The sequence below is a fragment of the Rhinolophus ferrumequinum genome, chromosome 13 (genome assembly GCF_004115265.2).
Source record: "Rhinolophus ferrumequinum isolate MPI-CBG mRhiFer1 chromosome 13, mRhiFer1_v1.p, whole genome shotgun sequence".
NCBI classification, from domain to species: domain Eukaryota; kingdom Metazoa; phylum Chordata; class Mammalia; order Chiroptera; family Rhinolophidae; genus Rhinolophus; species Rhinolophus ferrumequinum.
The window spans coordinates 60,396,810-60,468,292 of record NC_046296.1 but is presented as its reverse complement, the minus strand read 5'-3'; the positions used below and the strand labels follow the sequence as shown (position 1 = coordinate 60,468,292).

Below are 71,483 nucleotides of genomic sequence, written 5' to 3'. Positions count from 1 at the left end.
TTGCTCTAACATTATGTGACAGAACCAGCTGTCCCACTGGATATGCTCAATCTTCTGAAATTTTTAATGGATAAATGATTATTATGTCCCTGTTGTGTTAATGTTAATTTCCCTATGTACTATTTGAGATGGCACATCTTTTTTTTTATTTCATGTGACTATTGTTCATTTTGGTTCCTCTTCAATAACTTGCCAGTTTATGTTCTTTGGCATTTTTCTATTAGGTTATTTATCTTCTTGTTAATAATTTGGGAGAGTTCTTAGTACATTATATGTGTTGAAAATATTTCCTCCCAAGCTATCATTTTCTAATAATCTTTGTTTATGGTGTCTTATATTTATGATTTTGATTCTGGTATCTTTTGTTCTTTGAAACTTTTTATTTTTATGTGATCAAATCTCTCCCTTTTTTATGGCTTATGTATTTCTTCCCTTTGCTTAATTTTTCCCAGTTCCAATGCTATCCAAATGTGCTGATTTTTGCAAATATTTTTATAATTATTTATATATGGATCTTTACCTGCCATTTATTTTCGTCTATAATGCATAGAAGGAATCTAACTATTTCTGATGAGTGTTTTTATAACTGAAGAATATCTTGTCATTGGAGTGTGATGCATGGTGCTGGGCACAGCTGTTAAAATGTCAGCCTCTGTACACAAGTCTTCATCAATGTCTCACATATTTGTTGTCGGTGTTTTAGAGAAGAAACTAGAAAATGTTGGACGATATCAAGACTTTCTCCAAGGGACTCTACCCTGTGCATGTATAGAAGTTCATGTGTGAGTGTATGTATGTGTCCATGTATGTGTGTGTGTGTGGGGGGGGATCTCATGTTTTGGGGATAGTAATATGGGGAAAAGGTTGTCCAGCCTTCGCTCAGCTTACAGATCAATTATTATTTTCCTTGCCATTTTTAAAAGATTGGGATCCAAATGCTCTTGGCTTTTGATTTTTTTCAAGCTCAGGCATTAAGAATGGCCTATAAATAGCTTGGGTAATTTTGGTTGCCCAGGGAACTAAATACTGTGGATTGGTTAAGAAGTCCTGTCCTCACTTTCAAAAACTCCTGGCAAGCCACAGACTCACCGACTAGCTGGGATTGCCTCAGGACTCCTCAGGTGCTCACTGGAGGGCAGGCATCTGGAAAACCAAAGGTGACAGCTTCCTGGGAGGTGGCCGTCGGCCCAGGGCCTTGCCTCCCACAGGGGGCTGAGCTCGGCACAGCTGCAGTCCTCCCCAGACTGCCATGGGCAGCCCCTGGCCCTGGCCCGGAGATGCCGCTGCCCATCTACCACATTTGACTTCTGCAGCCCCAATGCAATTGCTTCCCTGAGGGGAGGATTCCTGGCACCAGTCCCTGATTCCTCTAGGAAGCATTTCAAAGCTCCCTAGTTGGTGGCGGGAAAACTCTAGGATAGAAATGAGTTACTCCTGGTGCTTGGACAGGGAGCCACAAAGCGTGTGTGTCCAGCGTGCTGTGGTTGGAATTTCCATATTTTTTATTTTATGTTCTCCTCCTAACAACTCCAGATGGAGGGCATGATCAGCCCCATTTTAAGGATGAAGAAACTAAGGCTTAGGACCGCGAAGCAGGACAAAGCCACATGATTAGCTAGTGGCACATAGTTGACTTGTTGGCTAGTGAGTTAGGCTCTAAGGTCAAAGCTCAGGCCCCTTCCAGCAAATTATGCGGCCGTAAGCTCCACCTGAGGACACTGCGTACATGGGGCTGGCTGGGCACCAGTAGAGCCTTCTGGGTAAATGTCCCCTCCCAGGGCCTCTGCTTCCCCAGCCCTGGGGCCCTCATTTCTTTCACCATCTGAAGCACTTCAGAAGGGGCAATTCATCTTGTCCTCTAAATTGATTCCCTTTGAACTTCTGCCTCCGCCCAGACAGTTCCAGAATTTCCTTTCACTGTTTTGCTGGTGCCTAGAGTCCTTCCTAACCCACAGAGGAAACCTGAGTTCTGTTCATTTGTGGTCAATAAACTGTTCCACAGTTCACACTGGCCTGAGGTTTCTTTGTTCTTCTTGTACTTTCTGCCACATTAGCTAATTGGGAGAGAGACCACAGCTGGGGTGGGGAGAGGCTCCACAAAGTGACGAGTAGACAGAATTACCCTTATGCTTATCAAGTTATTCTTTTAAAAACAAGAGCAAAAGAAGATGCATATGTAAGTGAGTTTCGGTGTTGTTGCCTTTGAGGTCGTAGTACACTGGTTCTTTCAGTATGTTCCGTGCCTGCACGGAGGCATCATGTGATTCCCAGAAGTTCCCTGGGCCTGGGCCCTGACCCCTGACCCCTGTGGGCTCATTTGCCTGCAGCCAGAGCTTGGCACATTCTTCTCCTATCTTGCAAATGAAATACTGACGCTGAAGCAGCGCCTCTTAAGAGCACCCAGAAGGACTTGATCTTGATATTTTGGTTCCAGAGAGGTCCTTGAACTTTGAGGAGGAAGAAAGCAGAAAACTTCTGAGGGGGCTGGGGGAAAGCACAATGACTTGTCTGTCTCTTGGGTTTGAAAACTACTGACTTTCCCTCCCTTAGCCGAGTGTCCCCTGAAGTTCCTCATATGAACTCCGTTGACTTGTTTCTCTTTAACTTAAGTGGGGAGACAGGGTGGGGTTGAAGGTCAGGGACCTGTAGGAGAGAGGAGAGTTTAGAAGGCAGCACCGTGGGCTATTCCCAGCCCAGCCAACAACCGTGGTCGGTTCATCCTCTGAGGTGTCAGGCTCAGGGCCAAGGGCTCTGTGTGCTTTTTCTTCTTCCGTCTTGACTGCGAACAATTGGAGATGGCTCTTATTAACCCATTTGCAAATAAAGAAACAGGGTCAGAGGGGCCCCGTGACCTTGCCCAAGGTCGCATCATGGGTGCAAGGCCCAGGATTCTGCCTGGGTCTGCTTGACTCATTCCTTTGACTACACCAAGGTGTAAGTGCCAGAAAAGCAGCGGTGAACAAAACAAACAAAAGAAAAGTCTCTGCACTCCAGCCTTTCCCACTAGTTTGCGCTCTCCTTTCAGGAAACTCTGTATTTGTATTTGCATTGTCCAAACAACTGACTAACATTTATATAAATCAGGACATGTTTTAAATTGTGACACCCTTTCCACACTCCTCCCATGTGGTGTGCAACTTCTCCTCCCTCTCTCTCTCTCTCTCTCTCTCTCTCTCTCTCTCTCTCTCTCTCTCTCTCTCTCTCAATGGCATTCGAGAAAAAGTGTGGGAGTTTTGTAATAACTTTGGGGCATTCATATGCCTCCAACGGTATATAAACTAGATTCAAAGCACCTGTTCTCAGGGACTACAGCTTACATATCTTTTCCTTCAGTTTCTTTAAGGCAGAAAGTGACAAAACTAAAAGTGGCAATAATTATAAGAGCAAGAACAACAGCTAAAATTCATTTTCTGCTTACTCTGGGTGAGGCACTCACTGTTCTAAGTACTTTGCATGACATGACTGTTTTAACCTTTCTATGAAGAAATAACTACTTTAACAACCCTCTGAAGTGAGGACAAAAGTTATCCCCATTTTTATAGAAGGGGAAACTGAGGCACAGAGGTGTGAAAACTTGATTCAAACCCCAGCCCTGCTATAGTAGGTGTGTCTTTCAGTTGCTTTAGTGACAACAAAGCCTTTTACATACCTTATCCTGTTTAATTCTTACCTGCACCCCACTACATATGAGGTTGGACAGGAATTATGTGTACTTCACAGATGAGGCGAGTAAGGCTCGTAATGACAAAATAGTAAAACTCTTAATAAACGACAGAGCTGGCTCCAGAATCCAAAATTTCACACTCCTCCTCTGGTTCTTCCTGGCTAAACTCTGCTGTCTCCTGAGTGCCTCCAGTCTCGTACCCTAAACCCTGCCCCCAGGGGCGTCCTCATGAAGACAGAACAATGAAATGTGCTCGATGGTACATTTCTGCAAGGTGGGTTTTGTTTTGCACGGAACCTGTGTGCTTTTTTAATCTAATCAGCTTGCATACACAAAACAATCAACACCCTTGTGTAATGTAGGGTGTGCAAACCTAAAGCCTTGTACAGAATTTTATTCCCCTTCGTAATTCAAGAATCAGCACTCCCAAGAGACCCCATCACTATTTTTACTGCATGTCTGATTACTTCCTAGCAGAGAAAGTAGATAACATTCAAGTTCCAGGATGCTAAAAAACATCAAAAACCTGATCGGGAACGGCTGGGAGTCCGGCAGAGGGCTGAGGCCTGTTGTCACTGGAACAGAGAGGAGAGGGCTGCAATGATGGTGGGAGCTGCCAGACCAGCAAAGAGTGTCACTGAAGGAGACTGGAGTCCGATTTCAGCCTGGCCCCTCCACTCTGCTGGATGAAGGTCCACTGCCTAGAGAGGGACGAGGGATGAAGGCAAGTAAAGCGCTGAAAGGAACCAGTGCTCTTTGCAGGACCCAGGGGAGGTGTCACAAAGGAGGTGGCTCTTGACATTTCGTCCTCTGAGCACTGCAGGGAGCCAAGGGCATCCTAAGGAGGGGAACAGCATGTGCAACGGTGTGGCGGTCGGAAAAGCTCCAGGGTTTGGGATCAGAAGCGGGCGGTCTGGCTGAAGCACAGACTAAGTTTGGAGGAGCAGGGAAAGGAGAAGGGACAGGCAAGCAGGAGGCTGGGGGCCTGAAGGTCCTTCAAGCTGGGGGGAAGCAGACAACCTGAGAGAAGCCCCTCTCACTCACGGGCTAACTCAGGTAAGTCTCCTATCAAAGCACCTGGCACAGAACGTAACACCTGCGTAAAGAGCCATGGACGCTCTGGTCCACGTGGCTCAATTGCTAAACACTCAGGTTTGTCTCCTTATACTTCTTACCTGGTACTTCTTTACATACCCACAAGGAGAAATCCAGTCTTTAGCGTGTTTCTTAAAATCCTCTTTCTTCTCATATCTGCTTTCTCTGTACCTCACAGCTCTTCTCAGATCTTTTTTTCAAGCTCTGCAAAAATTCGTCCCCACCCAGTTCTATGTGCACGACTCTCGTCCTGCGCCCCTTCCTCTGTCCCCCCACGGCCCCGCCCTCTCTTCTGGTCACAGCCACCCAGCCCTGGAGCTCACCTACCTGGAGGGAGGGAAGGGGGAGAAACGAAGCGGACAAAGCCAGCATCCTCTTCTGTCGCCAGGTACACTCAGTGTGCCTCCTGTCCTACCTGTGGGCACAGCTGTCCTACCTGTGGGCACAGCACGCCACGCTGTCCTGGCTCGCAGGGAAGGGCCCCTTTCCTTCTTTCAGTCATTTATGCAGATTATCAAACATGTACGAAGTAGCCAGACATGACGAGGCTTTGGAGCAACAAAAGGGTGGAGAGTGACCAAGACACCACAAATGTAAACGCAAGTAACGTGTGTGTGTTTTAACCCGTATTGTTTTGTTTAAACCTTGTAACAACCTTGTGAGGGCAAAATGCAGTCTCTGTCCTCAAGAAGTTTAAATGGAGTTGGGGAGATAGGCATGTGCCTAAAGAAGCACAACACGGGCATAAAATAAAGGCATGAAAACATTTTAGCAGCGTCTAAAATCAGTGGGGAAAAGGGAGGGAGCGAGGAGTTCTGTTTGAAGGGCTCCTGGATTTGTAGGTGAGCTGGCACTGCACTTGAACCTGGAAGGATAAGGGGGATGTTGACAGGGCTGGAGGGCGACTCCAGAGAGAAAGAAAGAAGGGCAAAAGCACAGGTACAAAGGCAGGAGTCAGTAAGAGGCACAGCACGGGGGTACGTAGCTGAGACAGAGAGGGCAGAAGAGTGAGTTTGGGTACAGATCGCAAAGGGCTCAAATGCCAGCGAAGGGGTTGGACTCAACAAACACCTTCATTTTTTCGTTTGACACATTTGCAAGGAGATGTGAAGATGACCGCTTTATTTACTGAACAAGAATTTATGAGCCGATGACATGTTTCTTAGCCTGTGCTTGGTTCCTGGGAGAGAGGCAGGGTCCCTGCCGTTTGGAAGTTTATACTCTAGTGGTGACTGAATAGACTGGACGGTTAGAGAGCTCTGTGGCTCACCAAGTGAGTCTGCAAGGAATTCAGGGGGTGCAAGCACAGGAGGGAGAGCTGAGGGGTTACAACAGGGGTGTCCAAACTGCGGCCCGCGGGCCAACTGCGGCCCACGATCCATTGTTATTTGGCCCGCAGCAAATTCCCAAAATATATTTAGTTGACTTAAATAAACCAGGTGAGGCAATACGTACTTCACCTCGAGTGAGTGGCCCGGCTGTTTGTGTATTTTACCGCATACGGCCCTGGGTGAAAACCGTTGAAAAAAGTTTGGACACCCCTGGGTTACAACATGTGAGAGCCAAGGCTGGAGGGGTGGGGAGGGAGCGGAGGAGAGCAGAGTATTCCTAGTGGAACTGGGGAGTAGGGAGAATGAGGGGCCAGGAGACGGTGAGAAGGGAAAGATGGGTCCAGCTTTGGAAAGCTCTGGAAAAGCCAGTGCAGAAGTCATCATTTCCAAATTCTGACCAGTCCGTGAGCATTCTGCTGTTCTGGAATGTTGATTTCAGTGCATAACTGTCTCTGTAGACTGCTAACCTCACACGGGCTACATCCTAACACTTCCAGTAAGACTGTGAGGTGCCTGGCTCTGTTTATAGACGAGAAAACGAGGCTCAGAGAGGTGAAGCAAATTTCCTGGGGTCTGTGGCTCGATGAGGGCTCCAGGGCTTCCCCTCCCCCTCAGCTGCAATATCCTCATTCACTTAAAGAACCTGAAAATAGAAACTGCAGAGTGATAATCACGTGGGCGGAATGATTGCCTAGGAGGCTTCTGAGCACAGGTACTACCTGTGATTAACACTTACAAAGGATACACTGCAGGAATGGGGGTGGCAGATTTATTCCTCCATTTACAGCTGAATTAAGGAAGAGCCAATGCCTCCCCATTTTGATCTGTTTTCTTGTTTGGGGGATGAGCTCTTCAAAAATCCTAGGGGTTTCAATAGGTGTATAAAACCAAATAAAATGCTCCAGTCACTTCTGCAGGGTCTCTGGTTCTTGCAAAAGAGGCCCAATCAATCCATCCCACTCTGGTGTTCCCCTGCCCGCCCCTCACCACAGCAGGTGAGGGTCCAGATGCTCCCAAGCCAGCTTTTAACGCCCTTAACCAGCCTGGAGGCATCAAGTGGGCCCCTGGGGGGCCGAGGGGCCAGGAAGCTCCATCATAATGGGCTCTAGTTAAGAGGAACAAAAGGCGCAGAGAAACGCTAGGGCCTCGGTTTTGTGTGTCTGTGTGTGTTTTTGGTATGTGTGTGTATTTTAAATACCAGGAGGGAATAACAGTTTCCATTCCTGAGCCGGAGGCAGTTCTTCCAATGCTGAGGGCCCCTTAGCAATAGAGAGAGCAGTGCGTCCCTGCAGAGGCAGGAGCCCGAGGCAGATGCGATCACCCCCACTTTTGGAACCTCCTGCCCATCCTAGGTGTGAACAGAAGCTTTTTTTTCTTCTTTATCTTCCTTTTTTCCTTCCTTCCTTCCTTCCTTCCTTCCTTCCTTCCTTCCTTCCTTCCTTCCTTCCTTCCTTTCTTTTTTGTTTTTTACTGTAAGCAGTGGGTAAGTTTCCCTTATCAGGCACCCAGTCGCTACTGCTTTCACACCCACCCCCCTCAGGTGTCTGAATTCCGTGGTGAGGGGACAACCAGCGGTACCCTAGCAGCTCGAGCTCAGCAACCACCAGGCTCACAGGGGCTCACATTTGCGCTGCCAGGGGGGCTGTTGCTGGAAAACAAGTAATCATTCAGGACGCTTTATTTCTGGGCAAGTGGGCACGTCCTGCAGACCTGGCCCTGGACTGCAGGGAGGGAAGAGCAGAGCTGATGGGCTACTCAGCAGATGCCCACGGGTGCACCTGGGGGGTGGTGGTGGAGGTCTGCACTCCTGGGCACAGGCACCGTGGGACTTAACTCTTCTTCTGCCTCTTGCTATTATACAGATACACCCCCTCTTCCAGTTTGAGGGGCTCCAGGCCAGGACTCAGCTTATTTTCCTTCATATCAGGTAGTGAATTTTTGGTGGAAGGACAAGATTAGCTCAGTTCCTGTACCTTTAGCAAGATCTGAAACCTTCTTAATTGTATTTTAAAATAACACCGAGGATGTGGTGTAAGGCATGTGGAAGGCAAGGAAGGAAAGAAAGAAGTCTCACCTAAAGCCTCCTTCCAATGAACAGTGTCATCACCGCGTTTAATGCTCGACAAACACATGTATACATTAGAAGCTGGAAGTGCAGACGTCCTCAGAAACCCGTAATGTAGATAAGAATATGATTTGGGGAAAGTGCCATTGATTTCTGGGTGAAAAAGAAGCTTAGCTTGTATCTGAGCTGCCAAGATGCTGGTGCTACAAGAGATACGTTCTCTCAGGTGCCAGCACTTCTTCCTAAAGATAAATAGAGGGTGAGATGTGGAATTTCCAAGGAAATTCTTCACAAACCATCCTAGTCTTTGGCTAAAGTTCTAGACCCTGTTTTAAACAAACAGGACTCCCTTTGGGAAAATTGCTTCAGTTTTACACAAGGGCCTTAGTTAGTTTCTGGATTTTCCGGAAAACAAGTATATCTTTTATAAAACATATTTCTATATGCTTCTTGTTCAGATCTCTGAATTCTAGATTCTAATATAAAGTCATATCCTTCGAAACTAACTTTTATACCAAAAGAAGATTGGAGACAGTAGGTATCTATGATGTCTTTTATATAATAATTATATAATTAAAAATTTTACCTGTAGCATCTATTGAAATTTCTCAGAGAAGAGAGATGTATGTGTTAGATCACTCAGTAGGCCTGGTAAGTCAGCTTCCTGTCTTTGTGTGGAACCAAATCTAGTTATAGTGAAATATTGCTGAAGTGGCTTTTCCAAGTCTGTTAGCCAGGAATGCACTTTCTTGCACACAGCAGGTCTGATATGGGCTCCACATCACATATTACTACACTGCAGTGGAAATACAGCTGCAGGAATTAGAAGGCATTTATTGGTGAGGTTGGCCGGCATCATAAACACTATCCTGGCCGCCTAACAACTCCGGTGAAATGCATTTGGTTTTACCACATTAAACTAGAGGCTGCCAGTCTAATGCTGCTCTGTAGTATGGACTCATTAACTTGGATAATATTAGCTAAATACATCAAGGTCAAGAGGCCAAATAAAATCCCAAGAGATTAAAGCATTCAACTTTTAGGTCTAATGATTCTTAAATTTTGGGAGAGGATAGTCATAGTTTTGTATAAAGGTTATATAGTTTAATATGCAAATAATGATAGAGGTACTCCCCAAATATGGGGAGTTATACATAGAAGATTTCATGTCCTAGGCATAGGCCTATCATGAAATATTTGAAGTAAAGAAAGTTATAAGTTAAAATAAAATGACAGTTCAATGTCTATCTCATGGCTTGTAATGACAATGGCTTTTTAGGCTGGGTCACTCATTAAAGAAAGGGCTACAGCTCTTCTGAATTAAGGTGCTGATTCATTGCAGTTTCCCTCTTTTCCAATTATCCATAACTAGAAAATCCGACTTTTTAAATTAAGTTGCATTCACTTGGTCTTCAGTCTGTCCATTGGAATTTTTGAGCTAGTCTATTTAAGCAAGCATGAAAACAGTCGTGGCTGAAAAACTTACTCACACCTTCTGATACTGTACTTTCTTCCTTCAGGAAGGTAAACACATGTACTTCAAATCTCTTCAGGTGGGAAAGAAACTTTATGGCGGTTACATCCATGGAGTGGAAGATAGTTTCATGGAAATCTTCAGCATTTACACAGCATATATATATATATATATGCATATACACACACACACACACACACACACAGAGAGAGAGAGAGAGAGAGAGGGAGAGAGAGAGAGAGGTGGGAAAAAAGATATTATAATAAGATCAGTGCTAGAGGGCATCACTTAACATTTGTAACTAAAGTCTAGATTTCAATCCAAAGAGAACAACCGCCTTAAATATTTCTCACTGTCTGAAGTTCTCATAAAACAGACAAACCTCACCATCCAGACACTGGATCATTTGCACACAACAGAAACAGAATATCAATATCTTAGTCCTTCTGGGGAAGTGAACTTGAAGGGTCCATTAATGCTGAATTAAAAAATTTGCTTATCATAAATATCGATAAGGTAAATAAAAATGCTGTTAAAATAGTAAAGAAAAGTGAAAACTATTGAGAGTAGGGGGAATAGTTTACTCCCTGGTAGATAAAATATTGACTTCTGAGCCTCCTAACAGCCAAGGCAGGAAAAGAAATAGTGTATGGAATCAATGTCTGCAGACAAAATGTACAAAAGAAAATGTTCATGGCATTAAGTGCTAAAAATGCACTGGTATAACGAGGGCCAGTCCATTATTGGTCAATCTTCAAAAATCGTTTCCTAGAAGATGAAAAGATACGATGACTTTACTGTTCAATATCAGCCAAAGACATGATGTAATTTGCTCTCAGGGAGAACTATCACCCTAGGAAATGAGTTCAGTTGGCCAAATTTCTAATTTCTAGGAAGAAACATCTTTATTTGGTGGAATGTGTAAAATTGATCAAAAAAGAAAAAAAAAGAAAAATTCTGGAAGCTGTTCCAACTGACGTCATTGGATGACACCATTTCCAGGGGTAGGAGGACGCTCTAGTGTAGCAGGTCTGGTATCTCAAAGATAATAGAGCTTTGATTCCTGGTCTTGACACTCATCAGCTGTGTGACTGTGGGAAAGTTACTTAATTCTTCTGAAGTTCTTTATCTGTGAAGTAGGAATTTCTTGGGGCACAAGGCTCTTACGCAAAAAGCACCTGGCAAATTATGGACACACACTCAGGAAGCATATTAGAAACTCCCTTCTCTCCTTCTACTTCCAGTTCCTATCTGGAAGAAAAAAACTTCCCTAAATGTGTGTGGGGGGGCTGGGAGGAAGGGGCTGTGGAGAACTACTGAGCGTAAATTGTAATTCTCAGTATTTCAGCAATTATTTCACCGTTTTGGGCAATAATTTTTTATATTAAACATTTTTTATATTAAAAAATGCCCAAGAGTAGCAAAATTAAATTGTCTAGGGCAGTTAAGTGAAAAAAGAAGTATACAGATCTGTATACTTTCTGTGCTCATGGAAATCCTACTGGAAGTAAATATAACAATAGTAATGTGAAGATTTCTGCTTGTAGGATTAGGAGGTATTTAAAATTTCGGTTGCCATCTTGTGCTGATGCAATGGCAAGAGTCGGCCACAGGGTGGAGCCTGTGCCCCTCTAATGGATTTAGGAAGCGCCACGGTGCGGCTGGTGAACAACTTGAATGCTGAGTGCATGGTGACCTTGGGACATTCCTAGTCCCTGCAAAGGCCCCTACTGAAATAAAACCTGCTCTAAGCCCTCCTTTATAACATTAGTGGCCCCATTTCTGGTATGTATGTGTATTGGGGCGGGGGGAAGCGAAGTGCCAAAATGAGGCTGAGATTGAGAAAGACATTCTCGAGTCTGAAGACCAGGAGACCAGGTCTCCCCACGCTTTACTGAGTTGAGCGGGACTTCTCCTCTGGCCGCTGTGGATCACTAGCAACCAGAGTGGAAGGGGAAGTCTCATAGCAGAGACAAGTGCCCACCACAAGCTCAGAAGCTGGAGGCTCCAGAACATTCAGGTAGGAGATTATGAGGTGAGAGTGGGCACCTGCCTGAGCAGATGTCTTGGTGACCTGGGCAAGCGCGCAGAGCACTGGGGAGGCAGGGAATGGGGGCCAGGGGGGCCAGGAGGAAGACGCTGTTTCTATTTCCACGCTTTGGCTCAGCGAGAATGAGTTTTCCCTGCACCTGCTGGATGGATCCCACTTGGGAGGGCCCTGAGGCATGCAGGTTCACCCCCTGGGAGAGCCCTCTGTCGGGGAGGGGCCGGATTGCACAAGGAAGTAGGAGATGCGGAGGGGAGAGGTGGCAGTCTGGACTGGGACCTCCCATCTTAGTGGAATGGCAGGAGGACCCTGTCAGGTCCTCTGAGGTGCGCACACCCCTCATCCCTACCAACAAATGAACCCACATCAGCCACTTGTCACACAAAAGCACTGATGGCCAGTTGGTGGCAGCGAGTCATGTCAGAGGACCACAGCAGTAGCCAATTCAGTAAAACACAAAGAAAAAAAAGAAAACCCCGAATAACACACCCACACCACAAAACGCTTGGGTTTTTCTTCCCCTCTTTCTCTCCTCTCTGCCCCAAATATTGGAGGTCTTGATCGCATAGAAGGAAAGGAGTACGTTGGGAAATATCTTTCCCCCTCTCTGTCACCCCTCTCCACTCCAAGGTGTCTCCGACTCCAGCTCCCTTCTGCCGTAAGACCAACCAGGAACTGGGGGAAGTGAAAACTGTGCATTGGCTATCAGTACTGGCTGTGTGAAATTTTATTTCAAGCTATACTGGATTTTTAACCAAAACTACCTGACGAGTTGTGGCATCTGCCCAGGGTGTCACTGAGGGCCAAAAAGAGCCATTTGAAAGGACATAGTTGAAATTGGTGACTGGGAAACGAATACTTTTCAGATTTATTTTCAAGTTAAGGCTGATCACAATTTTCTCTTCTTTGGCAATAAGCAGTGCCGGTCAGTGCTCTTCCGCCCAGGCCCATCGCTGAGGAGAGGTGGAGGGGAGCGCTCTGGGGTACAATGCAGTGACTGGCGGGGCACCGTCCGCCTTCTCTTCATGTCCCCGCTCTTCCTGGCCCCTCCTCGGGTCTAAGCACTTTTAGCTCAAACGCCTGAGTGGCATCGCTCTGGGCTTTGTGGAATCCAAAGACGCAGTTCTTCTGTTAGTTCCAGAAGAAAAGGGATTGCGAATCAGGGGCAGGAGGCTTCCACCTGCCTAGGGCAGGCGTCAGAAAGCTTCTGGAAAAGCTGGATGGGAAATCCTGTGGGCTGTGGTGGGCCATACAGTCTGTGTTGCAAATGTTCAAGTTCGCCTTTAGTAGTTTGAAAGGAGACATGGATAATACACAGATGAAAGGGTGGGTTCCAACGGGAGCTTGACTTACGGACAGTGACACTTGAATTTCATGTAATTTTCATGTGCTGTGGAATGTCGTTCTTGTTTTGATTTTTTTTCAACCATTCTTAGCTTGAGGTTGTGGCTTACAGACCCCCTGCCCTAGATCGTCCCCTTTAGAATTATGTTGGTCAATAAATATAGCCCTAGGTGTTCCCTGCAAGCAGTTTTTCTGCAAAACCACCCAGGTGGGAGAGCAAAATGCAGAGGATGTGATAGTTCCTCACAGACTCTTACGCCAAACCTTCTGGGCTCCAGCACAAGGAGTCTACCCCGACTCCCCCCGGGCGTTTTGGCTCAGCTTCAGCCCTCCTCTCCTCTGTCTTGGTTGTGAAATTCCTGGGGGACAGTGGCTGTCAGAATCCATGATGACTAACTCAGAGTCCTGCAGAGCGTGTGTGTGTGTGTGTGTGTGTGTGTGTGTCTGTGTGTGTGTGTGAGAGAGAGAGAGAGATTCCTGGAGGAGGCATCACAAGTGGGAGAGGGGCGAGAGTCTCTTAGAATCACCTCACACACGGGACAACACGAGTGCCAAGAGCAAAGCGACTAACCCAGTACAGCACAGCCCAGAGGCCGGCCGAGGACTAGGAAACAGTTACATGAACGTGCATGCTTTTGAGAGCATGTTGTGGCTTAATGTCCTACTAGGTGTGCGGGGAAGACAGACTGGTTTTCTGAGGACCCTCTGCTCGGCATAAACACACACAGAATAGTGCTGTTTCTTACAATCACTGTCCCCAAATGGAATATAGTCACCTCCGCCTTCCCACATCCTGGGTAGCTTTCATAGGCTCTAGTTATTTTCTTTTATTAAAACTAGCCCTGTCCAGTTTATGATGCCTTACTCATGTGATCAGAATTGTTCCCCTTGTGCGTTTTAGGCCATCGCCATGCTCAAAGGGCTTGGAGTGGGGAGTGGGGCGTGGTCTTCATTTTTTCCCCTCCTCTTTCTCTTCCCTCTGCTTCTCCTGCCTTGTCTAGTCTTTAATACAGTGGAGTATTGGGGGCAGTGGTCTGCTGTAAGTGTTTAACGACCAGCTCTCTGGAAAAGAGGCCCTGATGGGTAGTGCTGGGGGTCGGCGTCCCTCCATGACTGATTTCAGGCTACCACTGTGGTGTCGCTGGATGTGGAGTTGGGAAGAGGTGTGCAGTAGCACAGTGTCCCAAGCTGATGTCAGCCGGAGAGAGCACCCCCCTGGATGAAGGAGAAAGGGCCCGTCTCTACGTGAGTGGGCACAGATATAGTCCTCTCTTTGCTGACTGCCACCTCTGCTGTCCTCTGGGGGCAGAATTTCTCAGTGAGCCCCCTGGACCCCCACTGCTTAGTCCCTGCGTGAGGGGGGCCAAATCTCCCTGTCCTCCTCAGCTCCGGCTGCCAGTGCCCTGCCCCCGTGGGCAGCCCTCCCGTGGGGTACCTGCAGGATGGCCCAAGCTGAGCTCCATCCCCTCGTGGGAAGCCACGCACCCCTGACACAACAAGTCACAGGAATAGGGCGATGAATGCCTGTCTGCCCGCCGCCAACTCTGGCAAGGAACTGTTGTTTCACTCTCACCGCCCTTCTAGCACCAAATACAGCGATGTGAAGGAGCTAATACTTGATAATGGTAATAGACGGCTGTGCTACTGGTTTATGAGTTCACTATACTCTACCTTTTATTGTTGTTTTACAGTGTGTTCTTTCCACTTATAAAAAGTTTGCTTTAAAATAACATGCTGTGCTACGTGGGCAGCAGCCTCCTACGTCTTGCATTTCCCGTGTCTTTGCATCATTTTCTCTTGTGCTTGATTTAATCTTGTGTTGTACAGTAGCATGGCGTACAGCCTATACCATGTAGCCTAATTGTATAATATATATGTAATATATTTCCTAGTGAATTTCTTTTAGTGTAACTATGTCCCATGCAATATTTGGATAATCTTCTAAAAGAAACACTTTGTCAGAGAACAATGATTTAAGGAAGCATATTTCAAAAATCAATGACATTATATGAGTCTTAAAATGTATATGCATCCCCATTTATATTAGAACACAAAACAAATCTGGAAAATTAAAATATGTGTGAGTTTTCGGACATGTGGATTAATGGAGAAACACACTAAAAATGCCTCCAGGTTTGGTATACCCTGATTTGTTTGGTTATGGGTCAGTGGTTTTCAGGGTTAGAATTAAGATGTGAGTATTACTAGATGAGTTAATAGTTTTGGAAGAAAAGGAAGGAATAACCTTAACTTTTTTAAGGGTAATGATGATTCCCCCCCCCCCCCCCATTTTGGTCTTTTTAAGAGTGCTAGCCCTATTCTAGCAGCTAGTTGAGAGAATACTTGCAAATATGAACTGTTTGGTTTGTGCTTGCACATTTCATTTTATACAGAAGGAGTTGGATGCCTATTCAAAATTGTCCTGTGAGTGCCAGCCTGCCCCAAGGAGACAGGCCTGGCACTTCCTGACAGTGCAAATTTTCCAGCATCTCTGAGAAGGAAGTGGCAGGCAGTTTGCCTGCTGGTAGTGAGCCCTGATTGAGAAAGGTTTCTTCCAACACCAAATGAACTGGGCTTACCTACCAAGAGAACTAAATAAACTGGGGATGTATGTTCAGAGGATCATTTGGACAGTTCGAAAGACTGAACTTGAAATACAGGTTTCTCATCAGCAAACAGGCTGCCTGGGTACCTGCAGGATGGAGAGGGGTGGATGGCGACATCAGCCTGTTGCCTCAGGTGCTGGGTGAACTGACTCCTGTGGGATGCAGTCTGAACTTGAATGGAACGGTTGTCGTATTATTTCCTGATACCTGATTCAAAGACTTGGGGGGCGAGGTGTCCATTAGCTTGAGTATGTGACTGTCTTATGCTATTGGAAGGAACCAAAATGGGAAGGCAGGAGCAGCTGGAAGGGGCTGAGGACCTCTATCTGTGCTCTTGTCCTGGCCCCAGAAATGTTAGGGATAGAACTAAATCTATGGGTTACTTTACAAACCAGTTTGTGTTAAGCATAACCAGTCTTTGGAGTTTATATTGGATCTGGCCCATTGGCCTAACTTGCCTTTTGCGTAAATTTTCCATGGACCGTGAGCTTTTCATGGGCAGGGATTCTGTATGGTTAATATGTAGTGAGATACTAATTTAAAATACTAATCAAAGTACTTCCCCCTTCCACATTTTTTTGTAGGCAATCTTCCTCCTATTTAATCAGAGGCAAGGATTAGGACGGTTAATATAGGGATGCAAAGAGAAAGAATTTCACTTTTGACTTGCAAAAATAGTCTCTTGAAGCCCATCACAATGACTTGCGAGGAAGGAATCAATCACTGTAGCTCAGGAGCCAAGGTTCTGGCATAAAAAACATATGGGAAAAGGAACCAATGAAGAACCAGTTTTCCTACAGTTGATAGAACAGGCGATGAGGTAGTGGGAAGACCTTTGGAGTTTAGATCTGAGAGAGGTGGTGGAGGCCCTTAGAAGGGGGGGGAGATGGAAATCCCAGGAGTCCCAGTGCAAAGGATACCAGTATCCATTTTTCCAAATTATATATAGGTATCTGCATCCAGTGTGGCATTCGCACCAAACAGTGGTGGCCGCTGAGTGAGCTGTGTGGGAGTGTGGGCCGAAGAATACTTTAAAGGATGTCTCACAGCCCGTGCAGGGCAGGGAAAGGGACTGAAAGGTCCTAAAGACTGCAGAGGTGCTGCAGAAGTGCTGTAAGTAGGCTGATGGCCCAAAGCACTAGGGTCAAGTCCATAAGGAACAGAGTGAATTAAAAAAGCAACTGAGGGCCCCACAAAAACATAGATATTGGTGATGACTGATGGTGTAGGATGAATATCAAACTTTGGCAGCCCATCCCAGCCGAGGCCCACGGTGGAGACTTTACTCCACTCACACCCACTGCGGGGGCCATACACAGCCCTCCACAGACCATCGGAGTCTCAGAGGACAGGGGAAGGCAGGGGGCAGGCGAAGAGCCTAAATTTACAGAATTGAACTTCAGGAATCACCAGATTTACCTGGAATTACCAGGATCACTTTTTTCCTTCTATACAGAAGTGGGTTCTCAAGAGCTAAGTCAGGGATAAAGAAATAAAAGGAAATCTTTACACCTGTGGATCTGAGGCCTTGAAATTCACATTCAGTAACCCCAGTTCTTTGCACTGAGCCTGCTATCGTGGTGATGCTCAGACAACCTTTGTTGATTGTTGACTAGGGGAAAGAATGAGTGCAAGCTAGCTCCTCTGATTGTCAGGGAGTCACAGGCCAGCCCTCTAGCCTAAGGGGCCTGCCTGTCATCATGTGGCAGGACTTCCAGACTCTGCCTGGGGATGGTTTACATATAAAGAGAATGGGGTTCAACCAGCCACTCACAACCTACTACTTCGTTGTGAGAACAGAAGGGTGTGCTTTGAAGCTTCTGTGGGATTTATGGTGAGGCTCCTCATTATCCAGCTAGGAATTTATTTTGTTTATGAGAAATTCCTCTTTATACCCAGAAAAGGACGATGGGTACTAAGGGCCGGAAAGAAAGTAGAAGATAATTCACACTATTATTACTCCCTTTGTGCTTGAAGCACTAAAGCCAAGACAAAATTTTAAGTTAGTATTATTATCACACCCATTTGATAATGATTAAATGGTAGCTGTGGTTAGTACAGTTGGGACTCAATAAAGCTTCGAATGTGGGTCCAATGAATTAAGGAATGGAAATTGCGTCCCAGGCTCAAGGCTACAGAGGTGGTAAGTGGTGAAGCCTGAAAACAACTCTGATACCTCGATGTTTCCATTATGCTGTGATGTGCATTCTAGGCTTGTCATGAGTTCGTTGGTGATCATTTACTGAAACCCTCTTTTTTCCATAGTCTTGGATCTTTTGGTCATCGTTATTTTGACTCTCCAAAGCACCTGGACATATGCATCCTTCCCCAAAGCAGGAGAAAAGGGGAGACGTGTAAAGACTCAGACAGACTTAAGGTGCACAAGATGGAAGTTGAGGGACCACAGCTTCTGGGGCCTCTATTTTCTCAGTAAGTAGGTGGCCAGAATATCTGCTAATGACACCTGGGGAATGGGCTGGCGTGGAGACCCTCCAGGGGCTGGGAATGGAGAAGAACTGAACAGGGTTCTCTGGGAAATGTTGACAAAATCAGAGTTAAATAAAAGATTTGCTGCGCACCGGAGGGGATCCCTGAATAATTCGAGAGGAGACTTACTCAGCTCTCAAGTTTCTGAGGGTTCAAGTTATTATTCCTAAGCTATGGATGAGAAAAATGAGAATTTCCCAACGATCTACAGGTAGTAAGTGACATCTTAGATCTGTATCAACTGTAACTCTCCACCCATTTTTATGGAGTTGGTTCTCAATATTTATTTCTCAGTGGATTATCAGATATATATGGATTATCACCCGCTTCTTGGGAGCGAGGACTAAGTTTCTTCATCTTTGTGTTTTCCAAAGTCCTTTGCAGGAGGTGCAGCCCTGAGCACGCTCTCAAAGGACTGGGATCAGAGCCAGAGGTGTAGCTTCAGGAGACATCAAAATACAGAAGCAGGGTTTGAGTCAATTGGTAAGCTCAGCTGGAGGAGCAGCCCCGGAGGGAGAAGGCCAGAGGCTCAGGTGGGAGCTTAATTGACACTCTCGTGGAAGTGTCCTCCCTGAAGCTGAGGCCTCATGATGTCTACATTACCCATGACTCATCAGGAATCTCCTTCTGTCCCTGCCCCGCGCGTGGGAGGGCATCCTCCTCTTCCTGTTTCTGCCTGAGTGCACTTCTATGGTCAAGGAGTGACTTACCGAGCTTTCTTGCTCTTATTCTTTATGACTCAGCATCCCACTTCTAGAGTAGTATACAAGGTTATTCAAGATTATTGAAAATAATAACGCATAATAGCTTAGTGCTCTGGTGAAGGAGAAATCTGGGGCCTTTATAATCACAGGAAAGCCCCAGAGCGTGCCAGTGGGTAGGGATACGAGGGTGTACCTGTGTGTGATGCCTATGTGTAGTGTCGTGCAGGGAGTCACGCGGGGTCTCTTCTGGGGTCTCTAGTCCCGCTCCCCACATAAGAACACAGGATATGGTGAGGCCAAAAAGGAACACCCACGGAGCCATAGGTAGGGGAGTCATACCACTATACTCTCGCTGGCGGCTGGGTTGGAGACACAGGAGGCAGGAGCCACACTGTTCACAACCCTCACTGCGCTGCTTGCAAGCTCAGCCACCATCTTCTTGCTAGCCCCCCCATTTTTCTGCTAGCCTAGCCACAGCAGGTATATTAGTGGCCAGTGGCTCCCTGGTTACAGCTGACGGCCAACTAGCCACAGCTGATGGCCATCCAATCACAGTTGATGGCCATTTACTACCTGAGCCAGCACCTTTCCATGTGAGGCCGACAGCCTGGAAACCACTCCTGGCTCTGTCCCCACATGTAGCTTCCTGAGTGTATGTGCACAAACCATGCAAGTGTGTGACATGAGTCCATGCATGTGAATGAGGGTGCCTGTGAGCCCAAGTCCTAGAACTCTACATGCTAGTTCAGAAAAAAAAGATAGAATTTTCCAGACCTTTCAGTCATAAAATGAACCTGCGCTCAAACATTGATTTGGGTCTCTACCTGCGATGCACTGCTACACCACCTTATACCTGGACATTTCAGAAGCTAAAAAAAAAATTCTTGAAGAGTCTTAGAAAAACCTCCTGACATCCTTAGGAGCTCAATAAAATCGTGACTCTGCATAATATTTATTAGTATTAATTTTCGTTGTATCCGTTCAGATCAGGATTAGTTGCATTAACACACACATAGACAGACAAATAAATTGTGTGTTTTTCTCTCAGGTGAAAGAAGTGCCCTGATTGACAGTGTGCAGTGTTGATGAAAAGCCCAGGTCTCATTTACTCACACTCCACCGTCCCTACTGTGTAGTTCTGCTTCTCATGGCCCCAAATGGCTGTAAGAGGCTCCAGTCATCTCATTCTCGTTCTAGGCAGGCGTTGGAGGAAGGTAGGAAAAAGGACATACCTCCTCTTTTTTAAAATTTTTTTTTATAAGTCTAAAATTTTCAATTATCGTTGACAGACACTATTATATTAGTTTCAGGTGGACGACATAGTGATTAGACATTTGTATAACTTTTGAAGACATCCCTCCGATAAATCTAGTTCTCATCTGACACCGTGCATAGTCATTACAATATTATTGACTATATTCCCTGTGCTGTACTTCACATCCCCGTGACTGTTTTGTAACTACCAATTTGTGCTTCTTAATCCCTTCCCCTTTTCACCCATCCTCCCACCCCCCCATCTAGCAACCCTCGAAATGTTCTCTGTATCTATGAGTTTGCGTCTGTTTTGTTTGTTCGTACCTCCTCTTTTTATTATTATTTTATTTTTTAAAGATTTTTATTAAAATACAGCTAACATACAATATTGTACTACTTTCAGGCATACACCAGAGTGATGCAACATCTATGTCCTTAAAGAAGTGATCAAATAAGTCGAGGGGATCACTGCATCGATTATGTAAACGCCTAACCACTGCGCGGGACTTCTGAAACTAATCTAACATTTAAAAAAAACAAGCAAACATGCCTCCTCTTTTCATATAAACTCTCTGAGAACACTTGGGCTCACCCAGGGCTCTAAAAGTTGGTGCGGCCACACTAGTTGCAAGAGAAGCTAGGAAATTTAGTGTGTTTAGTTGGGCACATGGCTGCCCTGTCACCACTGGAGTTTTGTTTCTAACATAAAAGGGAAGAATGGAAATTGACTGACAAATGGCAGTCCCTGTTACATTGTGCAATGCTCTTAGCTCCCATCTCTCTAATCTTGCTCTTCTCTCTTCACTCCCTGGCTGGCGGATGAGGCAGGTGGTATCATCTCATTGAATTGTGACCTTTTCAGGGAGGAACACTGAGGTCAATCTTTTTGATCCTGTCTCCTTAATCCCCTTCTTTAGCTTGATATCTGGGATGTTAGTAAATTCAAAATTCCCATTTTACAGGTGGGAAAACTGAGCCAAAAGGAGACGAGGTGACTTACAATGCCATTTCAATTATGAATGGCAACATTTCTTGTGATACTAAGAAAAAGAGAAATCATTTTTCTATGTGCTTTTTCCCTTTGGTGAGGAAACCATGAGGTCAGTCAGCATGAGGTAGTTCTTTCCAATAGCAGGTAAGAAGGTTCTTGGCTCATTCCCACCCCAGTGCCTCACCTGGTGAGACCAACATCCTTCCAGCGGCTAAGTTCTCCTCTGGTTTTCCCTTTGTTGGCATGAATTTCTACAGCCCAAGCACGATGCCAGATGCTTTACATAAAGCAGTCCCTTTAATTTTACAACTCTTTGAGATAAGTATTGTTCTCATCACCTCCTATTTACCCCACTGGTGAAGGAGGGATCCCTTGCCCTAAATAGTATGAGATGCCTGTACACACCACACCTGACACTGGGAAGATGAGACTGACAGGGTTGCACTCAGGAATGGAATGACCCAGCAGGGGCTGCGGGATGCAGGCTTTGTCGTGACAAGAGGCTGAGTGATGCTTGGTTCCTGCAGGAGGATGTGAGTGTCTTATTTGAACCGTTTTGTGGGATGAGAGGTTGAGAACCAGGTGGGGTACAGCTGCTCCAGCTGGTAGGTGAACTAGCCAGGTAGACAGACTTTCTTACGTGGGACGGTGGCATATGTGGCCAGAGCAGGGGAACTCCTACTTAAGCCTTTGGGACCCTGTGAGGTTCAAAGTTGTCAAGGTAGCAGATGGAATCTCATCATAATTTGGGGGCATAATCCAGTCTAATCATCCCCATTTTACACGGGAGGAACTGAGATACAGGGAGGGCCAATGTGACACAGCTAGTTTGATGCTGAGTTTCCTCTATATGGCTCTGTCACCTCCTTATCTTATTTGAACCCCACTCCCACCCTGTGTGGGAGCATCTAGCCAATGAGGAGACTAGAGGTCAGAGTGAGATGAAACGCTCCAAGTCACACAGCCAGAGGGACGGAGTGAAGTTCAGAGTCAGTGTTGTGACCAAGGCTGGTTACTTGCTGGCACAGCTGCCTGCAGAGTGAACTCTGCTATCAGGAGGGTGGCCACCGCCTGCTGGCTCCTGCCTGTCTGTGCGGGTAGGGTGGGCCACCACCTTGGTGATAACGATGACCTTGGGGACATCGGCAGGGTTTCCATAGCTCTGAGAATTCCTTCAAGACAGAGGAAGGGACTGGACTGAACTCTTTAGGTAGATGTGTTTGTTTTTGTTGTTGTTACTCTGGAGAAATAAGGACTGGGACAATCAAATTAAGTAGATACATATCCTTCAAAATACGACATTCAAAATATTTAACTGCTGGAAAGACTGTCAGTTCTAGCTGGGCCAAGCATTAACCTTTTAGTTGCTGGATGGTGGGAAGTCCTGGAGAGTCCTGAAGAAGGAGCTGGGGCAACAGGCAAGATACTCAGGAGCTTGGGGGCAGGGCTATTTACCAACAAGTACAGAAGAATTTCAGTATTTCTCTATCAGCCCTGTTCATACCCGACCAGCAATCCTGCTGCTGGGTATATATACCCTCTTCGAGTCTTCCCAGGTCCACGAGGTAGCACATACGAGGGTGTCCATCCCAGTGTTGTGTGTGGTGGTGGGGAATTTGGGGCGTTCTGGGTGCCCACCCGTGGGGAGTGGATGACATCGAAAGTGATGAAGAGGAAGAGGTGAGAACAAAGCAACAGGCATGGGGCTAAAAACAGCCCCACTGTGTGCAGTGAAAGGTACAAGAAGATTGACATAAAGGACAAATGACCATTTGTGTAAATTAAAAATATACATCTTCCCAACAACCACACACATTTTACAAGGACACATGGAAACAAAAGGCTATCAACAGGCATATTAGAATGGCTGCCAATGGAGGGTGGGGCAGTAAGGCAAGTGTGAAATGGGAAATAAAGGCAGAAATACACAATGAAACAGGAGACAGGCCTTGTATGTGCTAATCATGATAATTTGCCATAACTGAAGAGTATGAGTAATTTAGCCCTCTGCAACCAAGGGGAGAAAAGGAAAAGGAAAGAAAGACGAGTAAGTCAGTGCAGCTGACCAACACTTAGAGGTAATTGCAGCTGAATTCAAAGAGGAAGAGTGGGGTGCATTCGAGGAAGTGAGCTGCCAGTTACAGCCAGCAGAGAACAGGGAGGGCACCGACTTTCCACCTTGCTTCTCTACAGCTCTTTTGGCTCCTTCTCACCACTGTATCTTGCTAGGCTAGAATTTTCTTATTTTTGCGGTAAGAGGTTGTGATTTTTTTTTTTAAGAAATTTTAATAGAAGATATCTTCTGTCCTAGAGACTGAACAGGCCACTTCCACCAACATCACCTTGGAAAGAACTCTGTTGCCTGCTGTCCCCTAATGGCATGGGAGGCTTGGACATGTACCTAGTAGGATGGCCAGCCATATACCTGGTAGGATGGCCAACTGTTCTGGCTTTCGCTGGACTGAGGAGGTTCCTGGGACACTGGACTTTCAATTTTTTTAACTGGGACTTGCCAGGAAAATCAGAAGAGTTGGTTACCCTACGAGTATTACTGAGGCAGCAGAAGAAAAACGATCACGAGGTGTCTAGTGGTCTCTGCCGTAGAGATACTCTTCACTCTTCTGGGTGGAAATGAAGACTAGACCCTAAGTTCCAGCACAGAAAGGAAGGATTATTAAAATACATTCAAAAGTCCCCTAGAAGAAAAATCATGAGGTTGACACATCTGGTCTTTGGTGCTTGAGTTTGCTTTTCTGCACCCTCCATGCAGTCTGCAGGCCTTACTTCATCCACCTATTCACCCAGTGTCCATCCCCTCATCCATCCATCCATTCATCTACCTACCCTTTTATCCTTCAAGTCGTCACTGAGCATCTATTGTGAGCCAGTCTTTGAAGATACTGAGATGAATAACAGCACACAGTACCTGTCCTCAAGGAGCTCATAGTTTAATGCAGGAGACTCAATCCAAGTAGAGACAATAGTACAGGCGTATAACTGTAACTGGAGGTTTGTATAAAATGTAATGGAACCCAGTAGAAGGAGCAACTAAATATGATTTGGGTCAGGGGATGCTTCAGAGAAATGGATGATAATGACATTTGAGGTTAAGCTGACATTCGCCAGTTAGAGAAGGGGGCGTTATAGAAATGGTACAGGCAGGGCCAAGGCTCAGGGAGCACACGACGAGCACAGTGGAAACTTGGATAGAATGTGTTGGGCTGGAATCTAAGAATGGAGTGTGTGTGTGTGTGTGTGTGTGTGTGTGTGTGTGTGTGTGTCTGGGTTGGGGGAGGATGTGTGGGAATGAGTAAGGCAGAGGGAAAGGTGTGAAGAGCTGGAAATGTAGCTGAAAAAGTAAGTTTAACCAGATATGAGCGCTCTGGAAGTCCATTCCTTCCAGTATTTTTATGACCTGACTTCCCAGACAGAGCCTTGACTCTGCTACAGTGTGTTATGAGGATGGACAAGTGGATGGTGGTACGCACTTCCCCAAAGTGTTCTCTGGAACTCGACTTGGGAAATGCTCAAGGGTCCTTGGAGGAGCCACCTCCAACCACCCGACGAGAGCATTCCTTTGTGTCTGGAGACAGGCAGTATTCTGTACAGGGTTTTCTTTCTTTAATCATTTACAACTGTGTCCCTCTCTGTGTAGAACTGTAAAGCTTTTAGAGCTGGCAAGGACTTTGCAGATAGCTAGTCCAAACCCAAACAAAGATCCAGAGATGAGATACCGCTGAGCTGACCAGAGGCAAAGGCAGATGAGAATTCAAGTCTTTGACTTGAAGACCATAAATATTGAAGGCACCTTCAATATAAAAATAATATAACAGGTCATTTACAGTAAGCGTGTAAGTAATTTTGTGAAAGAAGAGTGATCATTGTATCAATAATCTGGAATAAAACCATTCTAGTTATTACAATTAACTAGATTTAGTCTTGAGCTACATCCAAGCAGAGACATTGATGTGATGGTTTGTTTTCTTTTCACCTGATAGGCGGTCACACAGAGGCCGTTAGTTCCCATCAGGAGCACACGGAGCCTTCAGTAATTCACTTCACAAACATGCAGAGCCTATAAAAAGTCCCGGCAATTCAGCCTTCAAGGAGCTCACTGTCTGGTTGAAGATAAACAGTTAAAATCCAACATGGTAGGTGCTATGAAAGAGGGTAGCAAAGGGTGCCGAGGGAGCATGGGGAGGAGATGCATGACCCAGGGTAGGAGCCGAGGCTTTCCGGAGGGCAGTGACTGTCACGAGAATGGTGTCCTCAGGGAAAGGGAGTTTGTTGAGGAAAGAAGGGCTGGAGGTTAGGAAGGGTATTCCAAGCAGAAGCAGCACCACTGTAAATGCACGGTGACGTGAAAAAGCCTGCACATGTTTCATGTGCTCCGATTGGCTCGAGGGACAGTCAGGCCGCTGGCTAAAGAGTGGTGAGTAAGAGGCACCAACTGAGTAAATATTAACCATGAATCCTCATATGCGCTCACGCTCCACGTTCCTCCCGGAGATGACATGTAGATCTGACCCCATTTAAAAGGCAAAGTCATACTTCTCTTACCTCCAGCACTGACACGCAGCTGGTTTGCTGCCAGCTGGATTGTAGTGAGAATGAAAGGTTAAGGACAGGTTTGGGTGGGGAAAGGCAAGGGAGGACACAGACATGTGGGTAAGTCAGAAAGGGAGGGAGACCCGAAAAAGGGGTAAGTGTCCAGAGCAAGAGTAGGCAGGCCTGGGAGACAGCCTACACACAAACCACATCTGTTTGAGATGTCTCCTCTGAGTCTGGGGGTCCTCCTGAAACCATGGAGGGGTGAGTGCCATTGTCAGCTGGTAAGTAGCTCCTTACAGGTTAATGCCTGGCTTGTCTAGATGCTTCCCTATGGGCCTGGTTAGTGAAGAGGGGATGGGATGTCTTAGCATATGGTGAAGAGACATTTTGATGGGATGGGAGGTGGTGTGTGGGAGGAATGGTGCAGTTAGATCAGAGCGTGCCCTGTGGTGATGGAGACTGAGGTCAGAGGAAGGGACTCTAGACGGAGGGAGAGCATGGGTGTGTGTGCGTGTGTGTGTGTGTAGTCACTTTGCCTACATCAACCTTCATAAACTTTTAAGGAGTCACCTTTTAGGGAACAGACATGCTTTTTATGGTGCATACAATACTTTCCTGATTCTTATTTCATTTGTTTCACATGAGCACCCTGTGAAAGAGGAACTTTTCTTATAAACCGAGAAACCAGGGCTGAAAGGCTAAGTGTCTTTCACAGGGCTCCCTGCGGAGTCCAGCAGGATGCGAACCCCAGTCTGTTTGACTCTCACATCTGTGCCCCTTCTATTAGGTTGGTGCAAAACTAATTGCGGTTTAAAAGGTTAAAAATAATTGTAAACACCGCAATTACTTTTGCACCAACCTAATGCACCTGCACCTCCCCTCACTATGCCCACAGTGGAGGCCTGTCATTTCTGTCCCCAGCTTTCACAGATGCCAACTGGGGGCCCTTTCTGACTCCCACTGTGTCTTCCGTCAGGTTCACACATGCCGGCCAGATCCCATGAGAAGGACCTGTCTGCCCGTTCTGCACTGCAGATGGCATCTGCAGTGCTTAGAGATACAAAACGTATTTCATTCTCAAGTAAACAGTACTGGACTTCTGGATGTCCTTAGCGATTTTAAAACGATTCAATAGCTAACTTCTGGGAGAGATCTGAGAGTACTCTTCTCAGGTGCTGATAAAATGTAAACATACTTTTAGAATAATCTTAGACCTTATCCTAAGAATGATGAATTGGGTATGAAAATTACCTTCTCCAGCCGCTTGTAAACAGCAGTGTAGACAAGTGCTTTGGATCCTCTTCCACAAGAAAGGGGACTGGTTTGGAGGCACCAAAGAACCATGGCATTAGGGACAGAGGGCACCCAAGCACCTGTTCCCTGGCTACCTGCATCATGACCTTGCCTTCCATGAGCCAAATGAAAATGCTGGAGTCTGAGGATGACTTCTTATGCTTTCACTTCACCTCTGCCATTCTGGCTTGCTACTGCCCTCCTTTCTCCAAACCTCTGTGAAAGGTGCAGTTTCCACCTCCTTTTAGAAACCTATCAGATACTATAAACATTGTTCCCTTTTCTCTGACTCCTACCCCTGGTTTTGATCAAACAAAACCAATGAGAAAACCCAGACATCACTGGATACTTCAGTGAGGTCAGAGAAAGTGTCTTTACCTTTTCCATACATCTCTTTGCTCCCACCCTCTCCTGTGTGCCTGGCTCAGCACTTGGAACCTAATGACCTGTGGTCTTGCTGGGTGCTTGTCTGAGTCTAGTGGTCAGCAAATGCTGGTTCCGGGCAATGGGGAGATTGTGTGATGTGGGGCGGGAACCCAGGGAACGCTGGGTGCCTACAGCTTGGAGCAGCTGGCTCTGAGGAATTATTGCAATTCTGCACAACTTAAAAATCTGCAGTTTGGGGGCGGGAGGGGGAGCGCGGGGGTGGGTCCCCGAGCGTCCCATTTCTCCTCCTCAGGCGGTTCACCGAGCCTTTTTCCTCACTGCACTGGGGCCTGCGATGCCTTCTGGACCACACACCGCCCTCGCTGGGCTCCCTGGTTTGTTGCTCAGTCTCGGCCTCAGGCATCTCCTTCTGACGGTCCCCTCTTTCATTTTTTGGGAAGGGGACCCAACTCGGTCCCCTTCTGCTTGGTGCATATGACCACCACCTCTTCTGACCTGGTAAGTCGAGGAATAGAGCGTGGGAAACAATCTTGTTCTGCGTTGTGCCTGAGTCTTCAGGCAGAGGTGCTGGTGGTAAACAGGCAGGACGTGGGGCTGTTTTCTCCTTCGCACTTTGTTTTGAAACAAGTTGGGGCCTCGAGACTTCCTAAGAAAATCCTGGCAAATTTGCAGTGTCGCTTGGGCCGTGACTTTCCAGAGGCGGTTGCCCGAGCCTCTGGGGCCTCAGAGGAGCTGGTCGGCTTCCCGCCGGATTGCGGTGCTCCCAGCCCCTGAGGGCGCGCGGTTGGCAGGCGCAGGGCGCGCTCCAGCTCCCACCCGGACAGGGCGCGCCGTTCCAGGGGTGACTCTGCACTTGGGTCTGGGCTGGGGCGCGCGCCCCACAGGGCGGCCTCTGTGTCCAGACATCTGTCCGCCTGTCGGACGGCCAGTTCCCCGCTGCCAACAGCCGCTGGCGGCTCAGCGCCGCGCCCTCTGCCCAGGGAGCGCTGGCTGAGGGCCGAAGCTAGGTGGCGGGAGGAGCTGGGACCCAAGGGGCGGTAGCCCGGCGGCCAGCCCCGCCCCGCCCCGCCCGCTGCTCCCCGGCGCTGCGCTCTCGCAGGGCCGGACGGACAGATGGACAGACGGACCGCGGAGGGCCACCCGGCTCTCCTCGCCGCCGCCGCGGCGGACGCGGGGCCGCGCGGTGAGGCCTGATCCCTGCAGTGCGAGCGGGAGGCGTCGCAGAGCGCAGCGAGCCAGAGGCACCGGGACTCCTGCAGGTACCTGCTTGTGAACCCACCTCCCCGTGCGCTCCGGAGTCTTCTCTGTGCGACCCTGCAACTTTCTTCACCTTTTGCTGCCCCACCCACCCCCGGTGGCCCAGGTCATGGGTGCAAGATCCCGGAAATCTACCTCCGCAGGGTACTTTGCATACTGCTAGGCGCTCTCCATCCTCCGGTCCCCAGAGCCCACCGTCGTTGGTGCCCTAAGGATCCGCCTGTTGCGCAAGTTGTGGGCAGACCAGAGGGTGCCTGGCTCTCTCGGAAAGCCTCAGGGAGGGCACCTAGATCAGCTCCTGGGCATTGGGTGGGGTGGGGTGAGGTGGAGGATGGACTGGAGGCGGGAGAATCGATAAGCTGGGGAAAGGCGACACTTCACCGAGGGGCATCCCTGGGGCGTTTCCTTAGCAGGGAAGCTGTTCCTTCTCTTCCTCGAGAGGAGGCGCTTTCCCAGCGAATATAAGTGCTTCCCGGGCCGCCTGCTCCGCCTTCTTCCCTGTCGTTCCTCCCCTCCCTTTGCCCTGGAGTGGTTTAAGGCGCCCCGCGACAGTTGCAGGGAAGAGCGCGCCCAGGGCCCTTGTCCTGCTGCAGCGCTGTGCCCAGGGACGGCCGGCGTGTTCAGAGTGGGAGCGGCTTGGGGCCGGCAGGGCCCGTGTTGGGTCGCCGGCAGACTCCCCGCGTTTGGATCGGTGGTTGTGGTGGGATTGGGTGCCGTGGGGCGGGAACTTCCCATCCCCGCGCCCCTCTGGGTGGCTGCCCGACCTCGTGAGGTGAAGGAGACCATCCTGCAGGGGCCGCGGCAAGCCCGGCTGGCGCCTTTCGCATTGCAGGGCTCATTCTGTGCACCCACTCACCCCCCCACCACCCCCGCTGTCTATTTTCCTCTTTTGTGAAAGGAGCACCTTTTGCGCCCTTGGTGTCTCCCGCATCTGGCTGGGGAGACTGAGCCGGTACTCTAAGTGGGCAGCGGACGGCGGGGGTGGAGGATCGCGAAGAACTACCTCCACCCGCCAGGATGATGACCCTGGGGCTCTGGATTGATACTGCGGCGTGAACGCGGGGCGCGGGGTCAGGCAGCGGGGCTGGTCCTTGCCCTCACAGAGGGTAGACGTGACGACGACTTGGTTTTTGTTTCATCTTACCCTCTGAAGAGTAGGGCAGGTGAGGAAAATCAGAGCAGAAGCCTCCCCTGTCCCTTCTCATGTATTTGCTTAAGTGATTTGCATAATCATTCATTCGCCGAGAACTGTATGTTACCCCTAGTTGACCCCCTTTCTAGACTACTTGCAAACACCTGCCCAGGTAAACAGGTAGCACGCATTTTCCTAAACACCTGCCCGCCTCTGAAGGCAGATGCTCTAGTGCCTCTCCTCCCTGCTTACTTCAGGCTGGAAGAGGGTGGCATTGATCTTGTGTTTGTTCTTGGTGTATTGTATAGATTTCACTCCTGATCTGGGTTGTAAACGCCTGGAGAACCTTGATTGGTTCTGCAGGTGTTTATGAGCAGCCCCCCAGGGGCCAGGCTCTGTCCTCTGCTCTGGGAATGCACAGCTGTACACTGGGACTGCTCCTTCCAGTCTACTCCTGTTCTTCCTTTTTTAGTTTCTCCAGGCTCCTGCCATCTTTTGTCCTACTATTAAATTTGTCTTTTCAGAACAAGGAATTGTCAGTATTGGGATAGAGGGGAGAAGGTTGATACTGAAGTGCTTAAGAACTCTGAATCCAAGGCGTGTTGTGAATATTCCAAGGAGCCTTGTGAGATCTGTTTAATTTGGTCTTATGTCTGAGCCACGATCATCTGGAAAATCAGCCTGATTAAACCCATTCATGAGTGCAGCAGAGCTAAACTTCTGCTGGGCAAGCGTATGAGAGCAAGCAAATTGGGGCGTCAGAAGCAATATTTGTTCTGTTCAGAAATATTAAAAGATGAAAAAATCCAACGCTCTGATGCTTGGGTTTGCCAGCAAAGCACCAGCTAAGTATTTGTCATTATTATTATTATTATTATTATTATTAAGAAAAAGGGAAAGAGTGGGGACTCCAGGCACCTCCTGTCTTCAGTGAATTTTGCCTGTCACTGTAACGCTTCACAGACTCTGCCTCCCTCTGTTCTACCAGAGACCTCAATCTGCCCTGGGTAGCTCAGTCTCAGCTTTGAGAAAACAGGCTCCACACGGTGTTCCTTCTCCTTCTCCTTCTTCTTCTTTTTTTTTAGTAGATAACATTTATTGGCTGCATACTACATAGGCAGCTCCTCTGCTGGGCACTTCTTCAGGCATTATCTTATCTCATTTAATCCTCAGAACAATCTCATGAGGAAGTGAGGCTATAGTCCTTTATCGCGGTATTTCTGTGGGAGCCTCTGTAGATGCATTCTGGGTTGTATGGGAGACCAAAAGGACCGGGCTGGGCCTGAGGCCTCACTAGCAGGTGAGGACAGGTCTCCTACTAGTAGGTGGAAGGTGGGTGTGTGTATTGCTCCTGCTTATCAGATGTCGGGAGCATGGATCCTCCAGAGTGACACTTGTATGAAATACCCCCAAGGAGACTGTAACTAAGGACCTTGGTGCCAGCCCTGATTCCTACCTCTTTATGGCTCCTGGATTTGACATAAGTCACTTCTCCACTCTGAATCTCAGTCTGTTGAGCTACCAGGATCTATATGTCTAATATTTATTGTTACCCTGTACTAGGCACTGTGCTAAAATCTCTCTATGCATTAACTCATTTCATCCTGATGATAACCGTAGGAGGTGGGCTCTATTATTACCCTCGTGTAGATGAGAAAAAAGAGACAAACTGAGTCACTTGTGCAAAATCACACAACCAGGACCATGTGAAGCCAGGACGCTAACCTCGGCTGTCTGGCTGCAGAGCCATTGTGAGATTCTCTTCTCCTTGTTTATCCCTACAGCCCCAACAATGTGCCCTGCATTTAGTAGGACTCAGACTGAGTTTGTTAAATGGTGGCAGGTAGAGGTGGCTTGCTGTCACCAATAGACTTGTCACATCCTTAAAAGGAACCTCGAAAACTGGACTAGAAAAATGTTCTTTTTGCTTTTGCCAAAATACTCTTCTTTCCAATGGAATTCTGCCAAGCTGGTTGGGAAAAAGGAAGACAGACCATAAAGATCATGGGCTCGGTAAACATTATGGCTATTTTAGAAAACGTGTTTATTATCAATGAGAAACCCAGAACACTTTGCACTCTGAGTCAAGTCTATCAAACAAACTCCAACCAATACACCAGAATTTGGTTCATGTACCCAGTATTGCAGGTATCGAGGGCAGGCAGACTCTAAGACATGTTCTCCGACCTTGAACTTACAGTGAACCTGGAGGCTCAAGGTTAACAAGCGCAAAACAGGACAACACAAGATGCTAAATATTTGAGTCCTGATAAAAATCACAGAGACTCTGTCACATTTGTAAAGCCTGTTGTAGTGTGCAGAAACGTTCACAGGTTTATCTCATTTCCGTTCTCACAGTAACTGAGTGTGGTAAGTGATAGGCAGGAAGGAGCTTAGGAAGCCCATCCTGTAAGTGAAGAAAATAAGGCAAAGTGAACCTTGGACTTGGCCATAGCCAGGTGTCTTCTGAAGCCAAGTCCATCATCTTTCTGCCTCAGAAGTTGGACAGTGAGATGTGGTGGCTCATTGGAGGTGGCTGAGTTTGAATCTGATCCTGAAGCTGGCTGTTGGTTCCTGGGCTTGGCCAGCCAGGGTGCTTAGTGGGGGCAAGGGAGGAGGAGAAAGTGCTTTTTTGATGTTGTTTATTTTTGCAATAAGGGTATGTGAAACGTGGGGAAATCCCAATTATGATGAACACACTTAACAATGTTTAGAATGTGTCGTCAACTATAGAAGCTGATCTAGAAGCATTTCCAGCCCTGTATTTCTTTATCCTTTCTCTAGATCACCTTTTACAACTTTATAACACACACACACCTACCCCTTATAAAAGTAAATTCTTCTGGCTAAGCTATAAATAGTTACAAGACTAGGTTGGAGTATTTTTCTTTGTGGGAAAGGGGTCTCACTCACTTTGGAATCCTGAAAGCCTTGCACCATGGTTTCCTTGGAGTAAATACGCTATAAAATTGTCTTGACTCGCACAAGTGTTGAATGGTGCAGCCCCCAGGCCTGCTTTTAGCCAGTCATGTTACAGAGAAGCAGTGAATGTCGACAGCAATGGGCTTCAGTGTACTTGCCGAAGTCCCCAGCGAATGAAGCATCCTGCAGCTCAGTGCAACTGAGCACCTGGAAGATGCTTACCAGCGCGGCCTTAATGCCTAACCTATGTAGTCACCTGTACATCCTCTTTACATGTACAAATGTGTACAAGCATTCACTTAACAAGATTACCCAGTATTATGTCCTGTGCCAGGGACGGGGTATGCTGTGCTGAAAGAAATACAGATGCAGGTGGGGTGGAGGTGGGTAAGGAGACAGACAGTTAACAAGTCACTCACACATTTAAGTAGCGGCAAGCCTCCTAAAGACCTTCACGGGGAAGGAAAACAAGGGTGGGGAGGTCACTAGTTTAGATGGGGGAGCTGGGGAAGAGCCTTTCCGTTCTGAGGGACGGGTGGGAGCTTATGAAGTGAGAAGTGGGGGAAAGAGAATTTCCGGCTGAGGCAAGAGTGGGGATTCCACGGCAGGAAGGAGCATTGCATGCTGGAGGAACTCCAGGAGAACAGGGAGGGGTGGTTGGAGGGGAGGACGGGGGCCAGATCGTGCTGCACCCTTCAGGCCAAGTTCAGGAGCTTAAGAGTTTATCCTGAGGGCTGTGGAAAGAATTAATAGAGTTTCAGCAGCCAATTTGTATTTCTAGAAGATTGTCAGTGAAGACTGTGAGGAATCGATTAGAGGTTCAGTGATGGCAATTGAGAAGCTCCTTCACAGGCGTGCTGGACAGGTGGGGCCTCAAGCCAGAGGGACTGAGAGAAAAATGAATGGCAGGTAAGCAAGTGGAGACCATATATGTGTAGGTTGGTTGTGAGAGGGAACAGAGAGACACAGAGTACTGGGGCGAGTTTGTGTACATGCTTGTGTGTAGGTGCAAGGTGACCTTGGCCAAGGGTAGGGAGCGGAGTCCAACTCCTCAAGAAATCAAAACATGCACTTCTCTGTGTGTGGAATTAAATGGTACTATCCCTTCTAGAAGATTAGGAACTTGAATACTAGCTTTGGCTTTGTCTCCAATTGCTGGGTTAATTTGAGCTTCTCATTTGCCCTTCCCTGTTCCCCTTCTCTCCCCCCGACAGCCAGGTGGTTTTATGGTTTTCAAAAAGAGATCTTTCTATGACTATTCTTCTTCAGTAGCATCATTTATTTGTGTTAAATTTGGATCCTTTTTATAAATTGAATTAGGAGAAATTTGAGTGGGTAAATGGGCACATTTGTGGTGAGATTCTGAGCATTTGCTCTTTGATGATCACCAATAAGCTGCTTTCAAACTGACTTAAATGAAGAGGCACCAGTGAGGAGCCTAGTGGTGAGGAGATGCCAAGCTTGTCCAAAACATATGGGGGTGAGGCCCTGTGGAGAGTCCCGGGCACGGCTATAAGCCAACTTTTGTGTCTCAGCAGAATTCTTCTTTACCCAGTCTTCCTCGTCACGAGACACTTCCTCTGAGCCCTCAGCTATCTTGTAAAAAGATGGAAGGGAGGTGCATCTGGTCTCCTCTGGGAACCCGCGTTTAGCAGAATACGCTGGCCTAATAATCAGTAGTGAACATCACAGCGAGCCTGAGGGGGCCTTGAAGAAGTGACAGGGGACCCAGTGATCAATTCCCAGTTGTAGGGAATGATCGTGAATAGGACCACAGAATTGAAAGTTACTCCTAAGATCCATTAAGACTTTTGCTGCCTCTTGAAGACTTCTTCCAAGAATTCTGACTTATATCCCAGCAAATAATTAGTGTGTTGAGAGAAAACAATGCCAGAAGACTAAAATTTCGGACTTGAACATGCTTCCATTTTTTTTTTTTTTTTTTTTTTTTTTACTTTCATTCTTCTACGGACTGGTTTGATTTTCTTAAGCCCTGATTGACTTACCAAGGCGCACCTGCAGCATTTCCTATGATTTCTGACGGTAAAGAATTTAATTGGCTCTAGAGGTGGGAGAACTTCAAGGTTAAAGACTGGTTTGCACATGTAGATTGAGAGGAGACATTTGGGTTCGGGCAAGGTTATTTCAGCATTTTTGTCTCTGAGATCAGTAAATCATACCTTCTGAACAGTGTTTTCTTCTCGTGGGTGTTTACGATCCTGGTTTTCTAAGTCTGGTACCCTCATAAGGCCACTGACTTACAACGCCAACTTCTCCTCCTCCTGTGGTGATTAGATTGCTTACAGTATTCAAACATTCAAAACAGTAGTTTCCAACATGTATACAAATTGGGAAAGTTCATGTAAAAATAAGAAGTGTGAGTGTTCTTGACAAATGGAGAGATCTGACCTCCTGATGCCCACAGATAAGGGACGGCAGCCCCCTTTTGGCAGGACTGGTGCTCTCCAGCTTGTCACCGTGGCCAGGTGTCCTCCTTTTCCATTTCGGACAGCTGTCTGGCTCCTGTAGGTATTCTGTTTTGTGACCCCAGATTTAAAGTTTGGGAAGAGGAAGCAGAGTTTCACAGAAAACCAAGAATGAGTAGTCAGATAAGTGGTACCGTGTTTCCCCGAAAATAAGACCTAGCCCGACCATCAGCTCTAACGCAACTTTTGGAGCAAAAATAAGACCTGGTCTTATTTTACTATAAGACCGGGTCTTCATAATATAATTATAATATAATATAATATAATATAATATAATATAATATAATATAATATAATACCGTGTCTTATATTAATTTTCGCTCCAAAAGATGCATTAGAGCTGATGGTCCGGCTAGGTCTTATTTTCAGGGAAACACGGTATCAGTGAACCACAGGGGCCCAGAGGTCTGCGGTGACAATGCCTGGGACAGGTAAGTCCCATGCAGATGAGAAGTGTCCTTTGGGTTTTGTCATCTGGAGGTGCCCTTAGCAAAAACACTTAGTTGAGTGTTAGGGCAAGAGTTGTAGAAACAGGAAGGATGAGTGTAAAACAGGATCTCAAGAAGCTGTGTTGCAAAGAGGAATTTGGGGTTGGGAGATTTGATTTCATTTTATTTTTTAACATGTGAGTGACTTGAGTATATCTATATGAGGATGATGTGATATAAAATAGTGCTTTCTTTGTTTGTCATTGGCTTACAATGTATAACTACAAGGGGTCCATTCGTAGCTTTGGTTGTTCTTATTGAAACAGAGCTCTCCCCGGGATCAGACGGCGTGAGGTGCTTTATATGTCTGGGAGGACATCCTTGCCAACTTCAGCTCTGACCCATGTGAAATGCGTTTTTGCTGTTTTAATTCGGAAGCAGCAGTGCCTTAAAGTGGGTAATTCTTTTTAAGATTTTAACAACAGCAGATTAAGTTGAGCAGTGCCCCTGTGGTGATTCATTATCTGCATTTACTCATGTGTTTGTATGCTGTCCATCTCCTTTTATCACTGGCCGAGTGGAATCTATGGGGTGATTTTATCAACCAGCGTCCCTTCTACTGCAGCCTGGGTTAGTGTGCTTTTATTGGTTCTATGCTGTATGACAATTTTTCCATTTTGCATTTGTCTTATGATATAGCTTGAATCCAATAATTGTGTGTGTGTGTGTGTGTATTAGAACTTACCTATCTTGTCTTTGATGAAAACTCTTTGTACTAAAAAAAACAACTGTATCTCCCTTCTGCAGTGGCTGATAAATAAGGTACGTTTCTTCTGCGGTGACCACAATTTCAAAAGTACATTTGCTATGAGTTTTCTTTTCTCCCAGCAATACAGTGGGCGAGAGATTTTAAAATTCAACATGGAGTGGAAGCAGCTAGTAGCTATCCCTAACCTTAATCTGAACAATTGTCAACCAACTAATTAATTCATGAATTAATTCACCAGGTAATTTTCATGAACCTACTATGTGTCAGACGAGGTGCTAAGCACTGAGGATATGGTATTTGCATGAGACAGACAAAAATTCCTGCCTTCATGGAGCTCATTTTCGAGTGGGGAAAACAACTCTAAATAAGAGAAAGAAATAAAGCCTATGTCTCAAGTGTATTTTAGGGATTGATAAGTGCTAAGGACAAAGAATAAAGCAAGGAAGGGGGATAGGAATTTCCTGGGGGGGGTATTTTAGATAGGGTAACCAGGGAAGGCCTCATTTGGAAGATATCATTTGAGTAAAGCCCTAAAGGAAGTGAGGAAGCGAGCTAAGCATTCCAGGCACAGACACCAGCCCGTGCAAAGGCCCTGAGACAGAAATGTGCCCCACTTGGCATGATTAAGGAGTAATACTGAGACCAGTATGCCAGAAGGGAATGAAGGCCAGTGAGAGGAATAGGAGATGAAATCAGATAAGTAAAGGGGCGGGGGGGGGGGGGGGGAGCTTTCATTCTGAGTAAGTTGGAAGCCAGTAAAAGGCTGAACATAGGAGTGACAGGGTGTGATTTACATTTTAACAGGATCTCTAGCTAAAGAATTCTTACCTCTTGTTGTGTCATGGACCCCTTTGCAGTCTGGATCACTTTTCAGAATTGTGCTTTCAATGCAAAGAATAAAAGCCACAGGATATGAATCCGATGGTGGAAGTATGACTATCAAACTATTAAAACCAATGCATGATTTAGCAATAGATGCGCTTCTTTATCAACTCATTGAAGAAGATCTAGCAGGAGGTCTGTAACGACTGTGATTTCAGAGTAATACTGGGCACACGTGATATTTTGGGAGATCTGCAACAGCTGTGATATGACATGAAATTTTCTGGGATTTCTACTGGGGCGAGGTCACAGGTGCTGATAATAGTACCTGGAACACTGGCTACCTTTTTAATGAGAGGAATCACTAAATTTCAGTTAGAGGTTAGTGAAACATCAAGATCCCCTTCTCCCCTTTTTCCCCCCCCAGTTAAATACAAGGACCACTGAATTCTCTCTATCAACCCTGATCTGTTAGGTGGAGAACAGATGAAATGGGGTCCAAAGGATAATTGGGGTGCTAATGAAATGTTGCGGATGTTTCTGGTTGTGTCCCGCCTGCATTTCAATAGGCATGGCTGGAGTTCACTGCTTCTGTTTCACATCACTGCAGTCGTAGCCTCTGATTGCTTAGATGTTCTAGCAGCAACAGTAACTCCAAGAGGTTTTTACAATATCTTTCTGGTTCCTTGTGGCCACACAATTCAGGAGGCCTGGGTTGTGGTCCCTTTGGGTCGGTGCAGTCCCATGCAACCCGTTCTCCTTTCCTAAGGACACCTCTCACCTCAGCTATTCCTAGCTTACGGAGGTATACAGAGTACAGGCAGAGTTCTTTATATTTTAAGAAGAAGCAATCTGTATAAATACTTCTACGTCATAGGGCTACATACAGGCCAGATCAGAAGCTCTCTAGTGTCCACATCTCTGCATGTGTTCTTTCCACTCCTTGGAGAAGGGCCTTCTTGCTCTTACCTGTCTCTCTTACTTGCTCATATCTGACCTGACCCTCAGGGCTCAGCTCAAATGCCACCTGTTCATGTAGTTGTCACTACTTCTTCTCCCAGAGGGACCCTTTCCCTCCTTTGAACTTCCGGGGGCACCTTCTCAGTACCTCCCCTCAAGGTACCTGACACGGTCTTCCTTGTGGTGAGTGTACTTATTTGTTTCCCTGTTTACCCTTTTACAAGTTCTTCAAAGCTCCTGTAAACTCTGAGGACAAAAGCCATGTTGTCTTTTGTTCTCCGTAGTTCCCAGGACAGCGCTGCCTGAAAGCAGATGTGAATGACTAAGCAGAAGTTTATGATTCCTACCAGTGACACGGGAGCACGTCGGCGGAAGGTTCTATCTCTGTATGTAAGTTCACTTCATGTCGATCCCATTCCCTCTGCCCCCCAAATACTGACCAAGGCTGCTTAAGACCTTTCCTTTTCCCAAGTAGAAATAACTATTTTCATAAGTGTTTCATAATCTGTATAAAGAAATTCAGGCTCTGTTGAGAGGTAGAGTAGAAAAATCACCCTGAATTCCATCACCTAGACAGAATGCATTTAACATTTTGATACATAGTCTCATAGACTATGCATAGACTATGCATAGACTCATAGACATTTTTTTTCCACTTTATAAAATCAGACATATTTTATAAAGATCAGATCATGCCATATATTGTATTAATTACTTTCTTTTTTTACTTAGCATGCTGTGACTGTCACTTGTATGAATCTACAGGCAGTGCAACACAGTGGTTAAGAGAACGGCTTCACAGCATAATTGTTTGATTTCAAACCATGAAGCTATCGCTTAATAGCTGTTGACCCGGAAAGTTACTTAACGTCTCTATTTACCAGTTTCTCCGTCTGTAAAATGAATCCAGTGAAAATACTAGTACTTGTACAAGTGTTGAAGATTAAGTGTGTTCAGACATGCAAACACTTCGACTGGGCCTGAGTCAGTACACAGGAGCTCTTACTCTTATCATTTCAGCGTTTTTAATGGCCATAGATTCTTTCATTACATAACCATGTCCTCATCTAGTTCATCATGCCCATATTGATGGACGTTTAGCTAGCCTTTGGCTTTTTGCTCTTATGAATAAGTAATGATGTAGTCCACATCCGTGTCCAGACATCCTTGCACATTTGTCTGATTTATTTTCTCAGGACACATTCCAAATGTATAACTGTGGAATTTCTTGATACACATGGCTACCGTGTTCTCCAGAAGGTTTCCTTTAACCAGTTTACACCCCTATGTTCATTGCATCGTGTGTTTTTTACGCCTTTTGCCCTCCCAAACTGCTTGCTTTCCGTGTCTCTTTTTCTCACTGTGTTGGTGCAGAGATTGCTTCATCAGCCTTTGGAAACATGGGGACAGCCGACTGAGCACAGGCCCTAGGTGGGCTGACCTGCTGGACTGTTTCGGGTTGAGGCCAGAGCCCCTGCTTTGGGCCAGCCCTGTGGCTGGGGGATTCTGGTCAGGTGGAGGGAGCCAGGGCATTCCTTCCTTAGGCCAGTGGAATGGGGCAGTCACATGGGCCACTCAGGGTAACCCAGAGCTCTGTTGACACCTGGGGATAACTGTGTTGGGGCCAGTGGCTGTGTGGTTTTGCTTCCTCTATTAGGTGCACACGCTTGCATGGGGCTTTCCTTTCTGTACCTTGTCTTTGGAGCTAACTCAGTGACTCAGCACCATCCTGCTCCCCAGGGAAGGTTGTCTAGGAACAGAACCGGAGGAGAGGAAAGTGGTGTTTGGTTACCCATGCTTCCAGCCTCAGGGATTTCTGGTATTCACTCACTGTGGATGGCCAAGAGAAATAGAATTTATAGTAACCTTTCACATATAATTTAGAGGCTGTGCTTTAGAATGCACTGGCTGGTTTTTCTCTCTTAAAGACCAGGACTTTTAGAAATGTATTTTTAATCCCTGCATAGATTAGACCCTAAGAAGTTTTCATTTTCTTCTTGTGATGGATCAAACATTAAAAAGAAAAATCATTGAAAATTCAAGGATTTCTCGTATGTTAACGTCCTTCTTGAAATTTGATAGTTGGGGAAAAGTTAGTAGTGGGATATTCTTGGTAATCTGTCAGAATCACCTGGAAGGTGTATTATTCTGATTGCTTTGGATGATAGGATTTTATACGATTTAAATATAAGTACAAATTTCCTGGCACACTAAATCAAATTATGGTAGTCTGATTGTGATATTATAATTTTATTTAAGCAAAACGCTGGACCACAATTCTCATTAGTTAAACAAGACAGGGGTAGGGTCAAATTTCACCTTTCATTATTATTATTTTTATTTCATTTCTGATTTTATTGAAAATTGATGAATAGAAAGTAGCAAGACTATAAAACAGACATGTATTTGCATTTTCCCTGGGACATCAGTGAGTCTCAGAAGATTAGAGCTTTGGTTGGGAGTGGATGTGGTCAGCTGAAGCACCACCCCTTGCCAAAAGCTGTAGCAGGCCTCATCTTTGAAACTATATTAGTGTGTGTGCACTCTGTGTGAGTCTGGCACTGAAAATGTTAGCAAACATAAGACAGACTTAGAGAAAATCACTAACCTTTACTCTAACTCAAATTGCATGAAGCGTGCTTTGAGTTTCAGCAAAAGGTTAACTTTGCTTTTTATCTTCCTTCATTTGCCAAGTGTGCTTGTCTGACACCGGAAATGCCATGCCTGAATTCTGAAAGAACAAGCGTTGAAGGAATATCCCCAGCTGCTGTCAGCAGATGAAGTATTCATACAGACTGTTGTTCTGAGCTTTCTGAACTTACAGCTTTCAAACAGGTGTCTGTAGTCTCTTTACTCCACTCTAGAGCAGTGGTTCACAACTGGGGACAATTTTGCTCTCCAGTGGACGTTTGGCAATATCTGGAGGCAGTTTTGCTTGTCACAACCTTGAGGGGTGGGGAGGAGACATGCTACTGGCATCTAGTGGGTAGAGGCCAGGGGTGCTGTTAATATCCAGCAGTGCATAGGACGGCCCCCATACAAAAAGAGCTACCTGGCCTCAAGATACCAATAGTGCCGAGGCTGTAAAAGCCTGCGGTAGAAGTTTGCAAGGTCAGGATGTCTCCAGGGTAGCTGGCTGGCTGCCAGGAGGGTGCTCAAAGGTGCTATTTACCTGATAGCTCCTCACAGGACAGGGTCAGGCTCTGTCTCTGCCTTGCAACTTTGGAAACTCACTTTCCAGTGTCCCAGTGTCCCAGAGCGGATCAGACTCTAGGAGGTTGACTTGCATAGAAACCCATAGGAAACTGAGTAATAACCTTCTTGTCTTGTTGAGTTCCACCAGTCAATAGGACTAGTGCACAGAGTGGATGCTTGTGTTGGCTGCACAGCTCATATGCCCTCTGTTGGCAAGATGCCAGGGGACTGAAATCGCCAGGAGGTGCCTCAGGGAGCCTAGGGTCAGAAGAAGGGGGGACTTTTGGGTATCTAATGCTACCTGAAACTGTGAGGTCTGGACACGTAACACTCCTCTTAAGATGAATCCCACCAGGGTTGGAGATACTGCATCTTCAGGACAGGACTCTTCTTTAGAAAGCCCTGGGGTGTGTCTTGGGAACCAACTTGGATCTTTCGCACTTTCGTCCTTTGATTCCATCGCTGACCGGCTGCCTTTCATTATCTGTATTGATTCTTTTTAATTTACTCTTTAGTCTGGTTGGCTGGGGGAGAGGAATGGGTTCACTAAAAAATGTGTCAAGCACCATCGTATAACAGGGGTAATTAATATGAAGATTGATATTAAGATACTCTCCCTACCTGGAGACTTTCTCAGTCTAGTGAGTGGTACAGAGGTGACAACATTTCAGAAGCACGTCAGCAGAGCGGTGACAGGTCCATTCATGACTCTATGCAAGTAGAGAGGAGACAGACCGAAGCTGTAATGGTAACGTCACTTGTGTGTCTGCTTCGATCTTTCTGATTTTATAGTTTAATTTTTGAGAGCAACCTTATTCCTGGTATCCTGGTTCCTGGGAGAAGGATATAGGGGTCATTTTTACTCCTGTGAACTGTCTGCTTGTCCATTTGATATTCCTCATTCTGTTCAAGATTGGATGTCAAGTCTCGGGATGATGAGAGAGTCCAGTATGCCACCTTATCTTCACCGTTTCCCTCTCAGTAATGGAGGCAGTCATTTGGTACATTTTTGAATGCTGTTGTCAACCCCACCAGGAAATATAGCCATGCTGGAGAGAAGTGCAAGGATGATGCAGAGTTTCCCTTTGTATTGTGAAGAGAGGAGTTCTACAGAGACTTTCAACACTTGAGTGAACTTGATGTGTTTTGCCAGGATCCTGCTGAATCACTCAGAAAAGTCAGAAACCTACTTACGTGCCGAGTCACAGACGATACTCTTCTTCTCAACAGTTACGCCCTGATAGGAATGGTAGGGACGCAGAGAAATAGAGACATTTGGTGGGATTATGGAGAAGAAAGTGGAGGATGTGTTGGGTACGCATATTTTCCTTCCCCAAAGCCCGCCGGTTTGGGTCACATTCTACCCCCTTGCCCCATCCTTCCTTAATTCATTAAGCATGGGACTTTGGGCAGGTAGCTTCTCTGAGCCTTGGTGTACCGCCTATAAAATGGGAATAACAGCATTTACCACTTACAGTGGCTGAGGACAGAGATACTCCTGGGGAGGTTCCTGGCATGTTGTAGGGACTCAGAAAATGCTAGTTATCATTTTCTATGGAGAGTCACACTTAGAATGTGAATGCCCTAAGAAGGATGTGAAGTGACATAAATTCACACCTAGAGGTATTGACTGGTATTATATTTTCCCCCCAAATCCAGTTTCTTGGACAGGAAACATGGTGATGGAAAAATGAGGCAAGGCACAAGAATTCTGAGTTTTGGGGGGGAGGGAGAGAGAAAGAGACAGCCCAGGATGTTATCCATTCATCAGACATTGATGGAGGGCCCACTAGGTACCTCCTTCTGTAAAGAAGATACACTTGGCTAAACTCACAGCCTGTCTCTGGGCCAGTCCTGTCTTCTGTGATGAGCTGGTGCCCAGCAGTGCTTGGGTTTTTTTTTTTTTTTTTTAGAAGTGCTGAACAGCCTATGTACTTGGTTAATTTTTTGTTTTGGTAATTAATATAGTCATATCAAAGCTATTTGCAATTAATTAATTATCTCCTAGCCAGATTAATCTTACCTTCCCTTCAAATATGCTTTGGAAAGACATCTGATGGGAAAAGAAAGACTATGCATGCATCCTCTATCCTTTAAAAAGGGTGGTTGGGGGATGGGGAAGAAGGTGAAAGGATTAGAAAGGACGAATGGGTAGTCACAAAATAGTCCTGGGGATGTGAAACACAGTATCGGGAATATAATCAATAATGTTGTATAGATTATGTAGGGTGTCAGCTGTATACTGGACTTATCAGGGGGATCGCTTCAGAGATTGTGTAGATGCCTGACCACTACGCTGTACACCTAAAGCTGAAGTAGAATAATATTGAATGTCAAATATATATATATATATATATACATATATATATACATATGTATGTGTGTGTATATATATACACACACACGCGCACATATATATATATATATGTATATATATATGTGTGTGTATATATATATATATATATATATATATATTATTTTTTTGGCCCCACCACGGGATATAAAGTATAGCACAGGGGATATAACCAATGGTATTGTAACAGCTATATACAATATCAGAGGAGTAGTAGACTTGGGGGCTTTATCACTGTGATGGATGCAAATGTCTAATTAGTATGTTGTTCTGTACACCTGAAACTAATATAAAAAAATTAAATTAAAAAAATGGTAGAATAAAAGGCACAGCAGCATCTCTTCGTTTCATTGGAACGTAAATATTAATATCTGAGGCTAACCCAATGAGGTGCTACTGGGAGGCCTTAGAAGGAGGGGCAAAGGGAGGGACGGGGCAGCGGCAGGCGGAGGCTTTTAACTCTTGAATCAATTTTATTTGTCCCTGTTGAGATTTCTCATCCTCTTCTGCCAATAATCCTATCTCAGAAGTTCAGTTTGGGTGGTGCTGCATTTTTTTTTTTTTTTTTCCTGGATCATTCCCCCAAATCAACTCTATTAGAAGTGGAAAATCACTGAAGAATTGCTCTGCCCATTTTTGGCTGCGACCAGCTCGGAAACCATTCTGCTTTGTTCTCTCTCCATTGCCTCCTTGATGTTAATAGGACACCAGTTACTTGTTAATATTTGGTTTGGGGGCCTGTGGACTTCTTTCTGGGGGTGGTCGTGGAGAGGGGCAGGCACTGCATCTTGTTTGTAATCCCAATGCCTAGCACAAGCCCTGAATGTTTGCTTAGTGACTGACATAGCCAGAGGCATTCTTTCACTTTTCTTTCTGAAGCTCAGAATCAATCTCTTCTTCCAGCTCCCTTAACCCCACCCCCTTTGGACATAGCATTGATTGGAAGCCATGAAAATCAGTGGATGGATGCTTAGGACTAGTACAAAGCTGTGGAAATGTGTCACATGAGGCAAGGCTTACCTTGTTGGGAATTGGAGTTTTTTGCTTCCTGTATTTTATTCAGGGAGAGAATTGAAATTTGTCTTTTTATTTGTTTTGATACAAACTTAACTCTCCCTCCACAGACACACCCCACAGGCACCCTCCCCCCCCCCACACATGCGTTAACCAGAGGATTCTGATCCAGCACATGTAATCATTTCTGATCTGTGAAATACAACAATGAACAAATAAAGCTAAATTGAATTTTTCCAGCCTTTAAAACCTATTGATTTTAAATTAGAGCGGCAGTGTTAATTCTGCTAGGGTACTCACACTCAGAACTCAGTCTCCGAAATGGATGGAAATGTATTCATTAGAGATTTATAAGTATATCCTTGATGAAATCGCTAGGAAAATAACGCTCCTGGAAGAAACTATGTGGGAGGTAAGTGACTGCAGTCCTAACTCTGGTGCCACGTTGCATCTTTGGATGTTTTGTTGGCCTCAGGGTCAATAGAGATGTCCCAAGTGTCCATTATAGTCAAGATCTGAGAGTCCTTAAGCCGGAGAGTGAGTGGTCATCAATCCTGAGGCTTCGTGATGATGTTTCTTAATACATGTATCTAGTGGGAGGTATGGTTCCATGAGGGGAAAAGACTATCCTTTCCCTTGGAGTTAGCTGGGGACTAAGATATGGGGCTAATCAGTTAGGTACCCTTGCGCTGACTTTGAGATAGACAGAACGTCTTATCATGGGTGTCTTTCCTTTCTGGAGTTACAAATTGATTGATGCTTTCTTCTGCAGGTGAGAGTGATTTCCCAGCGATTGTTTTGTAAACCAGAGAACAGGATACTTCGCTTCCTTTTGGCCACTAAATGCCGATGTGCACCACACGTTCCAGTGGGGGAAGAAGGGCAGAGCTTCTTGGATGATGATGGACGTTCCACGGGGCAGGATGAGGGCAGAGTGTATGACATCGACACCACAAGGGTAAGATTTCCTCTCTGACATTTTCTTTGGCACCATTATTTGTCAAAGGAAGGGGAGAACGAATCTTACAGTGTAGCGACAGAAATGAAGGTTAAACACTAGGGAGATTATTCTGGTTGTAAAATCCACTGGGCAGTTGGGGCTGATGACTAAGAGGGCAGGGAGAGTCAACCTGGAAGGAGTAGTTTGTTGGTTTGGGGGACATGGCAGGCGAACTTTGGAAGATTCTGTGGTCCATTGCACAGCTCCTCTTTCGACATTTGTAGGGAATAGCACTACTATTTTTGTGATAAGATTTCAGTTGTGTCCATTTGAATCGATCTAGCTTAAAATGGGTGCTGTGGAGCTGGGATGGGTATAGTCACAGATTGGGGGGCTTATCGGAAGTACCTGGCTCAGAGACACATATTGGTTTCAGCCACATAATGTTGAAATCATGGCAGATCAGTTCTAATTAAACTTGAGGTATTCCACATAAAAACCAGGATTTTCTGGTTCTTCTGGAACACTGAAAGATACATCTACACTGGCACTCCATTCCCACGGAGAACTCTGGTGCTGAGTAGCCTCTGCCTCTTAGACAAGCGTGAATAGTTCACCACCGTCCCCACCAGCCCACTTCATTTGTTTAACTGACTTGTTTGCCACTGGAAGCATTTCACCAGACCATGCCTGGTCTAGCTCATTCTGCTGGCTCTTTGACAAAAACAGTGATGGCTTTTATTAATTCTTCCAGATAAGAGGGAATATCTTTCACTAGACTATAGGCAGCAATTAGCATAAGGGGGGGCTGTGGCGATGACAGTGCATAACCCCTTCCATGGAAGAGCTTAGAGTCACGGGAAAGCAATGGTCAAACTTGTCGGATAAGGAGAACTGCTAAAAACATTATAATATCTTGTGGTGGGTGCCCCTGAAGGACTATGGGAGAAGGTGAGTTGAGCAGGGAAGTGGGGGCGAGGGACAAGTATTCATTTGGCCTAAGTGTACTCACATTCTCCAAAGCTCCCTCTGCTGGACACCAGACCATCACCGCGACAGCCATTTGTTTGTGGGTTCCTCCATGTGATGTGACTCAGCTGGAGATGTGCTGGGGTACCTACCACAGGATTAAGGCTCTCCTCTTGTGGCAAAGTGCACATTTTTCCTGTTTGTTTCTGGTTGAAAATCTTTCATCTGTGATTCTGTGCTTTTTGCAAATAGGACAAACTTCTGGCTACTTGGCTCACTAAATCACTCAGCCTTCTGAGCAGCCCTCAGCTTGGAAATGAGCTGTGTGAATTACAGGGATCCCTGGAGTTTTCACAGGGGAGAAGCCACACTGAGTAAAGGTCCAGATGCAATTCTACTATGACTGTTCCTGGTAGAGGGAGCAAGAGACGGAAGGGAGTACAGGCAGGTAGGGAAAGGTGGAGAAACTCTGAACCTCAATCTCTGATTTTTGGAATAAGTTTTCCCATGTGTCTTGTGCTTTGTGGTTGCAAAAGACTTTTGCGTTTACTATTTACCATTAAGGTGTATTTGTCATCTTTCATAGATCAAGAATCTACCCACCCAAGGTCACGTAGCTGGGAAGTGGCAACTCAAACACAAGTTTTTGGAGTCATAGCCTTTTACTCTTTTCTTTAGTTCAGCATCAATGAGGGGACCTGGCGTGTTCATTTCATTTATGTTAGCATTTAAAAGTTGGGTTTAGGTTGTGAATATTCTGAAATAGGATGACCTGGGGCCCCGGTGACTAGTCGGAATTGTGCCACTGGTGTGTTGTCAGCTGTGCCCAAGCTGTCAGAACATGTTAGGGGTGGGACAGACCTAGGAGGGGGTTTGTTTGCTGTCTATTTGGCCAGTAGGACTCCCATGTTATATCTGGGCTTCCTCATGGGCTGGGCTGAGCTTTCTGGAAGGTTCCATGTAGAAGTGTCTGGCTGCCCAGGGAATGCTGATCCCTGGAGACAAAGACTCCAATCCAGAAGGCTCCTTGAAGTTTCATGTGTTCTGCATTCTGGCTCTGGGCATGTCCTTCTAGATGTCTCATCAACAGCTGTTCCTTTCTCAGTACTACACTTATTTAGCTGCTGTCAAAGCACTTCGAGTCACGAAGGCCTGGGTCAAGGGCCACCAGCATCTCCATTTCCAAATCCACAGTCAGTGTGGACCGTGCAATGCCATTGACATCTCATCATACACTCTGCTCGGCTCTGTCCCGTCATTGGTCTTCTTTTCCTTACGTGTTCCCCAGTCCAGTGCACCGGGAGCTTGCCGTAAGAGAAGGTCATCGCCGGGGAAGGTGCCTCGTCAGAGCGAGTTCAGTCCAGGGGGGTGGACTGACTTTAGATTTTCAATTCTGTTTATATTTGCTTGGTTTTATTTGGCATTTTCTCACATGGCATGACCAGAAATAGAATTTAGCGTGACCTAGCCTTTTTAAAAACATAAATGATTTTAAAAACTTGAATAGAATGCAACTTTTTTAGAAAAATGTTCCAAAAAGATGGCAATATCAATGCAGAAAAATGCCCCCATTCCCCCTTTTTTTTCTTTGCTGAAAGGACTAAGGTAGGTTTTGGACAAGTGAGAAGGAAAAAAGGAATCTAGGTTTTGGTTTACTTTTATGGAATTGATTTTTAAAAAGTGGTCTGCCCAATTAAACTGGCTTTTATTATACTTGTGTTACTTTTCTGAGCAAAGCAAATACATGTCAAAGTGACTGAAGCACAGGTGTGCCTGCATATGTCAGCCTTGAAAAGACAGTTTTGAGACTATTTTTCAAGTGAGTTTGAGAGCAAGAAGCAAAGAAGTAAGAGGTTAATGGCTTTGAAAAGGCTTATGGGTACCACTTAGAGAGAAGTGGATCAGTGCAGTTTTTCTTTTAATCTACCAGTGGATATCTTGGACTTTTGACATCTTTGTCTTTCTTTTCCATCTTACAAACTCCAAGAGGCACAAGGTGGCCAAATACAGTATATGGCATTGTCCACACGAGTGGTTTGGGTTGGTGGTAGGCAGGGGGATTGATGCAGTAGCCTAAGCTCTTTGTGAGGAAGAGAAGGAAAACAGTAGCTGATTTTTCTACCTTGTGGCCAAATGACTTTTGTATCCACAGATGTATTTGATTTGAGACCCCATGTGCCCTTGGCATGCTGGTAACAAACATCCCTTACTAACGAGTATAGCATTCTTCAATGAGGATGACTGATAAATATAAAAATCCAAAGATTAGCCAGTCCCTCTTTCCTCCCACTTTTTGAAAAAGATAAAAAATAAACTCATATTTGAGGCATAGTGGAAAGAGTCTGCCCCATACAAACTGGATAATGTTGCACAAACTCTAAGCCTTCGGTTTCCCTATTTGCAACATGGGGTATAATATCTTAGGATTGTTGGATAATTAAAGGAAATGATTCATTCATTATTCATTCAATGGTACTTATTTCATAGTAGGGTCCAGATACTGCACAATTTACTGGGAATTAAAGCGTTAACAGTAGTGTATATGAAAGCAATTACTATAGTGCATGGCTCAAACAGGTGTTTAGTAAATTTTTCTGAAAACGTTTTTGATGGAGAATTTTCACATGTCCAAAAATAGAGAGATCAACACATTAAACTCCTCTGTACTCGTCACTCAGCTTCAAGAGTTATCAATCCATGACCATCTTGCATAATCAGTGTCACCCCACCCCACTTCACCCTCCTGAGATTATTTTAAAGTGAATTTCAAATATGGCATCATTTTATCCATAAAATTTTAGTTTATATTTCCAAAAGATGAGGAATTTTTTTTTATTAATCTTATACTTTTTTTTTTTTTTTTAAAGATTTTATTGGGGAAGGGAAACAGGACTTTATTGGGGAACAGTGTGTACTTCCAGGCATTTTTTTCAAGTCAAGTTGTTGTCCTTTCAATCTCAGCTTCAAGTTGTTGTCCTTCCAGTCTTAGTTGTGGAGGGCGCAGCTCAGCTCCAGGTCCAGTTGCCGTTTTCTAGTTGCAGGGGCACAGCCCACCATCATCCCTTGCAGGGAGTCGAGGAATCGAACTGGCAACCTTGTGGTTGAGAGGATGTGCTCCAACCAACTGAGCCATCCGGGAGCTCAGCGGCAGCTCAGCTCAAGGTGCAGTGTTCAGTTTTAGTTGCAGGGGGCGCTGCCCACCATCCCTTGCGGGACTCGGGGAATTGAACTGGCAACCTTGTGGTTGAGACCCACCGGCCCATGTGGGAATCGAACCGGCAACCTTCGGAGTTAGGAGCATGGAGCTCTAACGGCCTGAGCCACTGGGCTGGCCCCGAGGAATTTTTAAAGAGCGTAATTGTAATACCTTAGCACATTGAAAAAAATAATTTTTTGTTGTTATCAGTATTTTGCTGGTGTTCCAATGTTTCTGATTTTCATATTTTATTTTAAGCATTTAGCTCCTTAGAATCGGGATCCATACAAAGCCCACACATTGACTCTACTTGACATGTCTCTTACTTGATCCATGTCGTTTGTCTTATGTGGTTTCCCGCAGTCTGGATTTTGCTGATTGCATCCTTATAGTGTCACTGAAAGCGTTTTTTTTTTTTTTTTTCCTGAAATTCCTATTGCAGCTATAGAGGTTAGATTAAATTCAGGTCTGGTTGTTTTTGCTCTTGTTGGGAATGCTGGGATACTGCAGAATTGTGTACGAGGTCTAAGTTCGTGAACTTGTTGCAATGACGTTGCTAAAGTTTTTTGATATCAGAGGGATTATTCATTATGAATTGGTACCGACTGGACAAACAGTTAACCGAGTTTACTATTTGGAAGTGCTGGAAAGGCTGCATGAAAAAGTTAAATGACCTGAACTATTTGCCAACAATTCATGGCTCTTGCATCACGACAATGCACCAGCTCACATGGCACTGTCTGTGAGGGAGTTTTTAGCCAGGAAACAAATAACTATATTGGAACACCCTCCTTACTCACCTGATCTGGCCCCCAATGACTTCTTTCTTTACCAGAAGATAAAGGAAATATTGAAAGGAAGACATTTTGATGACATTCAGGACGTCAAAGGTAATAACGACGACAGCTCTGATGGCCATTCCAGAAAAAGAGTTCCAAAACTGCTTTGAAGGGTGGACTGGGCCCAGGCATCAGTGCATAGCTTCCCAAGGGGTGTACTTCGAAGGTGACCATAGTGATATTCAGTAATGAGGTGTGTAGCAAGTTTTCTAGGACAAGTTCGCGAACTTAATTGTCCGACCTCATACATACACCCTCTCCCCCCCACTTAACTAATATACCCTAGAAATCGCTCCATCACATATATATGGGCAGATGGACCATAGTGTATTCAGCTAATTCCCTGTTGATGGATATTTGGGTTATTTCTAGTTATGCAAATGTTTCAATTTTTGCCTGTCTCTCTTTGTGAGCGATTTCTAGAAGAGGGACTGCTGGGTGCAGGGTAAATGCCTAGGCTAGATTTTGCATCCCTACCTGCAATGTGCGACAGTGCCTGCTTCCCCACAGACTCGTTAATAGGGTATATATTCCAATTTTTGGATTTTTTCCCAATTATGTAGATTAAATATGATACTTCAGCATAGTCTTAATGTGCATGTATCTTACTATGTGCAAAGCAGAGCTTTTTCCCCTTTTTAAGGCTCATTTGTGTATTTTTTTCTGTGAACTGCCTGTTCATATCTCTTAACCACTTTTCTTTGTTGTTGCCCCCCTTTTTTCTCTATTTAAAGGTGTTTATATATTAAGTATATTAATTTTTTGTCTGTGATATAAGTGGCAAGTATTTTTTCCTGTATTCTCTTTTTAACTCTGCTTATGACATGTTTTTCCATACAAAAATTGTTGTACTTTTGTGTAATAAATTTTTTTTTTTGCTAATTTTTCCCTATATTTTGAGTCAGAATTTTGGATAGTTTTACCCATTTATAGAGGAATTGACTCATGTTTTAATTTAGTATGTGTCTGGTTCACTCTATACATACATATCTATCTATCTCTCTCTATATATCTTCATATATAAATGTATATTTACTATTTGTAAATATCTAAATAATATATAAATGTGTACATATATATGTATAAATAAATAATATATAAATACATAAATAATAAATATACATAAATAGGTATAGATTACCTTTGAGCTAGTAACTGTTTTCTGACTAAGGGTAAATGAGTGACAGTTACATAAATCCTGGCCTGAATAAAGGAACCTTGGAAGTCATGGTGTTCAGGATCCACTTTTCTTTACATCACTTGGAATGTGTGAGCCAGCGTGCTGTAGAGAGCAAGGGGGTGGGCACGAGGAGCTCTGGCTTGGGCCTGTGTGCTAACTCTTAATAGCTGCATGATACCCACTCATCTTTTCTGATCCTGCTTCCTCATCTGCAAACTTCCAGGATAGTAGCAAGGGGCGTCATATAAGGAAGGTTTGCATTGGCGAGGGCCTGTTCGCAAGTGAGGGAGCCTTATATAGTTTGTCAAGGTGGGAGCTCCTTCTTCCCTGCCCCCGTCTCCTGCTGTGGGACACACACAGCCCAGGAAACCAACACTATACTCTGGCCTCTGTGATTTGGAGAAGCTCAGCTTGCCCTCGGAGCTGAAACATTTGATCTGATCCAGAGATGCATTCCTTTCCTCTCTTCCGAAAGCCCCACAACAAGAAACCCTTGGTTTTATGATGTGTGTTGCTTTTATGATTAGACTTCATGGAATGGAGGGACCTCATCATGGACTCTTTCACTGGCATGGAGTGAATAGAACTCAAGGAGGACAGAGTAGGAAAACTGATATTATGGGTGATAACAGTGTTCTTCACAGAAGTGAGTATGAGTGGGAAATGGATTACATACCAAAGATTATGAGACCGCCTTATGCAGATAGTATCGTGAAAGCAGACACTGGCTTTCTATCACTGTGGCTTTTCAGGATAGCCAAGGAGATGAAAAATAAGCCACCAGAAGATACCATCCATTAAAGTCTTAATGTCAGCTTAGCTAAAACTCGCTCCTTGGAACCTTTTACTCCTGTACCTGCCATGAGCATAAGCCTGCTTTCAGAGAGCTGAAATTTCATAAACATTTGGACCAAGTCATGAGCTCTGCTTTAGGTCCTTCAAAGAAGATATCTAACTAAAAATAGAAAGCAGAGGCGGAAAAAAAATGAAGTCTTTTGGAGAGGTCATCAAATCTATTAAATGGTGCCTCAGGCGATGCTGCGGTCTCTGGTTTCATGGGAGAACATTCTGTGTTGGTGTCTCGGGAACAAATGCTCACGTAGTCTTTATGACCGTAGGCTTCCTCCTGGGGTGGACGGCAGAAGGCTGTGTCCTCTGGTGTGTCCTTTCAGAGGAAGAATCTCGTGTCTTGCCTACAGACTTGGCTTTCTATAAACATAAGGGGCAAGAAATTCCTTTCTGACATTGGTGCCTCCTCCAATGCTGTCACCATCTGCCCACTTTTGCAGAGTAGAAGACACTCCCTCCGGTAGCCTTTCCACTTCTTTGTCCCTTTTTTTCAGTCTGTCAGCAAGAACTGTCAATTCTGCTTTATTAACTTCCCTTGAATTTGTCGCTTCCTCTTTGTACGCACCACTGCTGTATGAGTTTGGGGCCTCTCCCCTTCTCTCCCCTGTTTTATGGCTTCCCTGTCTCCTTGGCGCCAGCCTGTCCCCGCAGCAGCCTTCCACCCTGATGTCAGTGGGGTCTTTCTAAGTCACAGTCACAAATACCACCATGTCCGTTCACTGAATGAGATTGTCTTGTGGTCGTGCCTCCCGGAAAAGTGCAGACTCTGTAGACTGTTATCAGCAGAACCTTGAATGACATCATTTCATTGAATGTTGTGTTGTTATAATGTTGATGAGATGCCGTAGGAACTTGAGTCTGGTTTATATCAATGCAGCCTATGGTAAAATTGGTTTTGCTATATGTTGTTTCATTTAATGTGACAGAACCTATTGAGGACGTTAAGTGAGGACTTAACGTATCCACGATGTGGCTTTTGCACACACTTTGGTGCCTACTGTTTGGGAATTTGCTTTTCCTTTGTTTTACCTGCACCATAAGTTCTGTGGAAGCATCATTGTATTTGATATTGGTCAAAATCTATGACCTTCTCTCTGAGAAATGGGCCTGGTACATACAGGTTAGTGTCAGGACTCAGAACAGGCTAGATGTGTTGGGCCGGTATAGACTTATGTGTCATAGACTGGGAGTGTGTGGGAGCCGGTCTGAGGGGGGGGAAGAGGTGGGAGAGGAGCGGGTTTGCGTCAGGAAATTGATAGTGCAATTAACTTAAGAAGCCTTTCCCAGTCAGTTTCTTCTCTTGTGGATGTATCTGAAACTCCATCCCATGAAGTGTAACGATATCTTTAAGATACCGGGTACTTAAGGGCAGGGAGATAATTATATCCTCTCGGTTGTCCACATCCCAAATAAGGAACAGGGCTTTCTCTTAAAGGAGGGGAACATTGGAGCCTAAGGGAAACCTACATCTTTTGTGAGAGCTGAGCCAAGCCCCAGCGATGTGTGGGTTGGGTGTGGGGTGCAGAGCAGAGGAGAGAACTGTTTCTGAGGGTGCATGACCGAGCCCCAGGGCAGGAGAGAGGAGCGACAAACCGGGCAGCAACTAGCCTATCACGTCTGAACTGAGCATTCCCAGACGCGGGAGACTCGTGGCTGAGACGGGAGATTCTTGTATTGTGTGAGTGATCCAAAGTGCATTGCTTTTCGGAGGCTGAGATGTAAAGTTTGGATGCTTAATAAATAGAGAAATAGGAATTAGTGTTCATAAAAATTATATGGCACTCTTCTCTTTCCTGCAAAATGGATTTATCAACCCCAGACTTTGGAAAAAAAAAATCTGTTTTGTGTTGATTTTCTTTTAGTCAAAATGTGTAATGCTGTGTTCCTTTTTCGTCCATTTCCTGCGTTTGCTTTTAACATGGCCCATCATCCTGGGAAGGGCAGATTAAAAATAAGCTTGGCCAGGCACATGGGTCAGTGCTAATGCCATCTTGTGTTCCTTCCAGGCGCAGCGTGAACGTCTCCGTCTCCCTTCCCAGCCAGCTCTCTGCCTCCTGTATCCACCATGGTGTTTGGTGAGTTTTTCCATCGCCCCAGACAAGACGAGGAACTTGTCAACTTGAACGTGGGGGGCTTTAAGCAGTCTGTCGACCAAAGTACCCTCCTGCGGTTTCCTCACACCAGGCTCGGAAAGCTGCTCACCTGCCACTCGGAAGAGGCCATTCTGGAGCTGTGCGATGACTACAGCGTGGCCGACAGAGAGTACTATTTCGATCGGAACCCCTCCTTGTTCAGATATGTTCTGAATTTTTATTACACGGGGAAGCTGCATGTCATGGAGGAGCTGTGCGTGTTCTCCTTCTGCCAGGAGATCGAGTACTGGGGCATCAACGAGCTCTTCATCGATTCCTGCTGCAGCAATCGCTACCAGGAGCGCAAGGAGGAGAACCACGAGAAGGACTGGGAGCAGAAGAGCAATGACGTGAGTACCGACTCCTCCTTTGAAGAGTCCTCCGTGTTTGAGAAGGAGCTGGAGAAGTTCGACAAGCTGCGATTTGGTCAGCTCCGGAAGAAGATCTGGATTCGCATGGAAAACCCAGCCTACTGCCTGTCCGCCAAGCTCATCGCCATCTCTTCCCTGAGCGTGGTGCTGGCCTCCATTGTGGCTATGTGTGTCCACAGCATGCCGGAATCCCAGAATGAACATGGAGACGCGGGTGGCCCTGTGCTGGAAGGTGTGGAGATCGCCTGCGTTGCTTGGTTCACCGGCGAGCTTGCCATCCGGCTGGTGGCTGCTCCCTGTCAAAAGAAATTCTGGAAACACCCTCTGAACATCATTGACTTTGTCTCCATCATTCCCTTCTATGCCACGTTGGCTGTCGACACCAAGGAGGAAGAGAGCGAGGACATTGAGAACGTGGGCAAGGTGGTCCAGGTCCTCAGGCTGATGAGGATTTTCCGAATTCTCAAGCTGGCCCGGCACTCAGTAGGACTTCGGTCTCTAGGTGCCACCCTGAGACACAGCTACCACGAAGTTGGACTCCTGCTGCTCTTCCTGTCTGTGGGCATTTCCATCTTTTCTGTGCTCATCTATTCTGTGGAGAAAGACGACCACACGTCCAGCCTCACCAGCATCCCTACGTGCTGGTGGTGGGCCACCATCAGCATGACGACCGTGGGCTATGGAGACACCTACCCAGTCACCTTGGCCGGGAAGCTTATCGCCAGCACATGCATCATCTGTGGCATCTTGGTGGTGGCCCTTCCCATCACCATTATCTTCAACAAGTTTTCCAAGTACTACCAGAAGCAAAAGGACATCGATGTGGACCAGTTCAGCGAGGACCCACCAGAGAAGTGTCACGAGCTACCTTACTTTAACATTAGGGACATTTATGCACAGCGGATGCACGCCTTCATTACCAGTCTGTCTTCCGTGGGAATCATGGGTGATCCTGATGGCACAGACGCCTCGAGCATCGAAGATGAGGATGTTTATCACATGGCCTCCTTGGAGAACTGCACAGCAAAATGAGCAAGGACGTGTGTGCCCATATCTCGTGTCCCTTTCCTGATGTTAGGTTAACACAGCTTTATAAACCTCAATGGGTTTGTTAAAATCATTTAATTCTCAGGGTGTACCTTTCAGCCATAGTTGGACATTCATTGCTCTGAAATGATAGAATTGTCTTTATTTTTCTCCGTGAGGTGAATGAAATGCCTTGTTCCGAAACTTATTTTTTACAAGAGAGAGGTGTGATATGATTTTGGAGAAAAAGGTAAATGGTATCGGGTGGGATTTGTTGCTACGGCTTATATCATCCTGTGTCTGTCATTTACTCACATTGAGCTAACTATAAATTACCGACCAGTAGAAGCAAAGGCCCAGCTGACTGAGGACTACATGCATGTAAGATCCACAAAATGAGACAACGCATGTAAATCCATGTTCATGTTCTAGACATGGAAATTAGGAGCCTAATAAACTGCCCAATTCAGTACGGAGAATGTCTTGACTGTGTGTTTTTATGTCAAGTCTAGGTACATTTCGGCATGTTCAAAATTGGCTTGGAAGGGAAATGTTCTTTTTGGAACTTCTAGAGTCCTTTCTGTATGGTTTTGAATTTTGGATATACGTCAACAATGGGCTAGTTCTTTTGTTCAGTAGGCTCAGTGGTGGTTGCAGGTAGAAGGATCACGTCCATGATTAAACACACTGTCCAGAGTAAATTGCTTAAACACATACATGTTTAGCACATACATTGGCTTATATATGAATGGGCCCCTACAGATACGTTTCCAGTATGTATGTAGGTGTGTGCGCTGTATTTTATAATTTCTGCTGCTAAGATAAAACCTCATCACCTGAAAATTATGTGGAGCAGAGTGAACCAACACACTCACAGGCAGAGACATGTTCAGATAATGGAAGAAAGGAGCAATGTTGTACAAACACAGATGTGATTCATTCTGGCCAGAGGAGTGAAACTTAAATCACTGAGAAAAGCTATGGCAGCAGCTATAAAATGCACCTACATTTAAAAATAGCCTTAGAGGCAGTAATGTCTACATCTTATGCAGAAACCCCTCATAACGAAAGAGGACATACGTACTCATTTCTAGAGCAATGACAGAGCAATTTTAGCCCATGTGGAGAGAATTTAGCTAAAGCCTTAATTTTGGAGACGTATGGTGACTTTAACTCATGCTGTCAGGCTGGTTTCTTTGCCTGAGATCTTTTGAATGGAAGAGCTGTGTGGATTTATTGTCCAACTTTTTATGTTTGCAGATGCATTTCATTGAAAGAAAAGCATTGTCTATAGGTTATCTGATGAAGGTAACTCTTAACTCATCACTCAGTGTTGCCGTGACAAACTGGGCAGGGTTTATAGTCACTTCTAAATGTAGAGGTTTATTATGTGCATGTGTGTTGTCCTTTGCCTCTTAAAAAAATCTTCCTTTTCCCCTAAATGCCTTTGATGTTGGCAGAAACATAGTTTTTTTTGTGTGTTTTTTTTAAGATTTTATTGAGGAGGGGACACAGCACTTTATCAGGGAACAGTGTGTACTTCCAGGACTTCTTTTTCCAAGTCAAGTTGTTGTCCCTTCAATCTTAGTTGTGGAGGGTGCCGTTCAGCTTCAAGTTGTTGTCCTTTCAGTCTTAGTTGTGGAGGGCGCAGCTCAGCTCCAGGTCCAGTTGCCGTTGCTAGTTGCAGGGGGCGCAGCCCACCATCCCTTGCGGGAGTCGAGGAATCGAACCGGCAACCTTGTGGTTGAGAGGACGCGCTCCAACCAACTGAGCCATCTGGGAGGCAGCTCAGCTCAAGGTGCCGTGTTCAATCTTAGTTGCAGGGGGCGGAGCCCACCATCCCTTGCGGGACTCCAGGAGTTGAACTGGCAGCCTTGTGGTTGAGAGCCCACTGGTCCATGTGGGAATCGAACCGGCAGCCTTCCGAGTTAGGAGCATGGAGCTCCAACCGCCTGAGCCTCTGGGCCAGCCCCCAGAAACATAGTTTTGAAGCACAGCAATAGAATTTGGGATCTGTTTTAATTAAAGATATCCCTATTAGTAGTGAACTAACTGAAGACTGCTTATGTAGTAATAGTAATACTAATAGTTATAGTAATAAACAGTAATGGTAGCAGTAAAGTAGTAATAACAGCAATAGCAATAATAAAAATAAGCTACTACGTATGTAAGTGCTTTACCTACATAATCTCATTTATTCTTTACAGTATCCTTAGGAGCAAGGGTTTAGTACTGCCTCCATTTTAAGATGAGGAAACACGTTCACAGGTAGAGTGGCTTCCTGAAGTTCACACAGTGAGGAATGGAGTCGGGCTGAGAACCTGGAGCCAGATTCCAGAGCCCATGCTTTGACCACTGCATCGCGCTGCCTTCTGCTCTGCTGTGTTCGGGAGTGGATTTAAGGATGCATTGCATCAGGACAGAGTTTATCTGAAGAGACAAAGAGCAACAAACTTGGTCAGACTTTGATTTTTCCAGTATGAGACTCAGAAGGGGAAAATGCTGGCTTACGTACCTTTCCTCTCCTGACCCACAAAGCACACAAACTTGTTGACAGAGCAGAGTTTTCTAGAATGCCCTTGAAGCTGGAGCAGGCTCTGAGGTCCTTCCTTGATCCTGAGTGGCAGACCCAGTGTGAAAGCTGTGGTTCTACAAGAATTCAGGAATGTCTCTCAGCTGGTGGGTTCTGAAGGAGAGCTTCCAAACCTAGGTCCTTCTGTGAGCCCTTCTGGTCGGAGCCATATAGGAGTCATGTTTCTGCCTGGGTCGCATGTTCATTCCTGGAGGTGGCTTGCCAGCGCACTCGGCAGCATGTAGAGTGAGTGGTTGCTGTGGTTTCCCTCTGGGGTTGGCCAGCTGGAAATCCCTCCCCCAGAACCTTCGCACCTCAGCCCCTGCTGTGTGTCAGAATCTGTGCGGTGTCGTTAGGCCTATATCTGCACAGAGCCCAGTGCCTTCTTGTGTTTATGTCTCCCTTAGCTTTCCCACAATCCATGTGGGTTGCCTATTTTCATTCCCACTTGAGGAAAGGGTGCGTTTCTTCCTATGAGTATTAGTTTCCTGTTGTGACAAGTTATCACAAATTTGGTGGCTTAAAACAACAGAAATGTATTCTCTCACAGTTCTGGAGGCCAGAAGTTTGAACTGAGTCTCAGGGGCTAAAAATAAGATGTCAGCACAGCTCGTTCCTTCTAGAGGCTCTGCGGGGGAGAATCTGTTGGGTCCTCTTCCAGCTTCTGATGGTTGCCTGCATTCCATTGTTTGTGGATACGTCATTCTAATCTACTTTTACCTCTTCTGTGTGATACACTTCTCTGCTTTACTCTTATAAGGACACTTGTGATGACGTTTAGGATAACCCAGGGTATTCTCCCCATGCCAAGACCCCCAATTTAATCACATCTGCAGAGTCCCTTTTGTCATATAAGGTAACACAGGTTTCAGGGATTAGGGCCTGGATATGGTTGTGGGTCGATAGTCAGCCTACTGCACCAAAGTTCCACAGCTACTCAGGAGCCTTCATTTTAGTGGTGTGCTGTAATATAAATGCATCTTATTGGTTGGGGAAAAGGAACAGTGGGTAAGAACATGGGTTTTGTTGTGGTAAACTTGAGTTGTAATCCTAACTTTGTCTGTGGTCATAAATTCTTTAACCTCTTGAAGCCTCAGTCTTCTTATCTGTATATGGGTTGATAACGACCTTCTCACAGGGACAGAGATTAAATTGGCTCATCTCCATCAAGTGTCTGGGGCAGTGCCTGGGGGATAATATACACTCCACAGATGGCTTTCCATATGCTTTTATAATGCAGCACTCCTTTTGGCTTATGTCAGGTGGGACCCAGCAGGGCCAGCTATTTTTCTGTCTGATTGCAGTACCTTGATCAAGTTAAACAGGATTTGAGTGTCAAGACATTTACAGGGGTCAGCCAAAGGTACTTTATGAAATACTATTGTGTGAAAAGACACCAATGCTACTTTAAAATTAAGAAATATGAATCTAAAATAGAATCATGTTTAATGTTGCAATGGATTTAAAGATAGGGAAAAGCACTGGAGCTGGAGTCAGAATACCTTGTTTGCATTCCAGATCTGTTTGTTTCTCTCTGAATGCACTTGGGGAAGCCATTTCCCCTCTCTCAGCCTCAGTGTCTTGATGTATGAAAAGGGAACAATAAGATCACGGTTGTGAGGGTATAAAAATGCTTCTACAAACACTTTATATTAATGAAGCTATCATGAGGCCCTCCTTCCTTGATAAGAAAGACAGAAGAAGAAACTATATGTGTGACTCTGATTAATTTTATTGCATCATATATATATATATGTATATATATACACACACACACATATGTATATATATAAATACACATACATATATGTGTGTATATGTACATATATACTTAAGGGAGGCTAACACTTTGGTCATCGTTGCTCAAGCAGTAGTTCGCCATAATCAGAAGTGTCTGGACACTGATGGGAACCACTTTGAGCACCTCTTGTAATTGCAGAAGTCAAACGTGACTTGTATTCATCTTTTGTTATCGGTATATATTGAGTATTACAATTTTAATGTTTTTTTTCCTCTCTTAAAATGTGTATACATTTTTTTGGCACCCTCTGTATATATAAGTTAATGAAGAGAACATTTGGTTCCTGCAGCATTGTGTAGCTTTATTTGAGCTCAGCTCTCCACCCCGATGAATTCTGCCAGCCCGCAATGTAAGTATACATTTTATGGAAAAGTTGTATGGTACTGTAAGGCCAGAAGTATGAAGCAGACACAGAGCTCCTTTTCCAGTAGCAATTATCTGATGAAATCGTGCCTTGTCTGCAGCAGGCAAACCGGATTTACTCCCTTTGGAGTCGGGAGCACGTGCTATGATATTTATAAACTGTAAAAGTTGTTTGTCAGCATGCACAGCACATGCATTCATCCCTGAGCGCCGGCAAGAAATAGCCTCATTGTTTCTGAAGAGCTAATGATGGATTCATGTTATGTCAGCAAATCCATGGCTGCAGGGGATTCTCTCCCTAGATAATGATGATTTCAACCCAAGAGCTTCTAATTGTGGACAGAATGAAGTGTAAGACCCAGGGTCACACATTTGGTCTGTCCTTCTCTGAGCCAACTCCAACAGATTCCAGAAGCAAGGGAAGAGTCCTGGTGTACAGTCCTCGGTGTCAGAGAGAAGATGAATCGTGGAAAGTCAGCACACTCCCCGTCTGCGTCTCTTCCACTGCTTAGTAAGAGAAAGCTTTCAGAGCCACCTTAGACACATCTCACCCCGCCTGCTGGCGGCTGGTCTGCATAGGTCTTTCCAGGCTCTTAAGGGGGTTGATTGGCTTTGTGGGGGATGGGGGCAAAAAGGCTTCATGTTTGCTGTGCCCCTTGCCGCTGGGCCAGCCTGACTGCCCAGCCAGCCCATGGGAGTGAACTGCAAACCCACAGCACAGACCCTCCTCACTGGTCCCTTCCAGCTTCTGATGGATCAAGGGACGACCTGATTCCTGACTGTCAGCATTGACTTTTGTTCACCATCTGCCCTTGGGTCTTGGCAAATGATATCTCTGTTCCTCCCTCCAGTTTGTGCTCATACCTTCAGTCTGTGTCTCCTCATTTCAGACCATTTTCAATGTGAGCCTAACCCAGCCAGCCTCTCAGGGAAACCCCAACCAGCTGGGGTTCCGCCCAACCTGCTGAAAGCCCTGCAGGGGGGACCTGGGTGTTTCAGGCTGTTGGAGTCCACGGCCTTGGCTGGCTGATGCGGGCCTGATCAGATGTCACTCCAGGTTTCACAGCAAGAGTTATCAATGCCCTGGGAGCCCATGTCAAACCTAAGCTATTGCGTGATGTATAGTAGGATTTTAGATGGGCCACCTTCCTTGCTATTCCTAACGCCTTCGGTACAATTGCCCCGTTTTCTAACCAGTTAGTCCCAGTGGCTCCTGGTGGTTGTCTATAAGGGAATTTTTAGAGTTGTGTGGTTATTTGTGGCTGCTTCCTGGGTGATAGCAAAGGACCCTAGAGGTTTATTCTGGGTGATCGCGCTCAAGGACTCAGATTTTGCCTGATGTCCAATTTCATTTGTTCACTAAAATGTATTAAAGGTCCTCTCTCTCTCTCTCTCTCTCTCTCTCTCTCTCTCTCTCTCTCTCTCTCTCCATATATAAACACACATTCTGATATACTGGTGAGGAGGACACAGGTCCTGCTTACAAGAGACTCATGATGGAATGGACATCTAGGGCTGCAGTGTCCGAAGCAGAGCAGGGAAAGAGCGCAGGCCTTGGAACACAGACCTTAGTCTGGGTCTGGCTTCCCCACTGACTTCTCTGTGATCATGGTCAGGTTACTTAACCTCTCTAGAGCCTCTGTTTTCTCAGGTATTCAAGGGGGGCTAATATGGCCCATTTCACAAGGTTGAGATACTGCACATTATGGACACATAGTTAAGTGCTCGATAAATGTTACTACTTTCCTCTTCCTTTTGTTAACTAATATTGTACTGTTGGCTAAGCTTTCATAACATAAGATGAACTGAAGACTTGATAGCTATTCAGTGAATCTGAATAGTGTGGATAGTAAACCAAATCACTCAGACTTACAATCTCCTTGCTCTCCATCTCATCCTTTGCCTGATAACCTCGTGCAGGTTCATCAGTGTGATATTAAATGCTAATGCTGCTCCGAGGTCCTCTACCCCAGACTGGTGGCTGGGACAGACCTTTCCCTCTTCCTCTGATAATTATATGTGACGAGGCAGGAGACCTCTGAACCTTGGGGGCTTCGTTGAGCAGTTACGGACTTGCTGACATTTGTGAATCCAATATTGCCTCGGCAAACAATGAGGAATTTGAAAAAACAACATGGCCCCAAAATAACTGCTTGACGAACACGGTATTTGAGTCCTGACAATCATCACCACGGTCCATAAAAGTTTTGGCAAGGGTTTCCATCCCTCCCTGAGCACCAGAGCTCTATAACAGGGCTGCATGGGTTTGCCTGGGACAAGCATCCTTTGTTCCTGATGGTTAAATGTTTCAGTCCATCTCAGGAAATCATCTGCAATCAGCCGATCTAATAAAGCCAAAATTTTTAAAGTCGTTTTGATTCCAGTTAAATAGTTTGCTGTACTTGGAATAGCAGCCATCCCATGTGTGCTGGGGATGGGTTTTAGTGCTTTATATAAATTCACTCAGTTAATTCTTACGGGAAACCCGTGAGGGAAGGTACTGCTATTATCCTCATTTTACCATTGAGAAAACTAAAGAACAGTGGTTATAAAACTTGCCCAAAGTCATGCAGCTAGTAATTAAAGAGCTAGCATTGGAACCCAGCCACCTGGGTTGACCTCTGAATTCATGCTTTCAACTACTACGATATACTGGTTTAATAGAGTTTAAGTTACATGATTAATGATTATTTAGAAATTTAATTGAAAAGATTTGGACTACCTCGAGAGGTTAAGTTTTTAACACTTACTACTAGTATGACTTCCAAATTTGAATGCTGAGCATCGGTTGTTCCTTATTTCTTGACTTTGCAGTTATTGTGGAGTCCCTGCTAAGTGATAAGGACTTTCTTGGGTATCAGGGAGAAGACTGGAGGATTGTTAGACCTGATCCTGTTGAGAACTGTGAAGTTTTATCTGACGTGTGTGGCAACAAGTTAGCCTGCCATAGATTCATGGCGACTGGCAGAGGACACACGACTCCTGGGTCAGAGACAAAGAGCAGCTCATTAGTCACAAGCAATGGCAGTAGCCAGAGTATCAGCATTTATGCTTGTTCAGAGTCTGTGTCCAGAGGGAGAAGAAAAGTGGGCCTGAGGAGGACATCTGAGCTGGGGGAACTCAAATCTGTTACACTGGGAAGCAAGGCTGCCTGTCCTTTTGTTCTGGAGGACACTCTAGAGACACTCTCTCTGCATTCCGAGGCTGTTTGCTCTACAAACATCCTTGAAGAAGTAGATCAGAATGAAGGCAATTCATGGGTCGCTTGGGTTTCTTCTCATCTTGTGAGCATGAATTGTCTCCTATGAGGTCCTTATACTTCCAAGAATCTAGAATTTCAATGTCTGGATAGGAATAATGGACTTGAAACAAGTATCTGACTAACAGATGGGGATTGCACAATTTGGACCGAAAATGTAAAGGGCTTCTTGGGGGGAAAGCCATGGTGAGCAAGAGTGGGTATAGCAATCTTGGGTGAGGAAAGATTTCACTAAGTCAGAAGAAATTGGAGAGCGAATGAAAGAAGAACATTTTATGTCGTAGGTGAGGCCAGGTGCTCAGTCATACTGAACATTGGACTTGGGGTCAGATCTGGGTTCCAATCATGTCTCAGTTGTTTATTAGTTATGAGCCTTTGGCAACCTCTCTGAACCTCTGGTTATTGTTTACTGACTCCCCCCCCCCCTTTTCTTATTACCGCGTTTCCCCGAAAAGAAGACCTAACTGGAAAATAAGCCCTAGCATGATTTTTCAGGGTGACATCCCCTGAACCTAAGCCCTAATGGGTCTTTTGGAGCAAAAATTAATATAAGACCCGGTCTTATTTTCGGGGAAACACACAGTAGTTGCAGATGTAGAGATCAGAATTTTGGTCAATATCATAGTGAAAAACGGCGAGACCTTTGCTTATTTACATCCTTAATGGAGAGTTGAGAAAATGAGTTGGATTTTCTTTGTACTGATGCAAATTGGTGATATGGACACAGCTTACAGAGATTCTTTGAATAATTGTTGATCCTTTTATCTTCACCACCAAAACACAGGCACGTGATATCCCTTCTCCTGGAAGGTTTTTTTAATTACCCTAGCATGTGCTGCCGTTTGTCTCCCTAGTCATGTGACTATTGCTCTCAATCCATCAATTGTACCCACTGGCCAAGGGTGAAGTGTTGACTTCATGGCACTGCTCGCATGGCCTGTGACCTGACCCAGTTCTGCCACTTCTGCTGCTTCTCCCCTCCCTGTCCCCTGTGCCCTACTAACCAGCAGCCTCGTCTTTGGCCTTGGCGGACCTCTGCTGAGGCAGCTGTCCCATGAGGGCTGAGGCTTGGATACCAGCACCCAGCTGGGGGGTGGGGGTCATAAGCAGCCTGGGTTACATGAGGCCACTTGTAACTGTCAACTGGACTAGGGTTTTTAAATTAATTAATTGTTTTTATCATTAAACTTGAGAACTGAGATGTGGACTGGAACTGGAATCTCAGTGTAAAATGCATCTCGCATTTTCCCTGTGGCACCCCCTTCTTCCTATGTGGGTATGGGAGAAGCTCGGTAAATATTTGGTGAATGACGGTGCAATCTATTCACCAAAATTCCAGGAAGCCTCATCTTGCCAGAATATCAGAGCAGCAAGTAGATGATAAAAAGATGCAGAGCATTTTGTTTAGCATCTGCCTGCTGCCTTCTGCATCATATTTTCTCTCTTTGTGCAGTGCTCCCATCCCGTTTTCCCTGCTTTTTTGAAAGAGGTATCTGTGAATCAAACTTTAGTATTCACTTATCTGAATTCTACCATGAATTCCAATTAATATCTCTTTCGAGATATAAGACATTCCCTTCACTAGCTTCCTGTTCCCCATTTCTAGTCATCTTTTAAACTATTTTTATGTAATTTCAGGGCTGACTGGTCACTGGCAATGTTGTTTCCACTAAAGTAAGTAATTTCAAGCTTGCGACATTTAATAATTATCGAACTCTTCCATTCAGAAATATCTCCCTAGGAAATGACTCTTAGATTAGGAGAAGGCAACTTTAGAAAGCTGACGTTTATTATATAAAGCTGTGTGTTTGTGGGAGTGAGTCCATCTTATGAAGGAGTTTAGACAGTGATGTAAATGCTTTCTTACTTGGTTTTTCAAATCTGACTTCAGTCCCCTTCTTCTACATGATAGTAATACATTTTCAGTTCCAGTTATTGTCCGTGGGAAACCCGAGGTCACTTTGCTTTCTATTATTTCATTATTCTCCCTGGCCTCATACAAGTATTAACTGCTTTATTTAGGCAATTGTAGGCCACTCGTCAGTCACCATTGGTATTCTTGCTTTGATTCCTTCCTTCTGCTATTCTTGCACTAGCAAGAACCTCTGTTGGTATTGGATTTTTGATTGATCAATAAACTTTTACTGAGCTATATAGTACTGTAGTTTTTGCTTATCTCTTTATATTTTCCTTTCCCCAGTTCCTTTGGTGGCAAAGACCATCTTTCTTCTGGGAAACCCATTCACGTGCTCTTTGATGGAGCTAATTCTTCCACTTGTCAGTTATGTGAGTGGGAAATGCCCCAGCCCTCCCCAGTACTTTTTTTTTTTTTGACAGTCAGTGTTATTTTATATTAATTTCAGGTGTACAGCATAGTGGTTAGACATTTATATAATTTAAGAAGTCATCCCCCTGACTAGTCTAGTACCCATCTGACACCATACATAGTTATTACAATATCATTGACTACATTCCGTATGCTGTACCCTACATCCCCATAACTAATTTGTAACAACCAATTTGTACTTCTTAATCCCTTTCTCTGTTTTCACCCACAACTCCAACACCCTCCCACCTGACAACCATCAAAATGTTTTCTGTATCTATGAGTTTGTTTCTGTTTTGTTTGTTTATCTTGTTTTTTTAGATTCCACATATAAGTGAAATCACATTGGATCTGTCTTTCTCTGTCTCACATACTCCACTCAGCACAGTACCCTCCGGTTCCATCCCTGCTGCCACAGATGGCAAGAACCCATTCCCTTCCCTGGCTGAGCAATATTCCAGTGTATGTATGTACCACTTCCTCTTTATCCATTCTTCCATCAACAGACACCCAGGCTGCCTTCACATCTTGGCCATTGTAGACAATGCTTCAGTGAACATGTGGATGCATTCATCCCTTCAAAGTGGTGTTTCAGTTTCTTTGGATAAATATCCAGAAGTGGGATTACTGGGTCTTTCTTTGCCTCTTGTTATAGCCTTTGTTTTAATGTCTATTTTGTTTGGTGTAAGTATTGCTACCCCAGATTTTTTAGTTGTCATTTCCATTTTCATGAAATATCTTTTTCGATCCCTTTACTTCCAGTCTGTATCTTTCAATGTAAAGTGAGTCTATCGTAGGTAGCATATGTAAGGGTCTTGTTTTCTTATCCATTCAGTCACCCTATCTTTTGATTGGAGCATTTAATCCATTTTCATTTAAAGTAATTGTTGATATGCAGCTATTGCCATTTTATTTTTCATAATTTTGATCTTTTTTTTTTTTTTTTCATCTTAAAAACGTCCCTTTAATATTCCTTGTAGTACTGGTTGTTTGGTGGTGATGAACTCCTTTAGCTTTTTCTTGTCTGGGAAGCTCTTTATCTGTCCTTTGATTTTAAATAATAGCCATGCTGGGTAGAGTACCCTTGATTGTAGGTGCTTGCTTTTCATCACGCTGAATATTTTGTGCCAATCCCTTCTGGCCTGCAAAGATTCTGTTGAGAAATCAGCTGACAATCTTATGGGAGCTCCCTTATAAATTAATAGATGCCTTTCTCTTGCTGCTTTTAGTAAGATTCTTTCTTTATCTGTAACTTTTGCCATTTTAATTATAATGTATCTAGGTGTGGGCCTCTTTGGTTTCATTTTGTTTGGGATTCTCTGCACTTCCTGGACTTGCAGAGAATGTCTATTTCCTTCACCAGATTAGGAAAGTTTTCAGTGATTATTTCTTTAAATGGACTCTCAATCCCTTGCTTTCTCTCTTCTTCTTCTGGTACCCATGTAATGCAAATGTTAGTATGCTTGATGTTGTTCCAGAGGTCTCCTAAACTATTCTCATTTTTTTGGATTCTTTTTTCTTTTTGCTGTTCCAATTGGGTGTTTTCTGCTACCTTTTCTTTCAAATAGATGATTCAGGCCTCTGCCTCATTTAGTCTGCTTCTGATTCCTTGTAGTGCACCCTTCATTTCAGTTATTGTATTCTTTACTTCTGACTGTTTTTTTTTTTTTTATGGTTTCTATGTCCTTTTCCATGCTTGCAATCTCTTTGTTGAAGTTCTCACTGAGTTCCTTGAGCATCTTTATAACCATTGTTTTGAACTCTGTCTCTGGTAGGTTGCTTGCCTCCATTTCACTCCGTTCTTTTTCTGGAGTTTACTCCTGTTCTTTCATTTGAAACATATTTCTTTGTTTCCCCATTTTGGCTGCCTCTCTGTGTTTGTTTCTGTGTATTGGTAGATCAGCTATATCTCCCAGTCTTGGCCTGCTCGCCTTATGTACTAGGTACTCTGTGGGGCTCTGACAGAGTCTCCCTAGTCACCTGTTCCAGGTGCTCCAGGAGAGTCCCTTGTGTGGGTTGTGCATGCCCTCCTGTTGTAGTTGAGTATTGGTTACTATTGGCATGTCAGTTGGTGGGACTGACCCTTAGGCTGATTGGCTGTGGTGTTTGGCCACATCTCCAGCTTATGGGATCCTGTGTGGGGGCTTATCCCACTGAGTGGGATTCACCCCAGTGGGCTCTGGTGCCTATTGGATCGCCTTTTGTATGTGCCACTTGTGGGGCTAATTGGGCAATGCTCTGCTGTGGTTTGAAGCCAACCTCCAAGTATGCTGGTTCTGGGCTTCTTGGGAGGGGCTCCAGTGCAGGCACAGGTCACCCGCTGCCTGTGATCAACCAGGGGCTACCTAGTAGGAGATACAAAGTGATCCATGGTTGTTTGTTGCCTGTGCTAAACCTGGAGGCACATGGAAGAGGTCACGCTGTGAACTGAGGACATCGGCCACCAGTACCAGGCCTGAGGTAGCTCAGCAAAAAGTCAGAATACCCCAAGGCCTGCTCTCACCTGCCTGCTCCCTTAAGGTTCAGCTATTGATAAAACCTCATGTGGTTACACAAGTTTTGTGAGGCAAGGTCTCAGGTAGTCTGGGAAGAGTTGTGATAACCAGGTTAATGTAGATTCTTGTTTGATGTCAGTGCTTAGCTGGGAGCTACTCAGTGAAAGTCTCAGAGCACACCGAGGCCAGTCAGCAGCCCCCCGGGGCCTGTGGACTCTGATAGTTTTCCAAGAAAGAGTGCAAAGCAGGCGGGGCTGACTGCTTGCGAGAAAGTGTCTCCAGCATTGGGGAAGTAGGGTGGGGCAGGGTCCCAGTGAGTCAGCAGAGTGGAATGGTGGAGCTCACCAGACCAATCAGATTCAGATATTGTCCTGTGGGGGAGGGCTCAACACAAGAAAGATGGTGCCTGCCTGCTGGCTGCACGGGAAGAGGACCTCACACAGGGAAAGTGATGACTGTTCTTCAACCATTGCCCCAAAGCCACATACCTCAGCCTACCATCTGTGTGCCTCTGATGCCCCTCCCTCCTGAGTCACCAACCCTCCGCTGGAGCCCAAGGTGAGTGCCTGCAAATGAGTGAGGCTGTGCGTGGTCTCTTTAAGAGAATGTCTGGGTTCCCACAGCCTTCTGTCCCACCTGGATGGTCGGAATCTCGACTGTTTTTCCCAGCCAGAGGTAGTGGGGGCTCCTCTTTCCAGCCCCAGTACCTCAGGCTGGGGAGCCTGGTGTCGTCCCTTATTCCTCTGTGGGGTGGGGGAGGGAACTTCTGCAGCAGAGATATTGCTCCTGATTCTCAGCTACCACACGGAGGTTTGGGGCGAGCCCGTTTCATGTCTCTGCCTCTCCTACCAGTCTCATGTGGCATCTTCTTCATATCCTTAGTTATAAAACTTCTGTTCAGCTAGAGTTCAGATGGTTGTACAGGTTTATTGTCCTATAATTTAGTTGTAATTTTAATGTGTTCATGGAAGGGATCAGGCACAGTGTTTTTCTACTCTGCCATCTTGGATTGCTCCTTCCTGAGACTCTTGCAGATGTTAATGGGAGAGAGGCAGAGCTTCTTCCCTTTATAGGATCATTAGTCATGAGGATGAGGAGAGCTGAAACTTTTGGTTGCCATCATTGACAACATGTGAGGAGAGCTTGACTGAGAATGAAGCCAAAACAGAGAAAAGCACAGCTGAGAGATGGAGAAAAAGAGATATTCTTAATGACATCATCCCTTCATCTCGATATACCTAAGTCAGCTCCGTCCCTTACACTTTCAGCTGCATGGGGCAATACAGTCTGTCTTTTGTGTATGCTTGAGTTAGGTTGCAGTCATTTGCAACTGAGAGTATTCGAAGTGATACGACTTCCAGGCATTTCATGCACAGAAGTTTCTATTTATCTGGTTCCATCATCTACTTTATTTTCTTCTCCAGTATTCGCCAGTGATCAGCACCAACTATGTAAAGCTGTAGGCAGGTGATTTTCAGAGATATGGGTAGATCTCCTGGTAGGGTTGCCAGATAAAATACAGGATTCCAGTTATATTTCAATTTCAGATAACTAATAATTTTAAAAAGTATAAGTATTCCTCATGTAATATATGTATTTCAGACCAAAACCAAATACATTTTATTACAAGTAGGTTCCAGCAATATGTGGGGCATAGTTAGTTATACTTAAGAATTTTTATTTGAATCTGAAATTCAAATTTGAGTGTCCTATATTTTACCTGGCAACCCTAGTCTCACCAAATAACCACATTTTAAGAATGCACTTAAAATAATATTTTGAAGTTTCTAAATGTAGGAGAACATCATTCTACATGAGTATGTTTCATACCTAGGGGTTGAAATTCAAATTTATCTGGGCTTCCTGTATTTTTATTTGCTGAATCTGGCAACATTATTTCCTACCCACTTCAATCAATCATCTTTCTGATTTAATTATATAATGCCTGAATTCTAGTACCCAAGAGCCATCTTGCTTTCCATGGTCAAAGAAGCAATATCTGGGTTCAGGCCTCTCCAATGGGCACCCACCTCTTTGAGGTGTCTGAAGGCAAGGGGGCATTACAGTTAATGAAGAACTATTCCATGGCCTGTGTGGGAGGGGCAGGGAACTCTTTTATCAAGGACCTCTTGCTTTTCGGTTGCTGTCGAGAAGCTTTGCAGCCATTGACTCATTTAATCTGTGTGACATTCATATGAAATAGATGGATTTCATCTATCCCCACTTTAAAAATAAGAAAACTGGGACCCAGAAAGATGAAATAATTTGCCCCAAAACATGTAACTTGGAAGTAATATCAGGTTCAACTGACTTCAAGGCCATGTTCTTCTTATAGGTTCAATTTCTTGGTGGTATCTGTGTAGGAGAGTGGGATATCCCCAAGATCCCGAGACAGAGAACAAGCAGAAGGACAACTGCCTAGGTCCACAGACTTTGTACAAGAGAATCTGAGACCTTTCCTCTCTGACCAAACCTGGCTGGGGAGTGGATAGGTTAACCAAGTTTGTCTCCTATGCCTGTTGTTTGTTTGTTTA

The 71,483-nt window shown here is 45.2% G+C and overlaps 1 protein-coding gene across 7 annotated transcripts; it reads left to right on the top strand.

Moving 5' to 3' along the window:
• The first annotated feature begins 27,639 nt into the window (after positions 1 to 27,639).
• Positions 27,640 to 56,631, top strand: KCNS3 (potassium voltage-gated channel modifier subfamily S member 3). 7 transcript variants are annotated; one of them, XM_033125655.1, is made up of 6 exons: positions 27,640 to 27,791; positions 28,393 to 28,552; positions 38,354 to 38,459; positions 45,404 to 45,589; positions 54,611 to 54,679; positions 54,789 to 56,631. In XM_033125655.1, exons 4-6 carry the CDS (start codon positions 45,528 to 45,530, stop codon positions 56,137 to 56,139), a joined length of 1,482 nt encoding a protein of 493 aa, XP_032981546.1. In that variant the 5' UTR covers positions 27,640 to 27,791; positions 28,393 to 28,552; positions 38,354 to 38,459; positions 45,404 to 45,527; the 3' UTR covers positions 56,140 to 56,631. The 7 variants fall into 7 exon arrangements, with proteins under 7 accessions (XP_032981546.1, XP_032981548.1, XP_032981549.1 ...); XM_033125657.1 differs by lacking the exon at positions 27,640 to 27,791 and having other exon boundaries at positions 28,297 to 28,552; positions 38,354 to 38,455; XM_033125656.1 differs by lacking the exons at positions 27,640 to 27,791; positions 28,393 to 28,552 and adding an exon at positions 38,231 to 38,252.
• Positions 56,632 to 71,483: the final 14,852 nt, after the last annotated feature.

What these genes read in the sequence shown, in the direction of transcription:
- KCNS3 (XM_033125655.1), top strand. Translation starts at nt 45,528, where the DNA reads ATGATGATGGACGTTCCACGGGGCAGGATGAGGGCAGAGTGTATGACA. An exon ending in ATGACATCGACACCACAAGG is followed by an intron (nt 45,590 to 54,610) that starts GTAAGATTTCCT and finishes TGTTCCTTCCAG; the next exon opens with GCGCAGCGTGAACGTCTCCG. An exon ending in TGTATCCACCATGGTGTTTG is followed by an intron (nt 54,680 to 54,788) that starts GTGAGTTTTTCC and finishes TCCTCACACCAG; the next exon opens with GCTCGGAAAGCTGCTCACCT.